This window comes from Lissotriton helveticus, chromosome 5_1 (genome assembly GCF_964261635.1).
Source record: "Lissotriton helveticus chromosome 5_1, aLisHel1.1, whole genome shotgun sequence".
Taxonomy (NCBI): Eukaryota; Metazoa; Chordata; class Amphibia; order Caudata; family Salamandridae; genus Lissotriton; species Lissotriton helveticus.
The window spans coordinates 1,506,722,751-1,506,794,839 of record NC_136065.1 but is presented as its reverse complement, the minus strand read 5'-3'; positions in this window follow the sequence as shown (position 1 = coordinate 1,506,794,839).

The following is a 72,089-nucleotide window of genomic DNA, read 5'->3' as shown; positions in this document are numbered from 1 at the left end:
AAAATCCTTTTCTTTACTATTTTTGAAAGATGAGCTCTCCCATCTGAGAAACTGTTTTGGCCGATTTTTGTTTTTCGAACCGCCATCCGGTTTCAGCTGCAGGGTCGCGGCGCCAAGTCTTTGGAGTGCAAGCCGAAGACACAAGGTCGACGGTTCTGGTTGGTCCTAGGGCGTTCCCTGGACTGACAGACGCATTCCTTAGCACGGAACACCCTACCTCCGTGAGCAGCAAGGTTAGAGGATGGAGTTTTTCGAGATGGAGAGACCTGTTGAAGAAACAAACTTTAGAGCCAAAATATGTGAAATAATGAGTAGAAAATGTTTTTTAATATTGTGCGTTTTCATGTTGCTTAGCTTAATGATGTTTTTAATGGGATATGTTATATTCTCTTTTCAAGTGACGTTTGCACCCACTACACAACCCATACCTTCTTCTACTGTTCCTTCGCATTCTTTTCATCCTCTGCCTGAATATGATACTATTAGAAGGTTGGAGTTCGTTAATAACTCTTTCGTTCAGCTTCTGCACCAACACCAATAAGTAGTGAACACGACTAACTGTTGGGTGTGTGGTCTTATGCCTCATACTACTGATAAAGGTATTCCTTATCTAGTCCTGCCATTTAGCTACAATGGTTCCGTATGGGCATACCGAACAATGTTCATCTACGCTCGCGTAGTCCACCCCCTACGTTCTGTGAAGGATAATCCAAAGAATAGTGCTCTAGTTAAGGGAGTAGTCAATATGATTAAAGGAGCTAGTTCCTATGAGACTATCCCGAGAGATGAGACACTAGCGTATATTGGATGGAACGTGACCGGATATGGAGCTAGTCTGAGTAAGAACCAGCAAGCGAAAAGATCCTCTCCGATTTGGATTGTAACCCATCAGGGTCATCTTTGTCTGCAAGGTAATGGCAAGAATCTGAGAGCTCAGTTAGGGAGTAGTATCTGCACTGAGACGTATGTTTTTTCGTCCCAGACTTCACCATCGTTCCTAGCAGCTAAGGGTACCTATTTCATCTGCTATGATAGAGCATACACATGGTTGCCCCCTGATTTCTCGGGCACATGTTTTGTCTTGTTCCTGTTGCCTCCCACCTACACAGCCGCGGCAGATTACCACAAGACAAGAGTAGTCAGAGGTGTCTTCAGTAAGGAAGATACTGCAGGACAAGAATTGGGAGATTTCTTGAAGGGTTTTCTGCCATTTTGGGGACCTATGGTGAACAGCAGGAACATACGACAACTGACGAGGGTGGTTGAGTCCACCGTAGTTGAAACTGCCGGTGCCCTTAGTAACTTGACTGCTGAGCTCCAGTCGGATCGTCTTATGACTCTCCAGAACAGAGTTGCGCTAGATGTCATACTCGCAGATCGAGGTGGGGTATGTAAAGTGATCCAATCAAGTTGCTGCGTTTTCATTCCAGACAATGCTTCGACAGTGTACCAGGCCATTTCCAAACTGCATAAAATCTCTGACTCTATACACGTGGATAAAGGAGATTGGTCGTTGATGGGGTGGTTCTGGGAACTGTTATCCACATGGGGATGGAAGACTCTGATGGTAATTGGGGTGATCTTAGCCATCCTTTTCCTGCTCTGTCTTTGTGTACAGTGTACCCCTGCTATATGTGGTTTCTGTGCTACATCGTGTGTAAGGAAACCCCTATCAAGAGACGTGCTAGGTAATAGGATGATGCTACAGCAACATCTTGATGATCTGATGAGTATAGACCTGGACTCAGACTGACATGGGTTTAGGTTATTGCCTATGTAAGGGCAAAAGGAGGGTCTGAGGCATTGAAATTCTGAACCTTGTTATAAAAGTCGTTGTACCATGACGAATTTGGTATCAGCAGACCGAATATGGCGAGTGCTAGATGTGTGAGTATTTTCGTCCTATTCAAGTGACGAGATCACCATGAAATCAGGGAGTCCGTTCTGAACCCTCGGGTTCCATTTTACGTACGGCAGCCATTTTGTGGTTGCCCTCACATAGGCTGGTGACAGTGGCCAAACGAGTCTCCAAACACACGTACACTTTAGCTGTCTTCTGAATGACCTGAACGAGGAACCCTATTGCCTGAAGCCAAACTGGTTTAACCAGTCCCTTCCCCGGTAGCTGATCGAGATTACGGATCGAGACACAAAACACCATCAAACCCTTTTATTCCGCGTAACTATGTCTTATCTTGCTCACACCTGTCTCTACTCTTTGCTTTATGATCCGTTTACGATGGGGATGTGCCCGGTTTTATGGTGGGTTCGATCGACCTGTCTGATCAAGAATGTTGGGTTTGACCAATAGTTGATTATGGGCTGGACAAACTGAAAAATGGACTAGTCATCATGATCCTGCCTTTTTCCTTTCTGTAAAAACATGTGAGTGGCCAACTGTAAATGAGGGATATTTGCCTGAAGCATATTATTTGGTATAAAAAGGGATGACTGGTTTTTGTGAGCGAGCAGTCTCCTGAGAACATACACCGTGTTGTACTTCTAGGATCTCTGTTACAGGCTGCAGCTAATAAAATTGATCTTTGGCATCACCAAGAATCACCCGTGTCTCTGTACTCTAAGACAGGTGGACCCGGAGACTAGGGCGTTTCCCCTGGCACCGCTGGGTCTTAAATAACCCGGTTCTTCATTCCCCAGATTATCCGAAATGGATATGATTTTGGATTTCTGTTTTTTATTTTAAGATAATTTGCAAGAGATTTACCGACTTTGTTCCGCCCACCCTACATTTTTGCATTACATTTGAGGAGAATATTAGTAGCAGAATCCCATGAGTGTTTATTGTATTGGATTTTCGCTTTGATAAGAGAAGATAATGTATCAGAGGAGTTTGTGGTGAAGTATTGTTGTAATTTGTTTAAGGATAAGGGAAGATTGCAGAAGGGTTTTTTCTTTTTCTAAGCTACAAAGTTGATAATAAAACCTCTAGCAGCGGCCTTAAAGGCATCCCAGATTAAATGAAATTGTGGGGTGGAGTGAAGATTATTGTGAAAGAATTCTTCAATAAAAGATGTAAATTGGTCAATAAATTGTGAATCTAAGAGGAGAGAGTTATTAAAACGCCATCTGCGACAAGTAGGGGAAGGAGATGGGTAATCCAGATCTAAAATGACAGGGGCATGATCTGAAATAAGGATAGAGCCTATTTCTGAGTTAGTCATAAATTGTAAGGCATGTTGAGTAAGAAAAATGTAATCAATGCGGGAGTGGGACCTATGAAAAGGGGAGTAGAAGGAATATTCTAGAGTGTCAGGGTGAGAGGTTCTCCAAGAGTCTATTAAACCTCTAGAGGAGATTGCTTTGTAAAAGGATTTTTGCATCTTGTTGGGGACATATTTGGTTAGTGACTTCTGGTTTAGAAAAGGATCCATAAGTTGGTTACAGTCGCCACCTACAATTAAATCATCAACTGCATGCAATGACAGAAGGGTAGAAAATTTGTTCCAAAAAACGAAATCAATGCCATTAGGCCCATAAACATTGCAGAAAGAAAGTTGAGTATTATTAACGATAGTATTTAAAAATAACCATCTACCATTATTATCATGACACTCACTTTGTAACTGAACATTTAACAACTTATGAAACAGAATGATAACACCATTCTTGTTATTCACTGCCAGAGAACAAAAGATTTTTCCTACCCAATGCTTACGCAGTGAAGACAAATCCTGCAGTCTGAGATGCGTTTCTTGCAAAAAAGCAACTTGACATTTCAATCTTGCTAAATGAGATAAAATGCGCTGTTTTTAACAGGTTTACGAATGCCTTTAACATTCCAAGAGATAACACGAAGACAACTCATATAAAAGTTTTAGGGAAGATTAAGCACAAGAGTGGAAAGAAATTAGAGAAAGGAAGAAAAAAGAATAGAAAGACAAGGAGGGGGTGAAAAAATGGACCTCCAAAGGTAAGGTGATTGAATTAGATGGCCACCACAAGGGTGGGGACAAAAAACAGCAAAGAACCATGGGCTGAAAGAGGAGAAGAAGGGAAAAAGCAAAAAGTAGAACAGAGGAGTGTTGCCAGGAACACAATGAAGGAAGGGGAAGAAGATGATTAGAAGAAGATAGAAAAGAAAAGATGACAGAAAGCCAAATGGCTTTAGCCATGACAGCCACAACGAACAAAAGAAACAATAGTGTGAAGAGGGGGGACGGCAATAAGCAAGACGACAACACCACCGAGAAGAACCACAGAGATAAAATGATACTGATATGGAAAACAGTAATGGAAGGAGGAAGAAGAAAGAAGACTCCAAATGAAAAATAATAAACAAGAGCAACAAAGACGGGAACTTACCAAACATTAAGGGTAGGACAACAAGGTAGATCGGATGAGGTAAACATGAGGTTAATGCAGGGATGAATCTTCAACGATGGGACAACACAAGGGAAACCTGAAAAATATGAACGGGGTAGAGAGACAATCAGGAAGGATGATACCACATATCATTAGCATTAAGCTTCAAGGAGAGAAACAAGCAGAAATGACAAATGACTGGACATTTAAGATTTTCTAAGTTCCATGAGATATCCTCGGTGAGAATGGATGATTTTTTGAAGATCAGCTGGATCCTCAAAAGAAAATGTTCTGTCCTTATAAGTCACTTTAAAGAAGCATGGGTGTATGAGACCATAGCGAGCGTTCATGGATTTCAGAGCTGGTCTGAGATCAAGAAATTATTTTCGTCTATTGGCTGTGGGTTTGGATACATCTTGACTGAAGAAGTCATTATGCCGAGACCATAATATTTCTTTATGTTGCTTGGCAGCATTAAGGATCGTCATGAGAGCAGAATACAGCAAGAAGTACGCAATGATGCCTCTTGGTTTTGTAGAAGAAGAAGCGGATTTTGGTCCTAGTCTGTGCGCCCTTCGAATATTAAAGTCCATTGATTTAGGAATGCCAATAATCTGTAAGACTTGAGTTTTCAAGAAAGAGATCATGTCGAATCCTTCGGATCCCTCCAGAATACCATAAATGCGTAGGTTATTACGCCGGTTTCGGTTTTCTAAGTCCTCTGCAGTCTTCTTAAGTTGAGTAACTTCTTTGGTAAGGGTGTCAACTTTAGAAATGATATCTTACGCGTCACTTATCTTCTGTTCGACCTCAGACAGTCTCATGTCAAGGTAGGACCATTTTCTTCAATTCGTTGAAGAGTAGCGATGGTGTCAAACATAAAGGGACGAATAAGGGGTAGCTCCTCCATGATATCCTCCAACGTGAGGGGGGGAGGTGATTTAGGTGGGGAACAGAAGTTCTTCTTGAGACGCTTGCCAGAGATAACTGTTGTATCTTTGCGGCCTCCGGAGACATCCCCAACAGCAACCTGAAGCTTGGGAGACTGCAGAGGATCCATGGTATACAGCCAGAAGCAAACTCAGAGCGCAAATTGTGAGAAGAAAAAATGCCCTTATATAGGTATAGAGAACCTTGTCCTTATATAGGCACAGAAATCTTAACCATATTTAGACATAGCCCATGCAGTCCAAATATGGCATGGCTACTTCCACTAGATCCGAAAATCCACAACGATTTCTTGGAAAACTCGGCTTCAGCAGTTAGGGACTTCCCCTTGCTTGAATATTGATTTATCCAAGAACTCATGGAGTTTTCAAAGAACTGAGACTCTTTGATGACGTCATTATGTCCACCTTTACGTCAAATTCGGCACTTTCAAGGTATAAATATGCCCACACTTGCCCAAACAAACACACAGTGGTTTGGAGCAGTTCGACTATGTACTCGTCCGACGCATCTCGCTACAGCAAGTGCCGAAGGAAGCCAACCCTCCAGCAGGCGCACTGAGAGAGATGCTGTCTTTTCTCTTGCCAATAAATCCAGCTCCAGTGTTTCCAAGCTTCCCTTGCGGGTGTTGGGAAATCGAGTCACGAGACAAAGAGATACCAGACCTCCTTCATTCTAAACCTAGGTATGGAGCTGATTAGACCCTAAGAGAAATCATGGATAGATTCTTGGCAAAAGAATACTAAAACTTATGATACACCACACTTACTTCTTCCCTCGTACGGGGTAGGTGTATTTTAGAAGCACCAGTTGAGTACTTTTAGTCTTTGTTTATTTATGTACGTATTTTATGGCTTAGAAACCATACCATGCTTTCACAGTATTATTTTATAATACTATTCTTGCTGTGCACATTATACTTTACAGCCAGTGTTACAATTGTAGCAATTCATTTCTTCTGCATAAGAAAGAAGACTGTTCAATAAATACTTTTTATTGAAAACGCCCGTCTCTCTATTTCTCTGCATCTCTGGTGAAACGAAGCATGCACGATTGCCTTAATGAAATACCTATCCATTGTTTCCATGACTCTGTAGATCAGTATTATCTTGGGGAAACAAAGTTGTTATGTTTATGTGGTTGTTAGAAACTAATCCCTTCTTGTTTATTCGAGAAAGCTTCTAGTGACCTCTGAGCTTGCTGGCACTCACAATTAAGTCTAATATTTTCGATAGGGACCTAGTAGACATAAGTCCTACGTCACATCTATAGGATATATTATTCCAATGCGCAGAGCCTATTGGGAATATAGGAACTACACTACACCGGAAAACCATAAATGCGTAGGTTATTACGCCAGTTTCAGTTTTCTAAGTCCTCTGCAGTCTTCTTAAGTTGAGTAACTTCTTTGGTAAGGGTGTCAACTTTAGCAATGATTTCTTGCGCGTCACTTAACTTCTGTTCGACGTTAGACAGTCTCATGTCAAGGCAGGACCATTTTTCCTCAATTCGTTGAAGAGTAGCGTTGGTGTCAAACATAAAGGGACGAATAAGAAGTAGTTCCTCCATGATATCCTCCAATGTGAGGGGGGGAGGTGATTTAGGCGGGGAACATAAGTTCTTCTTGAGACGCTTGCCAGAGTTAACTGTTATTGCGGCCTCTGGAGACAGCCCCAACAGCAGCCTGAAGCTTGGGAGACTGTAGAGGATTCATGGTATACAGCCAGAAGCAAACTCAGAGCGCAAATCGCGAGAAGAAAAAAAAACACCAAAAAAGGGGCGTTTGAGTATAATGAACAGGGCTTAAAGGCATGCGAAGATGGTAGTTCAATCATGTATTGCAGAGAGAAAAAAAAAAGGAAAACAGACGTCCATTATAGAAAGCACCTCCAAATGGCATATAGTCAGATTAAAGCAGCCAGCAGACGTACATATCCTATAAGATATTAATACAGTAGAAAATGTATACTGCCACTTTTAAATTGATGGGCTCCCAGACAAATGGTGCAATTCAGGCATATACAGAGCGCGTCAGAGCATAATGATGTGATGAGGCAAAAATGCGCCAGATATCAGAAGATACTGCATATAGGAAAGCAATGCTGAAATGGTGCTCAGAAAAAATATTTTCCAAAATGCAAAGAAAACAGGCCTTCCAAACTGTAAAAAAAAAGCCTCCACTGACAATAAAACGGCAAGCAGACGCATTAATGAAGTGGCAGGAGGCGCAAATTCCAGATGCATTAGCCAACATTCATAGAATCAATGGTGCTGAGGAGAAATATCCCTAATGTGCCCAGGATAAAGTAGGACCTTCAAACAGTAGCATCAGTTGGAAGAAACGATGAGTCAATGCACATTCAAAACAGCAGGAGGAGTTAAATCCATTTTAACAAAAGAGAGGTCACCAGGATTAAATGCGCATTATAACTGGAGCGCATAATATGGCGGTTGCCATATGTGAGGAGAGAATGACACGAGGGACAAAAGAGTCATTTATCGACAAAAGCCGTCGGAAACTTGCCCGAGTGCTCCTGGCAGTCTCCGACGTGCCTGCAGCCGTCCGCGGACATTAGCGACGCAGAAAAATGGCTCCTTCTGAAGAAAGCTTTTTAAGCTGCGGCCATCTTGTCGCCGACACCACGCGCCTATACTTCTTGAAAATCTTTGAAGCCAGAACAAAACTCACTTTGTGTGTATATAAAGGTCGCCGGCAGCACTAGTAAATTAGACGAGATGGTGGGAGTTACCCCCAAATAATTTACTGCTCCTTAGTGATATTTGCACTACAGTAGCTGGGCTTTATCTACAGTGTAAACTGAAGATGTTGGCTCTTGGAAAAGACACTATGCCCTTTCTTCTTAACAAGCGGACAACAAAGGTGCCAGTTCAGGGAACCCAGAAAAACCAAAGGGGATGATGGACGGAGCGTTGATAATACAAACACTCACCCCCAGTCAACTGATCTGGGTTTAATCCATCACCGTTCTTTAGCTCACTCCGCCACCCCAGTTCAGACATGGCCATATGCAAATCAGTCTGACCCTGTGCCTCATGGGAACAGTCCAGCCCGAACTGCCAAGCCGTGTCTTCCCTGGACCGGAATCAAGCTTCCCAGGACCGGTTTCTGGCATTACAGCCGTCTTCAGCCAGGCTTGCTTGAATCCAGTGGCAAAGTGAGCAAGGGACTCACGTCTGAGCATACCCTGCCAACTTAGGGCGAACAAAGAAAAACCAAAGGGGATGATGGACGGAGCGTTGATAATACAAACACTCACCCCCAGTCAACTGATCTGGGTTTAATCCATCACCGTTCTTTAGCTCACTCTGCCACCCCAGTTCAGACATGGCTATATGCAAATCAGTCTGACCCTGTGCCTCATGGGAACAGTCCGAACTGCCAAACCATGCCTTCCCTGGTCCGGAAACAAGCTTCCGAGGACCGGTTTCTGGCATTACAGCCGTCTTCAGCCCGGCTTGCTTGAATCCAGTGGCAAAGTGAGCAAGGGACTCACCTCATGAGCAAACCCTGCCACACTTATGGCGACCAAAGCGGTACAAAAGGGGGTGGTGATGGACGGAGCATCTGAACCAATCAAACACTCACACCCAGTCAAAAGATCTGGGTTTGTTCCATAACCGTTCTTTAGCCCACTCTGCCACCCCAGTTCAGACATGGCTATATGCAAATCAGTCTGACCCTGTGCCTCATGGGAACAGTCCAGCCCGAACTGCCAAACCATGCCTTCCCTGGACCGGAAACAAGCTTCCGAGGACCGGTTTCTGGCCTTACAGCCGTCTTCAGCCCGGCTTGCTTGAATCCAGTGGCAAAGTGAGCAAGGGACTCACGTCTGAGCATACCCTGCCACACTTATGGCGGCCAAAGCGGTACAAAAGGGGGTGGTGATGGACGGAGCATCTGAACCAATCAAACACTCACACCCAGTCAAAAGGTCTCAGGCGCAGTATCTTAGCTAATACAAGCAAACATATTATAAGCAACAAGGTTATCAGCATAATTACTATTCTATAAAATACAAAGGGAGAAAGCATGTTAAAATGCTAATGGGAAGAAGGCTAAATGACACCTCAGTCTTACCCTCCCTTGCTAGTATATTATATTATATCTACAGAAGGTCTCTTAGGGTTTTAGAAGGGCGGCCTAATACCTCTGGTCTTAGTAGAAAGGGATCACAACATCTTCTACACCAGCTCTCTGCATGCGAATATTCATCAAGTGTGTATGCATGCTCTGTGCAGTGCATTATTAAACGCGCCAAAAGCCAGAGTTGGCCACAGCTGCATATGTGTTATGTCTAGGACGTGCGCTGATCAGACCGAACAACAACCACTGTGTTGAAATAACCTTGAAGGCCTCGGCACTCACTTTTCAGACATAGCTTACCAAGCAAAGCTGATACTATAGGAAAACATATTATTCTCGTGTGAAGTAAAATATTCTACTAGGCTCAAAGCATTAATAACAATATGTGCCGTGTGCAGAAGAAGCAGAAAGGAAAAATGGCATTTAAGCTCATGCTAACTTAACACAGTGTGAAGGCAAAGCCCATCTACATGACAACACAGCTACGCTCACTATTTGGACTTAATCACAGAGTGATGTCATGCAATACTAACAGGTTGTGACCTCAACTGCATAAATTATGGAGTGCATTCTTGACGTTGTTCCATGATTGAGTGAAAGCTACTGGAGATTATGCTAACTGTATATTACTAAAGAGGCTGCCAAAGTGCTAGTACTTGAGTCATAATAGCTCTTACGTGACACTTATCTGGATCCCGTATAAGACCAGGAAAAAAGTATTCTGATCTCCCTCTCCAAGGTGGAGGCAACCATGTTGGTATCTCATTAACATGGTGGGGTGGACTGACTAATGATAAGTGAGTGAGTCCTTTCCATCCAAATCTCTATTGCTTTTTTGTTTTCTGTAGACAGAGTCTTGTTATTCTCACCATGATAGCTGCCCGCGATGCCCCTGTAGGACATGTCACTGCTTCAGTGGAGAGCGCATCCGACAATGCAACTGAGCAATTCCTGGATGGAACGTTACATGACGGAGAAGTAAATGCAATGAGCCTTCGGTAAGCGCAGACACTGGTGGAGATAGCAGTTTGACTACAAGATGACGGCTTTGGCATTCCCAGGCTGATGCCTACTCCTTGTCTCGCCTCTATGCACAGAGGAAATTGAAGGGGTGTGCGGAACTCTGGGGCCAGTGCCTCATACTAACTGTTTGTAACTTGTGGCCTCCATATCATCAAAGATTTACCGGTACCAAGATGCCTGACCTTAACATGGCGGTCCCACCATGAGGCACATGAAGGAGACTCCAATGATGGCCTGCGATGTATGGATGAGACCAGTAAAACATGATCGTGTGGGGATCCACTGGCCTTCCTCTGTCCTGTTGAATCCCTCACCTGTGAGGTGGCCATCACCTCTGCTATGAAAGGCGAGGAAGCCCTCAGTAAGCCCAGCCTCCCACATACTTGACTTAGGCCAATGAAGATCACCACCTATAAATAGACCAGTTATCTTTCAGGCAGTGGGGGCCAACAGCATCACCCCGATAGCTGTGGCCTGATTTCGGTGAGATTGCACATTTGCGAACCAGTTGTGAGACAGTTCCATCTTTCTTGCATGGTATGCCCCCACTTTTTGCTGAATTGCTGATGTGCTTTGACTAAGTGTGCACTGGGCTCCTGCCAACCAGGTGCCCAGGTCCTGTGATCCTTCCCTAAAACTGTGTTGAAACTGAAACCCAATTGGCATCTCTGGCCACCTGTCAGCCCCTAGTAAATGGTACCCTAGGTACCCAGGGCATGGTGACCAGAGAAGACCCCTAAGGGCTGCAGCACTGATTGTGCCACATTTAGGGGCCCTGTACCATGACACCCACACACTGCCTTTGCAGGCTGAGTGTCTAGGTGCAGAACTAAACAAAGAGTCGACATGGCACACATCCCTGTGTGCCATGCTCGCAAGCTCACTGCCCTGGCATCCATCAGTCACCCCTCTAGCTGGGTGCCCTATGCCAGTGGTGTGGGCACCGGTGCATGAGCCCTGTGCCCCTACAGTACCCATGGACATATCTGTGCACTGCAGAGTATATGGTGCTGGGAGGTTGTCATTACAAACTCCACAGCACCATGATGGCTCCACTGAAGACTGAGAAGTTTGGTATCAAACTTCTCAGCACATTAAATCCGCACTGATGCCAGAGATGCCCCCTGAAACCTAACCAATCCCCAGTGTCGTACTGCGTGGCTACCAAGGCTGCCACCACCAGACATGTTTTTGGACCCCTGGGTCGAGAGCCTGCCGCTCTCGGGGGCCTGAAACAATGCACATCCTGAACGAGGTGCCAAGCCTCCTCCCCCAGGATGGGCAGGGGAAGCTTCAAAGGAATGCCGCCTTTGTGAGCTTCTCCAGGCCACTTGCTGTACTCAGCAACTGGCCCCCACCGGTTCTGACCCCCACTCTGGCGGGAAGAACGGTGAGAAACCCTAAGTGAGGAAAGTGGGTGTGCCAGCCTATGCCAACTCCACCCCTCAGGTGGGAGAGGCGAGGTGAAGCACGACTCTGGGCTCTGGAAATTTTGAGGATGGGGAGCCCTGCCCAATCAGAGATAGGCTCCTGCCCCCCTCCCACAGGAGAGTAGCAGGCTAGGGGGTGTACTCACCCCAGTCAGGGTCCTTGCCCTTGCCCTACCTGTAACGGCCCCAATTTTAGTATTTAGGGGTGCCCTGAACCTTTCTTCCTCAGATCCCGACAACAAGAAGAAGAACAAGAAACAAGAAGACCTGCCATGCAGCTGCTAATAAGAAGATGACACCAACTGACTTGACCCCAGAACCCTACAGGCCTGTTGATCCTTGAACCTGCTCCTGCGAAACTCTGGCGTCTCCTGCGGACAGCAACCTCTAAAACCTCGGAGGACCTGCCTGCCTTGAACCTCTAAAAAGACTGGGACTCCCATGAGCAGTGGTTCTGCTCAAACAGCAATACCCCTGGTGCCAGCCAGGAATCGCGAATACTGCACACTCTGCACCAGCCAAGCCCGGCCTGTGCCTGAGTGACCCCAGACCATGAGGATGACCCCCGGTGACTGTGACCCGGATGTCCGTGCCCAAGGACCCTCCTCGACGACCCAGACGACGCCTGCAGCCTCAGAACCACAGACCCCTCCAACCACGACCAGCTGAGGGTAAGATTTCCCGACGCCAAAAGACACCCCTGCACCCGGTGCCCTGCAGCCCCCTGAGCCTTCCTTTGGGGTACTTACCTCTTCTCCAAGATCCCAAATTACCTCTTGAAGTGGTGGTCGTACTTGAAGAATCTCCGTCCCCGAGTCTGCAGCTTTTGTTCACTTTTTAACTTTCCCCTTGGATATTATTGAGCGCCCGGCGGCTCAAAAGCTCCCTGCACCCAGCTGCCCGAGTGGTGCTGCAAGTGCAACTTCTACCCTACTCTACTTCCCCACTTGCCCTGAGTAAGTGACCAGGAGCTCAGCTCCCACAGCCACGTGGCCTGCTTGCTTGCAGCCACCAACCGAAGGCCCCCTGCACTCCATAGGATTGCATTGGGCCTACTCTCTCTACACCCGGCTGCCCCTGTGCCGCTGAGAGTGCAACAACTGTACCTTTCCGACCCTGGGAGACCCCTGAGTCTATGCCTAGAACCCTAACTCTACCAGTCAAGTACTTACCTAAAAGCCGATAACTCATTTTCCTTCCATAGGCTAACATTGACTGGTTTCACTTGGAAATTCTTCTAAGTGTGGAGTTTTGAAACTTTAAAATATTCATTTAAAATCAGCCGAATAACTAATTCCGATTTACTCCCCTGTGATCAGGAGAGAAGCCAGTGCTGCACCTTTCAACCCAGCACTGAACCGAAAAGTAATTATAACTGTACTTACCAGTAACTTGAATTTCCTCCTATAGGATAACATTGCTTGGTTTTCACTGAAAAGTGTCAACTTTGAAAATACTATTATATTCCTTAAAAATCACTACTGTAACCAAAACGCTTATACTTAACTGTTTACAGCTTATGTCCCAGGGCTGAATCTAGGATCCAGCCCTGTGGTTAGAAAAATAATCTAAAAAGTAATCAATTGCATTTATCTAGAAAAACCTATTGAGCTCAATGTTAAATTGTGTTTGAAATTGTGTTGCCTATTGCAATCACTGTAGCTATTATACTTACAAAGTCTATTGCCCATTTGCAAAGTAATTACCTAAAGTCACTCATATTGAGAAAAGTATATTTTGATACCTTGTTGGTTCTAAAATAACGAATCAAACCAAAAGAGGAAGGATAGAGGTTCCTAAAGAATAGAATCTACCTCCTATCAAACTTCGTATAAACAATGGGATTCTATCCTATGTATCTTATTTTTTCAATTTTTAAATTCTTTTGTGATGAGTGAAAAGGGCTTGTCTCTGGAGATGTTAGAGAGAAGCACTATGTGTTTTTAAAATACCCCTCACACACTATGAGTCCCATAGTGTCATGCTTTATCATAGGGATCTTCCCGTCCCTCTACGGGGCGGGGCGTGCTATGACCTATGACTACACGGGAGCACTTTATTTGTGAAAAGACTATGTGTTTTAGTGAAGATTGTGAGAGTGATAGGGAAAGTGAGGGTTGTGCAGGATAAAAGGAGAATAAAAAATGTCCTGGCTAGTGGAAAAAATACACGTTATTCCGTTCCCTAGCTGGAAACCTTAAAAGGGAAAATTAAGTGGGGTGTAATATTTCTACTCCCTACTTCTAAAATAAAACAACTATATCTTTTGATACAAAACAATTGGCCTAGACTTCAGTTCTTGAATGTGTGAGACCATTTGCTGACTGAGTGTGTACAACATATGCTTTACACTGTACTCTGATACTACCTTACTGCTCGACCAAGCTACCACTTTAGAGAGTAAGGTTATATCTAACTTTAGCCTCTGCCAAACCTCTGGGGACTGGGGACCCTATACACACTGTATCTTATTTTGGTCCAGTATGTATAGAGCCATTTTCTTACGCCAGTCACTTCTCTGCACTGGGGGAGTTGAGGCCTTGAGTCAACTTCTAGCGTGAGGCTATCTGTCATCATTCAAAGGACTCATTGGCTTGCCCCGGGTTGCAGCTGTGCACACTACTGAGGTGTGGTACCTTGCATTCCATTCTGCTATTAACCTCTGGCTGTTCCTCATCACCTGTTGAACATTTATCACCTAGACAAGGATGTGTTAGCAAAATGCAACACACAGGTTATAGTGGTGCAAGAGTCCAGACTGACAATATCCTTAGTCTCACCCACTGCTAATACTTACTGTCTTTATACCTTCGAAAAAGGCCCAGACTAATAGGGTGTCCAGCTACTTTGATCCGGCAGAGGCATGAGACGCCCCCAGTGGCCTCCGCCTCAAAAGACATCATAGCTCTCACAAAAGAGTATCTCCTGTCTTCACTATGAGACGTCAGGGACGTACTCTAAGAGGAACTGAAGGCTGATCTGGCCTCCTCACTGCAAGCTCTAAAATCAGACATTAATAGTAAACTTGCCTCTCCACAACACAATGCTGACTCAATCGGTTCCTGTGCATTACATCTTGACGTTAAGGTCTAGAACAACACACTGGCCCGCTATAAACCTCAACAGACCTCCTGTGCATGCAACTTCAGGCCTCTATCTTCAAGTGTGAACATCTCAAAAACAGATTGCCATGCAAAGACATTTGTATCCGAAACCTGGAAGAAGGAGCAGAAGTCCCAGAACCAGAGGTCTTTTTGACAGGTCTGTCAACGGAACTGCTAGGGGACAGTTGTGGCCCGTGCAGTTAAGAGCAGTGCAGCCAGGTTGGGGGGATTTCGACAAACGACCACGAGGTAAAATTAAGTAAATAATTAATTTCCCCTCGGCGTCGTCTTATGAAACCCCCCCACCCTCCGCTCTTACCTGCATTGGTTGCTGCTAGGGGATGACCAAATGAAGAGCAAAATCGACAGGAATCACTTGTTAGGGCCGCAGGACACTTGAGGTGGGAGGCATCCTCAAGATGTTTTGGTCAGACTACAATCCTTTCAGACAAAGCCAGAATTTTAGAGGTGACCCGGAAAAAAGAAGAGATCAAGTTTCAAGGTGTTACGTTCTCTTTTTTTTAAGATAATGCTTCCATAATACTGGCCTGGTTGCAACAGTTTCACCCAGTTACAGAAAAACTGAGACAAACCTGCATCAAATCCCGGTGGACTACATCATTGTTAGGATCCATCGAAAGGGGGCTGCCCTACTATCAATCTTGCTCACAGAAACAGATGGATTGGAAGACCCGAGTGCAGGCTCTCGAGGGAACAAAGATGTAGGGCAATGGCTGTATCAATGAAGACAGCAACAACCGAGAAACGTTAAACTTTAAATACAAACTTTTTTCCTCTTTAGGCTTGCTGTTATTGATGCTATCTAGTCAAAGACACACAAGTGCAGATGCACTCTGGAGGGGGTTAGAACTACGTTTTCATAACATTCTTTTGCCATATTCGGTCCAAATGGGGATGGTGATGGACTTGCCTCTTTGTAGAGCCCATACTATGGTAAGCGTGGCTCCGGGATGCCCTGCTCATATACCCATGCTGGGCATTGACAATAATAGGATTCTATAACAATGCAATAGAGATTACTGACCACTACGCCTTCCAATATGTTTCTTTTTAATGCTTACTGTACTTTGGGTACCAGTTGTCCCATTTGTTAATGTTTTGGGTATTGGTTCCTAGGTTCATTGGTACATGGATAGCAAATTTTTGTGGAGGCATGTGGGGACAATATTAACAAAAGTCAATGGAGCGAAACAATTGGGGGGCTGGATGAGCAGGAGGGGAAGGCCTAAAGTGAGATCCTACCAGGAGAGACACAACAGAGATATCAAATATTTTGCATAACATTGACATTCTTTGTAAATCCATATATGTACACCGTTTCTTCCCAAAAATTCCAAATCATATTTCTTCTAAAAATAATTATACCTACCCAATCCCCTGCCACCCCTTTCCTTCCATCCATGTTATGAGAGGTTCCCATATGTTTTTGCCTTTTTTCCTGGCCCTGATCCCTTTACATTTATATAGAGCGATTTCTTGACGGCCAAGATATAGTAACCTATAGAGCCATTGAGAATATGTAGGAGGCTCACTGTCCATCCAGCCTGTGGCTATCAATAGGCGTACTATCACCATTGTTAAAAACACAAAATCCCGCTCCCTCAAAATTAAGTTTAATCGAGCATCGAAGCCTAACAGCATCACCGTTGGAGTAATTTTAATCTCTCTATTGAATAGCTGAAACCAAAATGTTTCAATAGCCTCTTTTAGCAGGTTCAGCTTCGTGCATGAGAAAAACATATGTATACTATCCGCTGGGCCCGCCTGACATCTTGGGCATTTATCATTTTGCCTCTTCCCCCACCCAAATAATTTAGCCGGCGTGTAATAGAGATCGTATACTGTTTTATATTTCTGAGCTTTGAGGTTGGCTGCCTTAAGTACCTTATTTCCTATCTCTAGTACCATATCAATATCTATTTCCCCATCCTCAAGCTTACAAGCCAACTTGGTTTTTATCTTGCCTATATCATCTGACATCTTTGCTATTAATTCCTGATAAAAATCCTTAATTTTGCATTGTGCATCATTTACAGAATAGGAACAGCATCCATATTAATAAGGTTGTAGGAATCCTCCTAATTTGATTTTGGATTTGCAGATATTTAAAGCAGGAGCTTTGATATAAGCCATATTCTTGAACTACTTCCAAAAAAGATTTCCTTTCCGTATTTGAATATAAATCTGCTAATAATATAATCCCCGCCCGTTCCCATTTCCTAGCCATTCCATCGTACAGTGTTGATGCTAAAAGGTCAGAGTGCCAAAGTGAGTTGTATTTATTATACCTACTGGTTTTGCAGGTTTTTACCACTTTTTTCCAAATCCTTAATACCATCTGGATACATCTATAACAAGGGTTTTTATATAATGCATCTAACTGTCGTTGTAGTAATCCTGTGACTTCATTACCCGCAACCAGATGATATATAATGGGTATTTGAGATCGTTCCACCTCGTCCCTTTGTAAATGATATAATGTCCCAATTTGTTTTAGGGCCGTAGCCCAATAGTCCAACTGTACATTCAGGGCTCCCCGACCTCCCCAATCCCTCGGTAGTGTCAAGTATTTATAGGCACGACGCACCTTTTGATACCCCCAGATAAATTTAGAAAACATTGCCTCAATTCTATGTATTTTAGTAGCAGTGAGCTCCAAATGTACTGCCCGAAAAAGATACAGAATTTTAGGGAAAATCTTCATTTTAATTACGTTTATTCGCCCAATATTTGTAAGATGTAAATTATTAATGCGTTTTAGGTCATTATGTATTATTTGTAATACTGGATCAATATTAATTGCCCAAAGTTCATTAATGTCTGCTCTTATTTTGACCCCTAAATGCGTTGCTGACTTAACTACCCGAGGATCTTTAAATGAGCACTTTGCAGAGCAAATAATTTGCGTTTTAGTTTTGTTTAAAAGATTCCCAGATTTATCCCCAAATTGGGCTGCCAAGCTTTCAATTTCTTTGATAGCAGTTCGCGGCTCAGCTGTATTAATTGCGATGTCGTCTGCATATGCTAACATTTTTGTCTCATAATCACCTATTTTAACTGGTTTTATCAACTGATTATGTAAAATACGGTTAATAAAAGGGGCTAAATATTATGTAACAATATAGGGGAACAGGGGCAGCCTTGACGCGTCCCCCTAGCTATCTCTATCCTCCTAGATGTATGACCCATAATTTAAATCTGGGCATGCGGTTTAAAATACATTGCCTGGAGCACCTTGATCATTCCTGGAGGAAATCCTCTATTTACCAAGCTCCTCCACAAATATCGCCAGGCCACTCGATCAAAGGACTTCTCCGCGTCCAGGAGGACCACAGCTATTTCAACCTCGTCCACCTCTGCTATACCCAAAATTGAAATGACCCGCCTTGTATGGTCTGTGGTCCCACTGCCGGGGACAAAACCATGTTGCCATCGCGATATGAGAGCAGCAATGGTCTTTTGCAGTCGAGTGGCCATTACTTTTGAGTACACTTTAGCATCCGCGTTCATAAGCGATATGGGGCGATATGATGATAGTAATTCTGGAGGTTTATCTTTTTTCAAAAAGACGACCACATCCGTATCCTGCCACGAAACGGGTGGGATCCCTCTATACTGAATACTAACAAACAAATCTTGCAGAACAGGAAGTATTTGGGGCAATAATAATCTATACATTTCTATGGGGATTTTATCGGGACCTGTAGCTTTCCCCAATTCTAGGGATGCCAGTGCCTCCTGAATTTCCTCTACAGTTATTTCCTTTTCCAATTCTGTGGCGACCTCAGGATCTAGTTGTGTTAGGAAAGAAGATACATCTGTTACTCCGTCATATAAATCTCCTTGCAGTGAGCTCTCTTCTGAACGATACAGTTTAGTATAAAATTCCTCAAATAATCCGGTTATTCCTTGTGGTCCAGAAACTAGCTGATTATTTGTATCCATCATTTCGACTATGTTATTTCTAACTGATTTTTGCCGTGTTCTTAATGCCAAGAGTCGCCCTGCAGCCTCCCCATAATCGTACAGCTCCCCCCGATAAGCTTGAAACATATGGGCAATTTTATTCTGAAAATAAGCATTTATTGCTGAATTCGCTATAGAGAGTTTGGTCATATGTTCAGCTATTAAACACTCCGAGCTCCCACTATTTATTATCTGAGTGTGCTCTGCTTCTAATTTAGATAATTTACTAATTAGTAGATCCACATGCATTTTCCGCTGTTTCTGAATGTGCGCTGCATACCCTATTATCTGACCTCGCAGGGTAGCCTTAAAGGTATCCCATACTATCTCACGGGATGCGCTATACCTATTGCAATCAAAAAACTCCTGCGCCCATTGTTTAATAAAGATACAAAATTCCTCGTCAAAGAGCAGTTTCTTATCAAAAGACCATTGTGCCCTTTGTCTACTTCTCATAACCTCTCTTATCTCTAATACCAGGGGGTTGTGGTCAGAGTATAGTTGGGGAAGTTTTATAATGTCTAGACTACCGATCAATAGATAAGAGGCAAAAAAATAATCCAGCCGTAGAAATTTTCCGTGTGGATGGGAAAAATAAGTAAATCCGGGATCTGCTGGTTGTTTTTCTGCCCATACATCACAGAGAGCATGAGTATTTCCGAACGCTCTAATTGCTCTATAAACCCTTGTTTTTCTTCCGAGGTATATTTGGTTGTGGGCATTCGTCACATCCTGATGTATATTAAAGTCACCACATACTATCAGCTGCTGAGACCAGTTAATTAATTCCATTTCCAATACATTCCAGATACCATCGTCATCTAGGTTAGAGCCATCGATATTAACAACTGTTAAACCATTCTGCAGTTCTACTATTGCTCATCGCCCCCACTTATCCGCGGCTGATCGTATTACCGACCCATCCTGCTGTCTTAAATATATCGCAACCCCTCTAATCATTGTGTCCTGAAAAGAACAGGCCACTAGAGAACAGCCCCTAATCTCTAGGAAACTCCTGTTTCACCATGGTATATGAGTTTCTTGTAAGCATATTACATCTGGATTCATTGTTCATTGTTCTGAATATTTCAAAAACATTCTCCCGTTTTTTCCTATCATTTAGGCCGCCCACATTAGATGAATAGATCCTGAATTTATCCATATTTGATACTATTAGCTCCCTTATCTGACCATTGCCACTTTTGCATCTTGATTTGGTGGTTTTCAGTAAGGATAGATATCTCTGATTTCTGTTTTTTATTTTGCCTATCTGCCCCCTGACCCCTCCCCCTCCTCCCACCCTAACTCTACCACTCTCCCCAACTTCACACCCCTCACCCAACCATGTGCCCCCCCTAATCCCACCTGAACTCCCCCCTCTCCCCCACCCAATTCCCACTACATAGGCAAAAGGGCTAATGGCCCTTACGATGGAGAGAGACTTGCGCCTTGGTGTCTCCCCTTCTTCTCTGTAAAGGGTGTTAACCCCCAAAGTGTATACCCATATGTTATGCTGTTGCGTATTTAAATGCATTAAAGTCTCAAGCCAATGTCATCCAATGTCATCCAGCAACATAGTCATCGGGAAGCCAAAACCTTTTCAATCCCCTTTTCTCTATTTTTTTTCCAGCATAGTCCCAATGGAGTCCAAGTATTCTTTGGCCTGAATTTCTGACGTGAAGAACCTTGTATGGCCTTTATCAACAGTTTTTAGTGTGGCGGGATTAAGTAGAAACGCTTGTGCTCCCTTGTTCTGAAACGGTGTTATGAGTTGTCGTAACAGCCATCTCTTCTCCACCGTATAGTGGCAGAAATCCGGCCTCAAGAAAAACTGCACACCCTTTCCCTGCCGCTTCTTATCTGGTCGAGCCAGATCATATAGGACTTGCCGTGCTAGAAAGTTATTTAAAGATATCAAAATAGCCCTTGGCTTATTCTTTGATTGAGATCCCTTGGATGACGGCAATCTAAATGGGAATCTATGGGCCATTTGGATCTCACAAGACCAGTTCCACATTGTAAGTTCTGGGAAGGCTTTGATAAAGAGATCAATCATGAAGTTGTGCACATCAGACCCTTAGGAGCCCTCCGGAATTCCTAGTACTCTAAGATTATTACGTCGTACGCGATTATCATCTGGGTGTCATCTCTCTTAGAGGTCATAGCATTTAGGGTAGTTTTCTGCGCTGTTACCTCATCCTTCAAGGTTGATATTCTCATCTCTGCCTCATTTATTCTGTCCGTAAATTCATTGCAGGTTTTTGCAATTTTCCTGACTGTGTCCTGGAGTTTCTGGCATGCGGTATGGGTCTTAAGAGACACAAAGAGGTTCATTGTATTTAACATAATATGGCGATTACTACACTCACATGTGATATGAAGGCCCAAAACTCACCAGACAAGAACCACAAATAATGGAAATATTTGCTTGATCAATGTCACTATGTAGTGACGATACCAGAGACACATCTCAAACAAGATGAAGACCACAGATTTAGGCATGAAGCTTACCCCATGATGTATGGGGTCTGCTCCCACTAAACACAATGGGGCCACACTCTTTTTCCACTCATCTCTAAAATTTCAGCCTGTAAGGTCCAAAACTGATAAATAGGGGAGGATTGTTATGGTGTCAAACTAGTGGTGTCACGACTAAGCTGTAATGATGTATGCATGTGGAATGAAGGTGGGACTACAACTACCAGAAAACCTATGGTGTATCCTGTCCTACCTATCTTTCCATTCCTTCCTATCTAAACACCTCCCTCCCTGCTCTCAGTGCTTGTCACCTGTGGGTTTCAATCTGCCGAAGCTGCATTTTGGAGCGTTTTCGATATTCAAGTTTCCTGGATTGTTTGTTGCATCCCGTCGGGTTTCCAAGTTTCCGATACTTTGATTTCGTAGTGTTTGCGCTGGAGCGCGACCGCGTCTCTATGTTCCCACTTTCATCTGTACTCAGGAGCCGAGTGCTACGGTCCTGTCAAAGAGCAAATCAATCAACCGGTGTAAAGGCTGGAACTGCTGCGGGCAGAGGCCTGCCCTTTCGAGCTGCGCAGGAAGGCAGACATTCTGTTATGTGTCCTGCGTGAATACTTTTGTGGCATTTTATTAGGTGAACAGGCAGGAGCGCGATTTGCATTTGAATTCCTGCTTATACAATTCTTTGAGCCGATGAGAGGCTCGGAAGTCCTGTTGCTCTCACAGGGCGTTTATGGTTTTTTGTTCATCGTGAAAGATCACCTGATAGCAGACACATTGGTTACAGCTGGTTTTTGTGGAGACATCTTTACCAGCCTGCAAACAGGAACTACACCAACTCCAGGACATCTTTCAGGAGATAAGTACAATTACTCTTGAGTTATTTTTGAATTACCAAGAAGGTATTGTCATACTATTGCTCTAGGTCTCAGGAACTTTGAGAAGCAAAAAAACTACTCTTTATTTTCTTTACTTTATTTTTACATTTTGTGCCTTTTTTCTATGGGAGTGATTGTGGCAGCATACAAATGAAACATGGGGCGATTGTAGGTGTGAAGGTTACAACTCCAGGGTGCACACCAGTGTTCTTGCTGCAGCAACTTTATTGTTTTGTTTGTCCCTTTTTTCCCTTTCCCCCACTGTGGTATAATCTGTGGATGGATTATATATATACTCGCAGGTGGTGCCACATAAAGGGGAAAGGGTTACTGAGCATCAGTCATTGCTCCTGCTGGATCCGGCTTACAGGTTGGTTAACTCATCTCTGCTGTGACAAGTGCCTGAATGTGTACCTTTGCTTCTGTTTATGCCCTCAACCTAACCAAGTTCCATTTGTGCACTCACTTTTATCCTTACTGGGGTGATTGGCAGAAGGCGAGATTTTCCTGATAAACTATTTTAACCTGACTTGGGATTCAGGGATAGATAGCACACACCCTCATAGGTCACATACAGGGAGCTTACCCAAGGTGCTGAAACAGGCGGTATACTAGTTAGGCTTAGAAGATGAATGGAGAACTTCACACCTGACTCCTGTGACTGCACATTTTTCTCACACTCACATTGTACGTATTCCCGACTAAGGGGCCAATTACGAACGCGGATTTCCCGCATCCACCGGGCTGGCGGAAGCCACCGCCGGCCCGGAGGATGCGGGAAATCCACCGCGGAGGCTGGAAAGACCCACGCCAAATTAAGATGGCTGAGGGGTCTTGCAATCTGTCCTCCGCTTTTCCGCCGTGGTCGCCTTCCGACCGCGGCGGAAAAGCATTAACATGGCTGGCGGTGTCTATCAGACACCGCCAGCCATATTAGGATGGAGTAGAAAGTATGCTTTTCCACTGTGGCTTTTCTGCCGTGGAAAAGCATACGGACCTTCACTTCGGGGGCCGTTGCGGGCCCCCTGGGTGAAGGGGGGTGGGGGATGCACATGGGGGTACCTATGGTACCCCCCTGCATTTGCGTGAACAAAGCGGCAGGCACCGCGCGGTGCCTGCTGCTTTGTGCACGCAAATGCCGTTCATGCATTTTTAACATTGCGGCGGGTGCAGCTTGAAGCTGCACCCGCCACAATGTTAAATATAGAGGATGTGACCGCCAGGGTGGAGGTCACATCCTAATGGCACAGGAGGGAACTCCGCAAGCAATGCGGAGGTTCCCTCCTACTGTATGGTGGCGGACGGACTCAGGTCCGTCCGCCATCATAATCGGCCCCTAGATTATGTGTTCGTTAGCCAATCATCTCCATCTAAATCATGGTTCATAGAAAATCTAAAGACACCAAAACAAGCATAGTATAGGCAAAAAAGGAAATGGAGACAGCACTATGCTATGATAGAAAAAGAAATATACAAACACACCTTGACCACCCATAACAAAATTATTTTTAAAGAGAAAACCAGATATTACACTCACAAAATAGAATCTACTAAAGATTCCTCTAAAGAACTTTTTGCTATGGCCCAGAAATAATCAAAGACCCCAGACATCATAAATAAAAACATTGCTGAAACTACTTGTTCAAACCTCCTCTCAACCCCGGTCCTCCTAAAACAATACATTTGGTACCGGAAATCATTTCTGAATACCTAACCAATATCTTTCATCTTATGCTTAGCTCAAGGAAATTCTCATGGGAATGGAAATTAGCATCTATCCTTCCTCTCCTCAAAAAGCCCAATTTGAACCCCTCAGAAACAAATAACTATAGGCAAATCTCACATCTCCCTTGCCCTGTAAAGAGTATTTAAAAGTCCATAAACTCACATTTGGCATCCTTTATTTAGGAGCAAAACCATTTAGACCCCTGCCAGTTTAGCTGTAGAAGCCACCATAGTACGGAGCCTGCTCTGAAGAGTGCGGCAGAACAAATCAGACAGACGCTGGATTCCGGTGAAATTGCTACTCAGATTCTTTTAGACCTCTCAGCAGCATTTGATACAGTTAATCATGGTATTCTACTGAACCGCCTTTCTACTATTGCCATTAAAGACAAAGCCTACCAACTCCTTAAATCATGTTTGTTGGACCAAAAACAATTTGTGGCCTTAGTAAATTTAAAGTCTTCCTCCATCACTTTTCCCCGTGGTGTCCCCAAGGGCTAGTTGCTAAGTCTGACCCTTTTTAATGTGTAGATAGCTCCACTAGCCAAATTGGTCAGGTCATTTGGATTCCTAGTGGTAACCTAAACAAATGATTCACAAATTGTGGTCTCTGTGCCAACCAACCCTGTAGATACAGCCAGGCACTTTCATAACTGTATGCAGGAGGTAGGGAATTAGATGATCCAGAATTGCCTGAAACGGAAATTAGGGAATACTGAAATTTTGCTCTTTGGGAAAGACACATCTTTCTGGTCCCTCAATTGGTGCCGATGGAATGTGGAGTACGCCCCACCCGGTCACCAAGGGCAAATACCTCGGAATGGTCTTTGACAACCAACTCACATTTGAAGGTCACATAAATTCCATCACCTCAGGATCTTTCTTTATCTTAAAGCTCCATAGGAAATCTTTTCCATATCATCATTAGCTCTTTCTAGGATTGACTATGACAATGCCCTTGTTGTTAACATTAGAAAAAAATCTTTCAACAAACTACAGATCTTGCAAAGTTCTGCAGCCCGTCTACTTTTTGTCTCTGCATCTATCCCCCTTATCCCTCTACCCCATTGGCTTCCCATACAGAAACAAATCGATTTTAAGGCTCTCTGTACTGCCTTTAAAGCAATCCATGAAGAAGGACTAGCTTTCTTTAGGCAAACAATTTGCTGGTACACCCTCCCGAAATCACTTCATTCAGCCACAGCTTTCAACCTGATTGTCCCTAGGTTCAGGAGAGCACATTGGGGAGGAAGATGGTTTGTTAGATGCACCCCTCAACTCTGGAATTCCTTGCCACTTGCACTGAATGAGGAAAGCAATCTACTAATTTTCAGAAAGGCTCTTAAAATATGTCTGTTTAAACAGTAAATTGTGCTAGTCCACCTGTCTACTTTAGCTGGCTACTTCTCTGTTTTGAATTCTGCACCTAGACACTCCTGCATATTAGTGCGGAAACCAAAAATCTCTCAAACAAAACCTGACAAAGGCTTCATCCTACCCCAACTTAATTTGTGACCTTGCCCCTGTGCTGGTAACACTAAAATGGGGCAGCCCACCTCCAAAGTACCGCCGATGTATCTTCCCAAGTTCCTTGGCTAGAGATCGCCTCTTCCTAGACAACCTGTACAAAGCCATTCAGGAATATTTTCAATTAAACAACCCGCAGGATACCACACCCTCACATAACTGGGACACATTTAAAGCGATGCGCCATGGAAAATGCATTGAGCTGGTCTCATCACTGAAGAAACAAAGTGTGAGGGGTAGATTGACACTTGTGAAGGTATTGCATCTGGTTGAGCAGGCTCATAAGGCTTCCCCAACCCTAACCCTACAACGAAAAGTCATCGCCTTGTGAGGGAAGCCAGACACTAAATATAGAAACAGGGCAGATTCACTCTTCTACATCTCAAACACACGCTCTATGAAGAGAGCAACAAAATGTGTTCACATTTGGTCTGACAGCCTAGGGTCAAGTGTGAAAGGGAACACACTGGGAAAATTAAGCTGGTGTCTGTTGAACCAGTGAGCTCCGATGCAGAAAAAACCCAAACATTTGGTAATTTCTATGAGTGGCTCTATACGACTGATCAGGTAGACGTCCAATCCGAACCTCGATTATTTGGATGGTGTGGAACTCCCCTGAGTAACACCTGCCCAGAACTTGATCCTAGGGGTCCTAAAAGTGAGGAGAAGGTCCAAATGGCTATTACTGGCCTGAAACTCAATAAGTCACATGGCCTGATGGCCTCACAGCCTAATTTTATAAGACATTCAGCTCTGACATAGTTCCCCACCTGACCACCCTTTTTAATCACATGGCTGAAGCTAGTGTGGTCACTCCCTCCATGAGCGGAACATTGGTTTTGATTATCTCAAAGATGGGCAAAGACCCACATCCCTGTGGCTTATATAGACCGATAGAGTTGCTCAAGTTAAATGCCAATTTAGACTTGAAGATATTAGCCTTCAGGTTTGATAGCATGATGCAGGATCTGATCCACTCGGATCTGTCTGGCTTCATTAAAAGCAGATAAACACATGAAAATATGAGAAGGATGATCCACCTGTTCGAAAAAGCCACTAAAAACAATACCAGCAGTGCTGCTAGATCTTGCTGCACAGAAAGCCTTTGACCGGGTGGACTGGGCCTTCTTATTTCATGCCTTGAGTTACTTTGGCTTTTGTGACCAATTCATAGCAGTGATACGGGCTAACTATGCAACACCACGATCCTGGGTCTTGGTTAACCGAGTGAGCTTGGAGCCATTTCACATAGAGGGAGGGATGAGACAGGGATGCCCCCTTTGCCCACTTGCTCTTAGAATTGAGCCACTAGCAGCCAAAATACGACCGACACCCGCTATTCAAGGTCATACTTTTGGGTTGATAAAGCATAATTTCCTTATTCCCAGATGATGTTCTGCTGATACTCACCTCCCCTCAGGACTCGCTGGCAGCCCTTCAAGATGAAATGCGAGTATATGAGGAGGTGGGGGACTTACGTATCAACCTAACTAAATCTTTCTTACTCAACTTGACGCTGCCTACCCAACTCTGACATGTAAATCCTAGTGGCCCTTTCAATGGGCTAAAAATGACATCACTTACTGGGTATTAAAATCACTCCTAGAACATCAGACCTGTATTATGCCAACTATCCACCACTCCTACAGCAACTGAGCTCGGACCAAAAATAATGGGCACCTTTGTAAATCTCTTAGCTTGGAATCATACACGCCATCAAAATGTTGGTCCTACCCAGGTTTTATATGTCTTTCAAGGCCTTCCCATAAAGATAGATGAAGGGTTCCTGTTGGCTTTGTGCACACTAATTACACAATTCATATGGTTCAACCGTAGGGTTCACCTGCCATATAAACTGTTACGACTGCAGAAAGACACAGGAGGGTTAGCCCTTTCACATTTTAATCTTCTTTATTAAACAGCGCAAAGGAATGTTATCTCTGAATGGTATCTACGTGAATCAGACAAACATTGGTTGCACACAGACTGGGTGATAGTGGAGAGATGTATATTGGATAGGTTGTGGTTAATGAAAGCAGAGTGGCCCCCAACACATACTTAGGCACCCCTACAAAAACGACTCTTGGAATGTGGGACGATGTGATCAGAGCTGTAGAATGTACCTCCTTTCTTTCCCTTTACATGCTGATACACTGCAACCCAGCGTTTCCCCAATTCTTCTGCCCAGCCCTTTATGCACCTAGAGGAGGAGGGCTGTCTCACCTTTCTAGCCTCTTTCACAACTGGGACATCCCAACTTTCGAGCACTGCCAATGGAACTTCCGTCTTCCGAACTATGAATTCTTCTGCTACAAACAACTGAAACATGGGCACTCCAACCAGACATCAAAAAAGCCGCCATTAGAAACCTTATCCCTATTGAACAATTTGTCAGACGGGTGGGGGTGGGGACCATTTCCTCGCCACACCTCTTACCCCACATCCACACCACATCACTTTTTGGGAGCAAATTCTCGAGGAGACAATTCCTAAAGGAAAATGGCATAAACTTTGGAGAGATATTCTGGAGTGTAACCACTCTATAGGTATGCAGGAGGCTTATTATAAAATTATTTTTGACTGGTACCTAAACCCCACCAAGCTAAAAAAAAATCCCAAACACTTCAAAGCTCTCTACTGGAGAGGGTGTGGGCTTTTGTCACATATGGTGGGACTGCCCGACAATTCGCCCATTTTGGTCTGAGATCCTAGCACAAATCAAAGACATTCTTTTATATTCAATCCCAGGTATCCTGGGCTTTGCACTCCTGGGTCTATGTGATGATGCCCTTAAATGCCAAACTAAGGGATATAGGGCCTTAATATAGCTGTGCCTAGGTGCAGCAAAGCTGGCGCTAGTCACTACTTGAAAGAGGAAGGTAGCACTTGCGCTGACACAGTGGCATGCATGTCTCAGGTAAGCTCTCATGATGAGAATGAAGGATACCTTCTTGGACAACTATAAACACTTTGAGTTCACTTGGAGCCCCTTGTCCAGAGGGCTGCCGTTAAGTGCTTGCCCCTTAAAAAGAGGGCTCTCTACCTATCCAATTTTAAAAACAATGACCTCAGCTGCATTAGACAGGGATTGCGACGTCCCCATTGAATGCAACTCTCCCACAGACCCCCCTATCAAATGTTGTTTACTGTATGTCAAAATGTGATGCACCCGTGTGTCCCCGGTTTGTCTTCTTTCTTTTGTGTTTGGGGTTATTTCTGTTTCAGGGAGGAGAGAGATAATGGGGGAAATGGTATTGATATGATTAGCTTAACAGCACTATAAACATATATTTCTAATGTTTCAGATGTGATTCCCCTTCACGAAATGATACTGTTCTATACAATGGCTTATTTGTGACAGGATGATTGGATTTAGATCAAATGATTTGCTGTTATTTGATATGTAAAAAAAACAATGAAGAAAGTTTCGACAAAAAAGTATGGATAAACAAGTTGCATTTTGTTGTGGTTTTGAGTTTTACTTTCGAAGGTGTGCGGCAAAAAAACTCTAGCTCTTTTCGACTTTGAGTTATCAGGTCACAGAGGTGTCAGCCATATTAATAAATGTCTGCTCTTTGCATAAACATACCTGAACTTCTATCTTCTCAGCAGACTTGAACTGGATGTGCTTTTTATGACTGACACCTGGTTTAGTGATTCAGCTGCAACCGATATCGCTTCGGCGATTCCGGAAGTTTACTCTGGTTCATTTCGATAGGGCTCACAAGAAGGGTGGGGGGCTAACCAACGCTTTTAAGCAGGCACTTGAATGCTCAGACCGGAAGGCTTTTTTAAGCTTGGAAAAGAGTCAAGGCCAATGAGTGGTCGGAGTTTCTGGCTAGGACGGCTCTTCCATCTAAGAATGTGATTTAATTGCGTGTTGATGCTGAAATTAGCTGGCTCAGAGTGGCCTCAAGAACTTTGACCCTTTGTCAAATGAAGAAGGTGAAGAGGGGTGATATCTCTGTGCCTTGGTTTTTCCACCTTCCTTGCTACTGAAAGGAGATCCTGAAAGAAATTAGAGAGGGAATGTCGCAAGGACTGTTCACATGACAGCAGGGCCAGATACAAGAAAGCTTAGAGGTTTCACCACGCTTTAATCAAACAGGCGCACACCTCCTACTTTGAATGTAAAATAAGTGCTGCGCTTCATAGCCCGAAGTGGTGCAGAGCAGGAATATCGACGGGGAAATATCGTGGAACAAAAATATCGCTGCAGAAATATCGTTTGGAAGAAATATCGACCACAAAAATATAGATGACAAGAATATCGACTGACAGGTAAGTAATATCGGTTACAAAAATATTGTTGTATTAAATATCTTTTACAAAAATATAGTTTACTAAAATATCGATTTTTTAATAATGTTATGTATTTTAGTGTTTTTAATAGGAATTGTTTGTCATTTTATTATATATTTTAGAATGTTTCTACTTATTAATTTATTTTAAGTTTAATTTAGCATTATTAGTTCCGTAGCGGGTTGTGGGTTTATAGGGCAATAGGGTGGGAAGTAATTTAGTTATGTAAAATCAATTTATTATTAATGTGTTAATTTATCAATTAATTATAGTTTAATAATTAGTTGCCAATTAATTTCAATTAATTAATTAATAATTATGGGCCAGATGTAGGTAATTCTATTTTACCGATTCATAAATACCAAATTTTACCGATTCGGTATTTATGAATCGGTAAAATAGAAGTACTGAGATGTAGGTAAATTTCTTTTTAAATTTACCGAATCGGTAAGAATCGGTATTTACCGAATCGGTAAATACCGATTCGGTAATGCCCATTGATTCCTATGGGCCTTGTTGCCCATAGGAATCAATGGGCAATACCGAATCGGTATTTACCAATTCGGTAAATACCGATTTTTGAGAGGGTGCAGGGGGTGTCACTTTGACACCCTCTAGCTCCCTAAATACAGGTATGTGTGCCATGTGGCACACAGACATGCCCTAAGGGCATGTCTGTCTGTCACATGGCATAGGTGTGCATGCACACATGTGCATGCACACCTGGATTCGGTATTTTACCACCCAATTGGATTGGGTGGTAAAATGCCGAATCTGGAAGGCCTGTGGCACTCTCAGGAGTGCCACCTACATTTGGAAATACCGAATCGGTAAAAATACCGATTCGGTATTTTACAGAATCGGTAAATTTACCAAATCTGTAAAATATATGCCCCTACATCTGAAAACCCAAATACCGGTCGGTAACAGCCGAATTCGGCCGTTACCGGCCGGTATTTTGGCTCCTACATCTGGCCCTAAGTATGTTACCTGTTTAATTTATTTTAGGTGTGTTGTGGTGTTTATATATGTAAATGGTGTGAAGGGTGGTAAGTAATTAATTTTTTATTGATTAATTATAAAATAGTTTAAAATTAATTTCTATTAAATATTTAGTAACTATTAATTGTAATTGTGTAATTAATTTTAGGTGTGTGTTGTGGTGTATATATGTGTAAATGGTGTGAAAGCTGGTAATTAATTGTTTAATTAATAAATAAAAATATAATTTTAAATAATTAATTCGTAATTATTAATTGTGATTGTGTAATTAATTTTAGGTGTGCATTGTGGTGTATATATGTGTAAATGGTGTGAAAGCTGGTAAGTATTTAATTGTTTAATTAATAAAAAATAAATAATTAATTTTAAATAATTAATTAGTAAATATTAATTGTAATTGTGCCATTCATTTTAGGTGTGTGTTGTGGTGTATATATGTGTAAATGGTGTGAAAGTGGGTAAGTATTGAATTGTTTCATTAATAAATAATGAAAAATTAATTTTAAATGATTAATTAGTAATTAATATTTGTAATTGTGTAATTAATTTTAGGTGTGTGATGTGGTGTTTATATGTGTAAATGGTGTGAATTCTGGTAAGTAATTAATTGTTTAATTAATAAATAATAAAAAAATAATTTTCATTAATTAATTAGTAAATATTAAATGCAATTGTGTAATTAATTTTAAGTATTTGGTATGGGTTTTATAGTGCTAAATACTTTTTTTCTATCTTTGTTAATAATAATATATTTATATTTATATACTAATTATGTTAAAATTAGAAATTAAATTTATTGAAAATGTTGAAATTTTTATTTTTTATGGTTTTGGGATCCTGCACTTTCCCTACTGTTGCACTCACTGGATTGGGAATAGTAATTTTTACCCCTCCGCTATCCTGTGCTTTCCCTACTGTTGCACTCATTGGAGTGGGAATAGTAATTTTTTACCCTATGCTATCCAGCGCTTTCTCTACTGTTGCACTCACTGGATTGAGAATAGTAAATTTTACCCCTACGCTATCCAGCGATTTCCTTACTGTTGCACTCACTGGAGTGGGAATAGTAAATTTTACCCCTACGCTATCCAGCGCTTTCCTTACTGTTGCACTGACTGGAGTGGGAATAGTAAATGTTACCCCTACGCTATCCAGCGCTTTCCCTACTGTTGCACTCACTGAATTGGGAATAGTACATTTTACCCCTGCGCTATCCAGCGCTTTCCCTACTGTTGCACTCTCTGGAGTGGGAATAGTAAATGTTATCCCTACGCTATCCAGCGCTTTCCCTACTGTTACACTCACTGGAGTGGGAATAGTACATTTTACCCCTACGCTAGCCAGCGCTTTCCCTACTGTTGCACTCACTGGAGTGGGAATAGTAATTTTTACCCCTACGCTATCCAGCGTTTTCCCTACTGTTGCACTCATTGTAGCGGGAATAGTAATTTGTACCCTCCCGCTATCTAATGTTTTAACTATTAATGTTTTAATTTTGTTATTAAATGTATGTATTATTTTTTTAATAGTTTAATGTGTTAATTAAATATAGAATATATAACATATTTTTAATTATTTATATATGTTTTTATTTTGTTTTTATATAATTAATAAAGTTTTTAAATTAAATAAAGATAATAGTTAATAAAATGTATTTAATTAAATATATGTATATGTACCTTTTTGTGTATATATTAATTAAATTTAGTTTATTTGTTATAATTAGTTAAAATATATATTAAAATTAATTTAATTTGTTAATAATAATAATAATGTTTAATTAATTTAATTTAAATTGTGTTATTTTTTAAAGTTGATATTTTTTACATCTATATTTTTTACATCGATATTTTTGAGTCGATATTACTGTACTTACCTTTTTAAGTATAGGGAGGCGATATTTTTGTTATCGATATTTTTACATCGATATTTTTTTCATCAATATTTTTGATATCGATATTTTAACATTGATCCTCCCGAAGCATCTTTCAGATTGCAAAATACCTTCTGTCCCCAATGGCCTGTAACAGGAAGATTGTCCCCTCTAAGGGCATTTCCTTTGGTGGGTGGATTTCTTTGAGATCAAGATCGCTAACATTCTAAGCAGCCTTTCCACCTCAGCGGTAGAGTCCCTGACAGTAATTGTTCTCAGTTCATGGTGATTTCTCCTCAGCAATCTGCAGCTGGAATTTCGAACTGTAAATCTAGCTCACCCCTGGACCCAAGTCCTCCTGCGATGTTAGCACTGGCAGTGGAGGTCATTAACCCAAGTGATACATGGGGTTTTCAATCTTTCATTATCATCTGGCACTGTGTCAGCTGTTTGGAAGCTGGCTAAGGTTGATAATTTGCTTAAGAAACCACCATTAGACCCTATGAACTTCAGATATTTTAGGCACATTTCCTTTCTTCCGTCTTTTTCCAAGTAGTCGGAAAAATTGTTTAATACCCAAATTTCTGATCACCAGAAGCAAGGACAAGCTCTGGCATCCTAGTCAATCAGGGATTTGGCCTCGCCATAGCTCAGAGATATCTTTATTAGAGGAATTAGACCACATCAAGATGACCCTGACTCAAGATTAAAATTTTATGTTGGTTTCACTTGATTTTTCAACAGCATTCAATCCCATTCAACATGGTTTCCTTTTACAACATATTTCGAACCTGGGAGTTAAAGGTACAGTGTGGGACTAGGTGAAATTGTTCCTTGATTCCAGAGGGCAGTCAGTCTGGTTGGTGCTGTTTACTTCTGCCATTAAATCTCTTAAACAGGGGGTGCCACAGAGTTTCTCATGAATCCCTACTCTATTTAACATTTTTATGGTTCCACTGACATTGCTTGTGGAATGCTTTGGGTGCAAAATTATTTCTTACGCAGATGATACTCAGCTGCTCCTCTTCTTTTAGCATGCCTCTACTGTGATTAAGAAGTCATTTAAAGCTTGTATGCATGCAGTTTTCAACTGGATGAGTAGTAGGCAGCTTAAATCCAACTCAGATGAAACAGAAAGTCTTGTATTTGGGCCCCATCAAGTCAATTGTGGGCTGGCCTTCTCTGCCAATCCCCACACCGCCATCTTCAGTGGCTGTAAATTTGGGTGTCAAATTTGACCATCAACTCTCTTTTATACCACAGGTTTCAGGAGTGGCCGGTACTTATTTTGGGCCACTTCATACCATTAAGAGATTTCTGTTTGCGCTACCTACACAGAGCAGGATGATGATGATGCATGGGTTGATCACTCCTCGGCTGGACTATCCCAATACCCTCTATCTAGGGATGCCACAAGCTGAGCTTGTTTGGCTCCAGGTTGTCCAAAATGCCACTGCCCATCATATCTTGAGACTTCTCAACTGGACATTGATTTCACCTTTTTAAAGATCTCTCCACTGGTTGCCGATTAAGAAGCAGGTCTTTTTAAAAAACTCTTGCTTTGGTCCATCATGCACTTCTCCTGGCTGGTCCTAGCTTTTCACTGACAGATTTTCGCCCTTTTGTCGTCTAAGATTACTGCACTCTGCATCACCAGCTTTGGTGGTAATGCCACAAATTAGGCGTACCTTGGAAGGGACAGCATTCCTTTACCTTCCTGGTTGCTAAGGCATGGAATCTGCTTCCTTTGGGGCTACAGACTTTGGCCTTGGAAACTCAACATGCTCTTCAGGCTACAGTGACGACAGTCCACAATGCACAACGCCCAGCCTACTCTTCGTGCAACAGCCACAACCATATCCAACACTCTCCCTGCTGCTCAGGGCCTCCTCCACTGCAAACGGAATTCTTTAAGCAGGACTTTGAAAAAGTAACTTTTTTTAGTGGGACTCACCTGGTCTCCGTGTTCAGCCCTCACTCCATTGCAGTTGCCTGAAATTGCGACTTTGTTTTAGTCTAGACCAGATGACCATGAGTGCACTTTGTGCTCTAAGACTCTGTATCTGCCTAAAAGTTAAACGTAGCAAACACCTGGCTTCTTTTGTGGCAAGCTACAGGAGGGTTAAGCACAGGCTAATTTAGTGACTTCTGAGGTTCACCCTGACAAGGATTGTGGTTCTTGCCTGAGTGGGGCTTCTAACTCCTGCCCTCCCCCCTGAACCAATAGCCTGATTTCTTACAAACGTCTTCTATGAAGAGATACATTAAAACAAGCTTGGTCCCCTAAACCGAAAAACATAAGCCTTCCAATTGATAAGTCTGCAGTTTCCAAAGAATTTCAAACACAGACACTTCCCTGGGGCCCACTTACCCAACCCAAGCGAAAGGTTAACTGATTACAGGAGCTCGCTTTGACGAAACATTTATGTTTAAATCCAATTAGGGAAAAAGTTCTCCAAGTCCACGTTGTTCGTGCGAACACATGGAAGATTCTTTACATGAAAGAGAAGAACCCTCTCGGGGGAGTCTGATGTGCATACCAGGAAGAAAAAACCCAAATGCATCGCAAATGCTGCTTGAGAGAATCAATGTTCGGACTGCAGAACTGGCTTGACAGGTCCTGGGAGGACATAAGCCCACGGACTAGTTATATTTGCCGTACAGCGGAAGGCTCCTTTGCACTCAGCATCACCTCTGGTGAGAGAAACAAGCAGGACCTTTGATGTCGACTTTGGAAAGATACGCGCCGGGGTTTTGATGCTAATTTTCAAATAGATGTGCCTGCCAGTGCTTTATTGTACTGTGACGGCAGCTTGTCATGTATGTGTTACGTATATAGTGTATTTCACAAATGCATTGTGTAATATGGTATGTATTATATAGTTGTGTGTGTGGAGGGGCGATCAGTCACAGAGGCGAAGCCAGCAGCTCGTCATTCTGTCGCTTCACTCAATCGACAGTGGTGATAAATTGTACATTATACTCTGCGCGTCTGCATATATGGTTTATGTCGTCGCTTTCCTATTTGCAGTAATTTTAAACAGAGATATTTAATTTGTGCCAGAGCACAATATCATCGAAAAGTGACATTAAAGCTCAACAGTAAGCAGCATCTTGACTGGGATAAGAAGATGGGATTTTACATTTGTACTGGAGTAATAATACATTGTCCGTTTTTGCGTTTATTTGTAAACTTTCTCATAGTCACATCAGGTCAACAGCACGCCCCACCCCATAACATACTCAACATCCCGCAAATAACACACAGACACAAGTGTTAGATTGGGAAAAGTTGCTGCAGGTTTATTACATACAACGTTATGTAATCACTGTGGGTTATCTTACAAGCGATCCAAGGGCAGGCCGCATTCTCGCCACCTGCCCGCCTGATGAGCCAATCAGCACGGTGGCGAACCACCCCTCTGCTGAGCCATTATGGTAATAACATACTCACGCCCCTTGTGGGGCGTAACTAGGCAAACCCCCGGTTGCACAGGCACACAACCGCCCGAAGGACTACTGGGGCGCCGACACGGGTTCCCGGACCTCCCATGAGATTCCAGGTTAGGCTCTGGCACCCCTATGTTCCGCGCTGAAGTACAGTGCTGCACCTCTCTGCTTCCGGATCGCCCTGTAACTCCGCCTGCAACGAAAAAGAACACATTAAAGTTCCCCCAGGTGCTCCCCCCTTAGCTGACACTCAGGGTTAGAGGTAGGGAGGGAAAAGAGTGTCCCGGCCCGACGCGCGACATCCGGAGCGGCAAAGAGGCTGCTAAAATGGCGAGGGGGGTTATATACCCCTTGCCTTGCCTGCCGCCCCAGACGCGCGTCACTGGCCCGCCCACCCTCCAGCCGGGCACCACCTGCCCGGGGAGGAGTGGATGACCAGAGTAGAGGGGGTGGGGGAGGCCCTCTGGGACTACGGGCCCGCCCTCCTGATGGCCACAGGGTGGCCTCGGGCAGCCTCATAGTCACATTCAGGTCAACAGCACCCCCCGCCCCATAACATACCCAACATCCCGCAAATAACACACAGACACAAGTGTTAGATTGGGAAAAGTTGCTGCAGGTTTATTACATACAACGTTATGTAATCACTGTGGGTTATCTTACGGGCGATCGAAGGGCAGACCGCATTCTCGCCACCTGCCCGCCTGATGAGCCAATCAGCACGGTGGCGAACCACCCCTCTGCTGCGCCATTATGGTAATAACATACTCACGCCCCTTGCGGGGCGTAACTAGGCAAACCCCCGGTTGCACAGGCACACAACCGCCCGAAAGACTACTGGGGCGCCGACACGGGTTCCTGGACCTCCCATGAGATTCCAGGTTAGGCTCTGGCACCCCTATGTGCCCGCTGAAGTACAGTGCTGCACCTCTCTGCTTCTGGATCGCCCTGTAATTCCGCCACAGTCCGGCCGGCGGCCACCATCGCCGTCCGGGCCCCCCACCACTTCGCTACTAGGGAACCTGCAACCTTTGCTCTGCAGAGCTTCTCGTTAGTCTAAGAGGAACAAGTCCAAACCAACCGGTGAGAGGTGGACCCCTTCCACCTCAAAGAGACCTTTGATCCTGTCCTGAATCATACATGCCTGAAGAAACCAAGGCCCCTCTGTCACTAATCTGCAGATTACCCCCGGGTCCATATTCCTCTACAACAGTAGTGTAGACCATCCCAGGTTCGTGAGCTCATACCCCCAGGTGGATGACCAAGTGATGAGGAGGGGCCCCTACTGCTGATAGCGCTTCCCATAATCTATACACTAGGAGTTCCAGCGCAAGCCACTGAGACCCAACCACACACCTTCACACAAAGCGTCAGGAGACTACACCCAGGTCAAGTTACAATTTCTGCCGTAACGCAGTCCTCCGAATAATTCTGTGTTAAACTGAGCTTTTGTTTAAACGCTTATACTTCTATACTCAAGAGTACAGGGTATTCTTCAGTGATAACATATTTATAATAAAAACGTGTGTGGTGTCCATCCAAATGATAACAGGATTGCAATGGTAAAACAGCTGGCTTCGCATGCCCTCTTGAGTTTAGCCCGGAGGCTGCTTAGTCCATGCTACCACAGGATAGCTTGTCTGTAAGGTTGACAAATACAAGGTGCCCTGGTTTTCACTGAGACCCAACCACACACCTTCACACACAGCGTCAGCAGACTACAACCAGGTTAAGTTTCAACATTTGCAGCGACGCACGCTGTCCTCCGAATAATCATAAGTAAACTGTGCTTTAGTTTAAACGCTTATGCTTCTATACTCGAACGAGTACAGGGGATTATTCTAGAGATAAATACATATATTTATAATATATAACTTGTGTGGTGTCCTTTTAAATGATCTTACAGGATAGCAATGGTAAAACAGCTGGCTTCGCATGCCCTCCTGAGTTTAGCCTGGAGGCTGCTTAGTCCATGCTACCTCTAGGATAGCTTGTCTATACGGTTGATGTACAACCACCACCATAAGGGATTGCTTTGGCAGATACAAGGTGCCCCCAGAATTGGAGACATCATACGCCAGGCCAACTTCTCACATTGGGAGGGGCTCCAAGAGAATCTATAGGTTACTCAAGTTTATTCACGATGATGTTCCGGCGCAAGCCAGGGGAGCCCAACCACACGAGATCGTGTTCGTGAAGCCGTGTGCCCAATTCCTGCTAGGAGCCCACCGTGCAAAGCTACCACCCATCTGGGTGAAAACGAGCAACAAGGGGTGTTAGGTTACCAGATTGACTAGTATGCACCCCCGCAAACTAGGCGGGGAGAATTGTGAGGGTCCCTCCCCATTGAGCGCCACAGGAGTAAGCCCTGACAGCAAATCTGTAAATTGTATAATTTAAGGTGCCCAGGTAAAATTTCGCACAGCAATATACGAGTTACATAAGCTGATAAGAGCAATTCCAATAGCTTATTTACACAAACTACTCGCTGCACGTGATGCTGTACTGCCTCCTACTAGCCCTATCAGGAGGATGTGAAACGTCGCCTGCTGGAACATGTGCTTGGGGTAATTAGCCGCTTGTATACATAACTACCCTTGGTGCATGACAGAAAGAGGATGCCCCAAAATACTGTAGTGATTATACTCGCTGCGGGTAGGAATGTACAGCCTCCTACTAGCCAAAACAGGTGGATGGAAAATCAACGCCTGCTGGTGACATGAGCTTGGGATAATATGCCACATGTAAACCTTAACTGCCCTTAGTGCATGTCAAAAGGAGGAAGCGAGGAGCGACTCCCGCCATCGCTGAGTCTCCCTGGTACATCCGGCCCGAAGCAAAGGAATATATGCTATCCCGGCGGCTGTACTTAGCATGCATGGTTCAAGACCCGAAAAGTGTGATGCTGGGTCTTGAAAAGGCCGGTGGAAAGGATGATTGGGACTCCCACCTGCCACAATAAACTTCATCTAGCAAACAGGGGCCAATAAGGCGCAACCTGCAGGAAATAGATGGCCTGTGAAACAATGACCAAGTCGATAAGACAGAGGCAGGCACTGCATCCCCTGTTGGGTGACCCATGCAAATCCCCTCACGCTTAATTGCTGAAGTCCTAACCCGGGTTACCCTACCTGTTGTTTCAAAGTGACCCTCGGGGTGGAAGGACACCTGCCCTGGTTCGCTCAGTAGCCCCAGAAATGCCGCCCTCAACCGATGTTTGAAAAATGGTCATGCATGTAACTTGTAGGAACTGGTGGACGTATGTGATGTGCCGTGCATGTGATGAACCATGGCCTGAAGTACGCATGCGAGATAGCTGCGCACCTAATAAAGCAGGAGCCTGTCCAAGAAACTGCCCCTAGTTTAGCCACTTGGGGAGGACATACAACCCCCCTTCTGACTGATTTGGCACCGCCCAGCTGCGCCCACAGCCCACCAATAGCCAGTATGCTCAGGTGCCTTAGCCTGAAGACCCCTCAGGTGGCCCCCCAGGTAGGTAGGGTGGACCCCTTAGTGGTTCCCGTAATTGAAACATAACCTCCTTATAAAAAGCCTGTCCCCCATCATTTGACAATATGAATTCACTGCGAAGGGACAAGGGCCCTCCATGCCGCCACAACCAGAGGCAAGCCTGTATATCCGTAAGGAGAAGCAGGTCGACCACAATATACTCATACGGAGTAGGGACAGGTAGAGACTCTATACTAATCCAATAGTCATTCAAATTGACTGCTGAACATTGTTTACTTAGCTTCCCCTCACCGCCTCCGCCTGAGTAGTCATGCCCACGCTGTTGTCTGAGAAGAGCCTTTTATATAGAAATCAATTCTCCATGACTCAGGAGCCCTCCCAGGGTGTTAATGTTGTTTGAAAGGCGCCAATACGACGTGTTCTCCTTCTACCTGTGTTTGGTACCTATTGTAACCACGCACATAACTTCTCTCTTAGAACACCCTGTTAGCTATTTCTTAACGAGTGTTTGGTACGGTACGTGCACCAGTGCAACCATCGCCTACGACGTTTGCTGCTTGACATTTCATGTCCCCAGCTCTTGCAGAAATATGCCGATACTAGCACCCAATACGCACTTGTAGCCTGCACGCCTAAGACCTGCCTCCTGAAAGCTCTGAATGCTACCTTTGCGTGTCTGCACAGGAGAACAGGTCTATATCTGCATCTAAGACGTGATCGCTTATGTTGTTCTCCTGTATCGGTCTGTTCATAATGAGGAGCGCTCAGACGCATGCTGAAAAAGTCCGCGCTGTACGAAGGCATAGCTGGCGTACAAGGATGTCCACTCCGCGGGATGAGAGAGGCAAGGCAAGACTCGCACACGCTTTGCCTGTACCAAAGTCGACCGATTACGCACTGCACAAAGTCGCCGCTTACGCATTGAGGCCCCCTCACCACCATTTAGAGGGGTGCCTAGCCTGAACGCTGCCATGCCATCTCTTACCCCCCACTAGTGTCGACGTTTGAGCTAGGAACATTTCAGGAGGGGGAATATATGGTCCTTTTCCCTCTAGGCCTCCCTTCCCCTTGCGAAGCTCGGGAGCAGCTGCACTGTCCTGTTGTTACAAGGGCTCTAAGTGTAAGCCTTACCAACATTATGTACCTGCCAAGGATACTACTTATATACCTTGTGCAACGAGCCCCCTAAACCAAGCCAATGGTTGGACTTGTATGTGCGCTGCTACCTGTTGTATCCTGTATCCATGTGCAATGACCGGAAATCAAAAACCACCCGGGCGGCGTACAATGCACCAATTCTCTAGTGTGCGTCATAAGCCGCGTCCCAAAACGTGTTGACCTTCCCCCTATGAGGGACCCTTCCACATGAAATCAGGAGCCATCTAGCTTCTCCCTAGTTCAGTGCCCTATGGGGAGCCGGTCTGTTCTGTTAATAAATTGACGGTGAAGCCACAAGGCCACCGATTAATGAACCTCACTTATGCCCCAGGGAATTCTATGTTATAAGTGCTGTGTCATCAAGCCAGGTGCCCCATCTGATGTGTGGTTCCTTTAGCCCCTGTTGCCCTGCAAACCACGAATCGGACCCCAGGTAGGCCTGGAAGTGGCAGCGGAATTCTGAGTGTGTTATGTCCGTGGAGACAGTCCCTGCACTGGCACAGAGGAGTGCCGAGATGAACCGGGTAACTGAGCGCTCACCTCGCACCAGTTCCGTTACCCCAGGACACACCTACGTGCTGCTAGGCACCGGGAAGAAAGAGTCATTTGCCCCAAATTTTATTTAATACGATTATGTATGGCGCAAACCTACCCGAAGGGCTAGCGTGGAACGGCCCCGGGGCGCGAACCATGGTCTCCCGCGCCAAAGTCGGCGGACCTCTCCCCTAACTTGATGCTAACGTGGGGTTCCTATTCTAATCGTGTGCCTGGATTGACGTGGGATTCCTATTCTAATCGTGTGCCAGGAATGTCATGTATACCTGGGTGCAGGCTGTCCCCTTGCCTGTTCGGATGGATGCTTCCCCAGGTTTGCTACCTCTCAGGAACCGTGGGTGATGCAGACACTCTGGTTCCGCGGAGGGGATGCACTCACTAACAAATTTTGTCAATGCGTTACGGCGCCTCCCATCCGCTACGCCGCATGGGGAAAATGACCCTGCCCCCCAGCTGGAGGCCGAACATCTGCCTCAGAGAGGCCCGTGACTACAGAGGCAGAAGCCCTAGCCTCTGAGCTACCGCTCCATTATGCAGGCATGGCGGGCCTCTACCGCTGCGGGGAGGAGGCTGTAAATTCTACGTATTGAGGTGCAATGCACTTCCGAGCCACACGGCACTAATAGCGAAGCCTAACCCCCGGAGGGGGCCACTATCTAGGCGCCCGGGCGTGACACGGCCGTGCAATGAACAATGACGACCCGCGCTACCTAAGCATTTAGCAAGCTACCTTTTGCCACACAGCGCTGCAAGGCCGGGGGAGGAGGGGGGCACCGATCGAACGTGATGAGCATTACCTGGGCCAGGTCCCGGGATAACGCTAAGGCGGGGAACCAAAGCACACTCCCCCGTGAGGATTTTGGCGCAGAATAACATATGTTTTGCTGTTACCCAACCCGATGGGACTCATTTTATCGACTGCAGAAGGATCGAAGCCTGAATGACCCACCGGGATTTGGACCTGTGACCACGAGGTCGAACACTGGCCCCTACAGTAGACGCATTAGTCCACTGAGCCACCAGGCCCGGCATTAAATCGTGCTCTAGATGTGTAGGCACAGGGGGATGGGTGGTATGGCCAGGTCCACATCTGTAGCGCCGAGGCCGACCCGGTTCCCAAATAAACAGTGCTGGTCGGTACTCTATGTCCTGTCCCCGGGACACTAACCCTAGTCAACATCGCAGGTACCGAGGGACCCACCACACCGGGGAACTAACTCGTAGCCCGCCTATTGATAACCATGAGCACCGCCTACGCGGGACCACTTGGTGGCTGGCTGCGGCCGGGAGGGGGTGAAGACTCATCTCCAACCCTGCATGCCTCCTCGTGGTCTACCCTCGAACACAGGCTGAGGAGGGCAGACACCACGAGGCCAGGCCACTTCACCCTGCCATCCCCGCGTTCCGCAACTATCTACAGAGTGAAACTACTCCACAATCGTTGACGGCAGACGTGCCTACGATCCAGTGGGGGCAGAGCTAACCCGTATCCTCACGAGCAAAAGGCCCTGTGCTGACATACTGCGCTGAAATTATTCTCGGTGCTGCCTTCGTGCTGGGAGTCCACGTTTGAAATATAAGTTTGGGGGGGTTGCAAGCTGCGCCCGCCAGGTGGAGGGCGATCTTCCACAGACCCCCTAGTGCACGCTTAATTAGACGCACGCATATAAACCGTACCCCAGCCCCAAGGATGGTGGGGCACCAGTGGGGGTGGGTGTTCGGGGGTCTTAGGGCAGGTATGGTGCCATACCCTGACACCGTGCCCCCGTGCTCTATCGCCACTCGGCCGCTGGTAGCCATACTGCACTCTGCGACTCAATGCCGTGACCGCAATCCTAACAAGCGGGGGGGGACTTCACTCTTGCGTGCAATCCAGGACCTAAAGTCCCAGCTAAGGAGCTCACGATACTTGCAACCCCGGAGGCACTCGCCCCAGGCCATCTGCTGTGGCGCTCCACTGCCGCCCTGATGCCTGCATAACTGTGAAAGGGGGGGCCGAGCAAAGGGTGCCTGGTCTAGGCGACCAAGAGATCGGGGGGGGGACGGACTAAGGCTGAATCCCCGCACACATCGTTCCCTGGGAAAAGTAAATAGCCCGACCACGTAGAGCTGGAAACCTTCCATCTTATACCAAAGTCGGACGCCTTATCAATAAGCCAGGCGTCACCCTGGCGAACCGGATGGAACGAACAACGTGTTCTGTGTGGGGGGGGGGCTGGGTGCCGCCTGAGCTAACCACCCGACCGGCGCTGGGTAAACCGCTCAAGAACTCGTGCTACGGCCCGGGATGGCGGGCAGGGGTAGCTTCTGAATCCCGTCCCCCTGGGCACCCACCCGCGCACAGTGATGAACGTTGAGAACCCAGTGGGTACATCTGGTATGGCCAATGCCTGCCCTGATCCCCTACCAGTGCAACCGGTGAAGGTCCCCTGCGTGGGCTCAGAAAGTTGTCTCTGCACCCCGCCTCCACAGCAGCCCGTTCCTAAGCAGGCCGCCTAGCCCCGCTCTACCTCCGAGAAGAGGGAGTAGGCGGAAGGGGGGTACTGGCCCCTGGGCCCTCACTCACCGCATCTAAAAGAGTGTCCCGGCCCGACGCCCGACGTCCGGAGCGGCAAAGAGGCTGCTAAAATGGCAAGGGGGGGTTATATACCCCTTGCCTTGCCTGCCGCCCCGGACGCGCGTCACTGGCCCGCCCACCCTCCAGCCGGGCACCACCTGCCCGGGGAGGAGTGGATGACCAGAGTAAGGGGGGCGGGGGAGGCCCGCTGGGACTACGGGCCTGCCCTCCTGATGGCCACAGGGTGGCCTCGGGCAGCCTCAAATATTATGTAGAAGAGCGCTCTGATAGCAGAATGCACCTGCAATAACCTGTAAATTCCTTCATCTGCTTCCGGCTGAATGCAAGAAAACAATTGTTCAAGCATTAGTGACATCCCAACAGGACTACGCTAATAGTCTATATCTAGGCCTGCCAGCCTACATGTACAGAAAGCTGCAGACAATACAAAACGCAGTCGCAAGGCTTATTAAAAACATTCCTTTAAGACATCACATTTCACCACACCTGCGTGCCCTTCACTGGCTCCCAGTAAGAAAACGCACAGAATTTAAAGCACTCATTTTCAAGTATAGAGCAATAAATGGCACTGGTCCGTGCTATCTAAGAAAACGCATCCAAAAACTATGACACACAAGAAACCTAAGGTCAAACTACCAAGAACTTCTTGTCATCCCCCGTTTTTCAAAAGCCAGACTGGGTGGACGGTACTGTTCAGTAAAAGCAGCCTCCCTGTGGAATTCCTTACCGCTACAAATCAAACTTGTCCCATGTGAAACCAATTTCCGTAATTAGTGATGACGTGGCTCTTCAGCCAATTGTAGTTCAGTTGGGTCACACTATGTTGACTTTCATCTCCCTTTTCTCTGCTCAGCACCGGGACACTCCCGTTGGGGGTAGCCGTGCGCTCTATAAGATGCATCATAATAAGAAAATGTACACAAAGTCGCTTCCAATGAGTTATTAAAAGCAACTTGTAACATCATAGTCTTTCAGGGGCATAGTAGCTGCTTTGGCTCATTGTGAGGTGAGCTGGGGAATAGATGCCCAAGCACCACTTGTGTGCAGCAGCAGTTGTAAAATACTTCCCTCATCTCAGGAATACAAATAATGCAAGCTCTCTTAGCAGCCTGCACTCATTTTCCGTGCCTTTGCGTCCCAAACAAATATATATATTTCATAGATGAAGAGGAGAGGGCATCATTTGTTTGCTCCTCTATCTTTCACTCATGAAAGAAATGAAGTTTGTATTTTTGGATCTGCTGTTGCTGCTGAATCCTGCGGGCTACCCGATCAAAGCTGTCAAGATGTCACATGACATATGTGAAATCTTCAGCACGTATTGCCTTCTGGGACATGTAGTTTTTCAGTCAACCTTGAGATTCCCAGTAGGAAAGTGCTCTTGACTAGAAAGACATGACTGGCAGAAAGTGTACAGAAGGTGCGATGCCTGAGAAGCCCTGATGCCTCTTGTCATTAAAAGATGCTGTTAGAGGACCACATATCATATCATATATCATATCGTATCATAGTAAGAAAATTACATTTTTGAGTGGACACCCCCTACATTTTGCTAGATTTCACTGCTGGTGTTTGGACTCTGTACACTGGGGTTCTACCATCTAGTGCCCAGTGTATGTTCTTTGACCCGTAAAAACAAGTAAAATTGGATAGTAGCTGATCCTCATGTTTAACTTACTTATAAGTCTCTAGTATATGGTACTCTATGTAGCCAGGGCATGTAAGTTAAATGTTACTAGTGAACTACAGCACCTATGGGCCACCAATAAAGTAACAATGCACCTTTAGAAGAGCACCCCACTCTTCAAAACAAACATGATCCCTATAGCAGCATCACTCGCTCTCGCAACGTCACGGTCCTTTCCTATGACCAACATACACAAGTCATTCTCTCCTCTTGGACAAGACGCCCAGTACCTGGATCAAGTTCAATGCCTGCATGACTGAAAGACCTAATATCTACAGCAGAACACCAACAAGACCGAAATTGTAAATTTTGGGAAGAGCACTTCATTGTAGAATTCTACCTGGTGGCCAACAGAGCTATGACCGACCCCCACCACCTACGCCAAGAACATGGGATCACCATTGACAGCAAACTTCACATGACCACACAAGTCCACACCATTAATGCCTCATGCTTCTGTACTCTAAAGATGCTGTGGAAGATTTTCAAATGGCTCCCAATAAGCACCCGGAAAGACATCACACATGCCCCAGTCACAAGCAAGCTGAACTCAGAAACACCTTCTATGTTGTGATCAAGAAGAAAACCCACCTAAAGGCTGCAAACAATTCTCAACACAGCAGCCAGAATCACTCTCTAACTCCAATGCCTCACTCACATCACACCACACCTGAAGGAGCACCACTGACTCCCCACACACAAATTAGCACAATTCATACTCCTCACCCACACTTTCACTGCACTACATAACACTGGCCCAGCATACCTCAACAATCACGTCTGTTTTCATAAACCCTCCATACACCTCCGCTCATCCTGATTCTTACTTGCACACATCCCACGTACACAGAAAAACAAATCTTCCACTACATCCAGCCTTCTACTACATTTTTCCTAAAGTGTGGAATGACCTGCCACTACACATGAGGGCCTCCACCTCACATTTTGAAGTGCTCAAGAAGTTAAAGCCTGTTTTTTTAAGTATTCCCACAAGGCTCGAAGTTTGCCTAGGCTTACAACTGATCAGCCTGAGAGCCTCGTAAGAATTGCCCTGTGATCGTGGGCACCGGTAGTCTAAGCAAATCTCAGCGACGCTGTGTCTGTGTACTTTTTGCAGAATGAGCCCTTTGTGAGGATTGTCCTGTGATCGTGTGCACCGGAGTCCAAGTGAGTCTCAGCGACGCTGTGTGCGTGTGTTTTGTGCAGCCTAAGACCTTTGTGAGGATTGCCTTGTTATCGTGCACACCCGGAGTCCAGGTGAGTCTCAGCTGGGGGGGGGTGGAATTTGCTTAGGTGCGCTACGCAAAGCTCAGCGAAATGGTAAAAAATCTCCGTCAGCACGCACAGTTCTGCGAACACGCGGAATTGCTTGCCCTGCACGTTCTCAATGCTTTTTTTCTGTTTGCGTGCTATGAGGGAAATATTAAGCGAATATGCATTTTGAAAGTGCAAACAAGCAAAAAATCCGCACAGCCGTGGATCGCGGAATTTTTAGCAATTCCGCGCTCTCCGAGAAATGCAAAATTACCCAAATTTCGCAAATTCTGCAAGCGGAAAGGAATTTACCCTCCAGGCCTAGTCTCAGCAACGCTGTGTGCATGTGCTTTGTGCAGCCTGAGACCTTCGCGAGGATTGCCTTATTATTGTGCACCCGGATTTCAAGTGAGTCTCAGCAACGCTGTGTGTGTGTGCTTTGTGCAGCCTGATGCCTTCATGAGGATTGCCTTATTATCGTGCACACCTGGAGTCCAAGTGAGTTTCAGCGACACTGTGTGCGTGTGCTTTCCGCAGCCTGAGACCTTCGCGAGGATTGCCCTGTTATCGTGCACCAGGAGTTCAAGTGAGTCTCAGCTACGCTGTGTGCGTGTGCTTTGTACAGCCTGAGACATTCACAAGGATTGCCCAGTTATCATGCACCCGGAGTTCAAGTGAGTCTCAGCAACGCTGTGTGCGTGTGCTTCATGCAGCCTGAGACCTTCGTGAGGAGTGCCTTGCGATCGTGCACAACCGAAGCTCAAGTGAGTCTCAGCAACGATGTGTGCATGTGCCCGGTTGCAGCCTGAGATCTTCGTAGCACCAGCAGCCCTGACCGGCAGCCCTGGAGGAGCTGAGCCGTCTGCCCAAGCCCGCCGTTGCCAAATCGGGACCTCAAACCAACCCAGACGAGAGAGGGCCCGAGTTCCACTGCCCGGAATCCACAAAGTTGCATTGGAGGCGCAAATTGCTGGAGGAGGAGAGGAGAGCGAGGTCGCACCCCCAGGTAATGTGCGTCGGCGCATCGGGCTGGGTGCGGGCTCGGGGAGGGATGCTCTTGGCCTCTCCCATTCCTGCAGTGTGAGCCTCTGCTTCGTCTTGTATCGCAGCCCGTACTTGCCAAGGAGTGGCAGTACCCGAGCCAGAGTGCGGAGCTGCACGTTGGTTTACCTCATACCCGTGTGGGGGCATCTGTTGACAGCAGCTGACCGCGAGTCAGTACGAGGGGCCGAGAGACCGCCTAAGGCACAGTGATCAGTGCTGGAGTGTATTACGATTTGCATTATTTCTGCATTACGAACTACCAGATTGTTGTAATACGCATTGCATTATTTCTGCATTATGAACTACCTGATTGTTGCATTATGCATTGCATTATTTCTGCATTACAAACTGCCTGATTGTTGGATTACGCATTGGACTATTTTTGCATAACAAACTACCTGATTGTTGCATTACGCATTCCGTTTGTTGGCATAACGAACTACCTGATTGTTGCGTTATGCATTGCACTATTTTGGCATTACGAACTACTTGATTGTTGCATAATGAACTGCATTATTTTCACATTGCAAAGTGCCTGATTCTTGCATTACGAACTGCATAGCATTGTATTAATACTGCAGAGGATCATTTAGAATTGCTCATTAATCTCGCCAAAACTTACAAGGACTGGCTGGCCTAATAACCAGCCAGGAGGAATATTACAAATACTCATATGTCGGATTTATATTGCGTTGTCTCATCGTATATCTTTTTATATAAATTTATACTCGTTTTTATGAAACTTATGTGGAGTCCATCTGTGGTGTCATCATTGAGTTAGTGAGAGTGTGGTTGCAAATACTTTACACACTTGCCTTGAAGATAAGCCTGGCTGCTTGTGCCAAGCTACCAAGAGGGTGAGCCGGGGTTATCTGAGAAGGTGTCCTTCCTTTCCCTGATGTGGAAGCAAGGGTCTCTATCTGACCAAAGGTACCTACCTCAGCCGAATAGAAAAACTTAGGGCTAACGTTGGTGGTCAGCGGTAGGATTGAACGTGTATTTGCAAATTCACTCACAGTAATTGGTGTACATCATTAGTTTTAGAGCAGACCATGACACAACCACATACTGTGTTTTTTTATTTTATTGGTTCTATTTTTGATCAACCTTTAAGCCGCCAGATCAGAGGAGTCAAGTAGCCAGTGACGCTGCAGAATTAAAGTTTGACATTGAGGCATTGCTTACCTACACAATTGATCAATTGAGGCATTTCTTCAGAGCTTTGGGATGTCTCATGAAGAGTAGTGCCAAGAAGGATGAGTTGCAGATGACCTTGAGGGCCTGGTGGAAAGCCAAAGGGGCTCAGGAGAATGGTGATGTTGTGGTGGATGAGGATGACCCAGGGAATGGATTTGGTCCACAGGATTTGCCAGTGGAGGGCCAGGCCTCAGTGGCTGGTAATAGCCATTCAGGGAGGAGTTTTTCACCAGAGGAGCTGGAGAAAAACCAAAGGGTCAGAGAGCATGAGTTGGTGGTTTTAAAACTTAAAACTCAAACAGAAGAAAAAAAGCTGCTCATTGAAACTGAAAAGCGAGCAGAGGAGAGCAGAAATGCTCTTGCCTTGGTAGAGGAAAAGATTCCCTAAGCTCATGAATTATGCATGAGGGAGCTGGGCATTAAGATTAAACAGTTTGAAGGGTGGCAGCGTACAGCCAGTGCCAAGTGTGGATGAATACAAGCATACACTTGATGGTTGGGTGATGGTTAGCGTGGCAAATGATTTGGAGGGGCTGCCCAATTTTGCCCCTAGGGAGCCTAGGCTCAGTAATTATTTTCCAGGATTGCGCCAACCCATTTTAGGGTGGGAGCTCTTTGATTCCCGGGAGCTGGCACAAGAGCCTGACCCCTGGTCATGGGTCCAAGGGTCTGAGGAGGCCTTAGAGAGGGCAGAGAGGCAAAGTAGAACCGTTATGTCCCAGAGTAGTGGGGGGTATGCGGTTAGCACCCTGTCTCAAAAGAGAGGGAGTGTGTGTGAGCAGCGTCCCCTAGGGTTCACCACCCCACCCCTGAGACTGGCGAGTTCCTTAGAGGAGCACCCAGTTGGTGGGCTAGTGCCTACTTGCCAGCTGTGTGAGGAAGCACATCTAGCGTCAGGAGGGCGTGGAGCATCTGTCATCCAAGCTCCCACAGTCCTGAAGTTTGTGGGTGCCATTCCTAAATGGCAGGCAGAGAAATCTAAATGGAATGTTAAGGGAGGAAGGTGTCCCCCGTGGGAAAAAAGTTGGACCATGCCCAGCCAGTAGGGCTGGGTCTCCTAGAAGTGACCAGGGTAACCCCACCTCTAACCTAGAAGGCAGGATAACTGGAGACAGTATCCTGACCGATGGTTCTTCCAGGAGTACCGCTCCAGGTGGGAGTTGGCAAGGGACCAGCACTCCTGGAGGGCACCAGCCTGCCAGGAAGTACCCATGGAGTGGCATAGTTGGCCCAGAGAGTAGTGACCAAGAGAATTCCCTGGGGTCAGGAAGGCATAGAACAGGAGGGTGTTGCTGCAGTAGCAGGCCTGCGTCCTTGCTCTATTGCCCCATGCAGGGAAGTCCATCAAGGTAGTTGATTGGACTACCATGGCTTTAGGCTGGTAGTGGGTTGTGTTGGACTTGGCCCTTTTTGGCTATAGTTCCCTAAAATGTTTGTTTTTCCCCTAAACCTTATTTCTGACATAGTGTTGCAGACTTAGATGCTTTGGGCACTTTGCCACTGCTGATCAGTGTTAAAGTGCAAGTGCTTCCTGTGTAAAGTGTAATGGTAATTGTGTTTGCCTTACTAGTAAAGTCCCTAGTAAAGTGCACTATGTGTGCCAGGGCTGGTAACGCCAATGCTACGAGTGGGCCTGCAGCACTAATTGTGCCACCCACACATGTAGCCTTACAGAGAGAACTCAGGCCTGCCAATGCAGTGCCTTTGCGCAGTTTGTTACACTGCCGTGTTGTCCTGGCAAGTACATCTACTTGCCAGGCCAAACCCTTCCCTTTCTATTCATATCAGACACCTCTCTAGTAGGTCCAAAGTACCTCCGGGGCAGGTTGTGGTGCATGTGAAAGGTAGGACATGTACTAATGTGTGTACCAGGTGCTGACAGTGAAATACTCTCCATTTAGTTTTTCACTGTTGAAAGCCATCTTACCCATAGGACACAATGGGGAGGCTGTGTAATGTGTTTTCCAGCCTATCTTACCAACGGCTTACGATGGAGAGGTGGTGTTGAGTTTGCCTGAACTCACAATGTAATAACACATCTTTTTATGAAGGTGGTTTTTGCATTGTGTGTTTAGAAACCACTCTTTTAGAAGTGGCTGGGGGTTTGTGCGTTAACATTTCTGTGTGTCTCTGCCTGGTTGTGGATTGACTGTCTGGATTTGAAAGTGATAGGTTCTGGGCAATGTCTTGACCCAGGAGAGGAGGTGAGACAGCAACAGGCTGACCTGCATCTGGAGTGTAGGGGGAGGAGTAGCCCCTAGAGGTAAAGAGGCCTGGGTTGCTGCCATAAAACAATGGTCCCATCGCCTGCTGAGTGATTGAGAATCCATACCCCCACTAATCAAAGGAAGAAGCTGTCACTGTCAGGGAGGCACCTATAACTTGTTTGAACAGGGGTCAGTGCCCCCCTGAACACAAAGACTTCAAAGACATTTAGGGGTATAACTATGAGAGCTGAAGCCCCTGAAATTTGGAATGGAACTGATCAAGACTATAAAGGTTTGAAGCTACTTCGTGGTCAAGAGGAGCCTCTGCCAAGGAAGAAACAGCTGAAGAGACTAAAGGAAAGGACTGACCCTTGCTGTGTGTTCTGGGGCTGACCTGCAGTTTGCTGCTTTAACCAAGAAGAGGCTAAAGGGGCTTTGCTGTGTGCTGTGTCCCCCTGCTTGAAAGGACTTTGCTGTGTGCTGTGCCCAGAAGTAACTTATCCGCAAGGGCCCGAGGTGAGCTGGCTCCCTGTTGCAGAAACTCAGGAACACAAAAGTTTCCAGGAGAGTTTCAGCGATGCTGTGTGTGTGTGCTTTTTGCCACCTGGGACCCTCGTTGAAAATGTTCTGTGATCGTGGGCACCTGGAGTCCAAGCGAGTCTCAGCGACGCTGTGTGTGTTTGCTTTTTGCAGCCTAAGCCCTTCGTGAGGATTGTCCTGTGATTGTCTGCACCGGAGTCCAAGTGAGTCTTAGCGACACTGTGTGCATGCACTTTGTGTAGCCTGAGACCTTCTTGAGGAGTGCCTTGTTATCATGCACCCAGAGTTCAAGTGAGTTTCAGCGACGCTGTGTGCGTGTGCTTTGTGCAGCCTTAGACTTTCGCGAGGATTTCCCTGTTATTGTGCACCCTGAGTTCAAGTGAGTTTCAGTGACGCTGTGTGCGTGTGCTTTGTGCAGCCTGAGACCTTTGTGAGGATTGCCTTGTTATCATGCACCCAGAGTTCAAGTGAGTCTCAGCGACGCTGTGTGCATGTGCTTTGTGCAGCCTGAAACCCTTGTAAGAATTGCCCTGTGATCGTGGGCACCTGGAATCCAAGCAAGTCTCAGTGACGCTGTGTGCTGTGCTTCATGCAGCCAGAGACCTTTGTGAGGAGTGCCCTGTGATCGTGCACAATCGAAGCTCAAGTGAGTCTCAGCGATGCTGTGTGCGTGTGCCCTGTTGCAGCCTGAGATCTTCGTAGCACCAGAGGCCTGGACCGGCAGCCTCGGAGGAGCTGAGCCGCTCGCCCGAGCCCACCGTTGCCAGAGCAGGACCTTGAACCAACCCCGACGAGGGAGGGCCTGAGCTCCACTGCCTGGAATCCACAAAGTTGCATAGGAGGCCCGAATCGCGGGAGAAGGTGAGGAGAGTGAGGTTGCATCCCCAAGTAACGTGTGTGGCAGCATGGGGCGGGGTGCCTGGCTCAGAGAGGGACGCTCTCGGCCTCTCCTATTCCTGCAGCGCTAGCCTCTTCTTCGGATCGAATCGTGGCCTGTACTTGCCAAGGAATGGCAGAACTGGGCCCGGAGTGCGGAGCTGCACGTTGGTGTACATCATACCTGTGTGGGTGCGTCTGTTGACCGAAGCTGACCACAAGTCAGTACGAGGGGCGGGGAGACCGCCTAAGGCACTGTGATATGTGCTTGAGTGTATTACTCTTTGCATTATTTCAGCATTACAAACTACCAGATTTTTGTAATAAACATTGCATTATTTCTGCATTACGAACTTCATGATTAGTGAATTACGCATTGCATTATTTCTGAATTACGAACTACCTGATTGTTGCATTAATCATTGCCTTATTTCTGCATTATTTCTGCATTCAGACAGCGAAGTTGCCATTCAGTGATTGCAGGGTAGGGATCAACCAACTTCCCAGTTTAAGTCCCAGCATGTGATCTACTGACATATATTTAAACAGTAGTCCGATCTTACAATGTAAAAGCCAGGTCATTCAACAAGAAACTTTTACAGCATATTGTATCTCAATAAACGAAGTTTAAAAACTTAAGATGTAATCTAGGTGGTCCACAATAGTAAAGTACATGTATAAAAGGAAGCATAAACATTTGCAGGCAGATTCATCATCCAAAATTGCGATCGCAATAGCTGCGAATTAGCTATTGCAATCGCAATTGAATGATATGCAATTCATGATAGGAAAAAAGAACAATTTGCGAATTTGCATAATATATTTAGCGAATTCGCAAATAAAATTGCAGAATCAAGGTGGAACCCCCTTAGCGAATCAGAATTAGCGAGATTCCAATGAAACTGCGATTTACTTAGCGAAATCGCTAAAAAATCGTAAACCAAATTCATCAAAAATCGCTAATTGCGAAAAACCACAAAATCGCTATTTGCGAGGCGCAAATTAAGGAGACCCAAACCAGGTGGTAACCATGAACTCCCACCCAAGACAACCAGCTCCGCTGTAATTTCAGGCGTTGTAGCACACCAGAGAGGCAATCGGCCTCTCTAGTGGGGACCCGATGATGAAGCATGTCACCAACCAGGTTGGTGAGTGAGGGTTCTTTTATAAACATAGTTGTGTTCCCTTCTCCTTTTTCTGTATAGTCACTCTTTTGTTGTTACTTGAGCAGTGGTGATAGAGCCAGTCCATTAACTTTCTTCTTCAGATTTCTTAGGGCTAATGCTAGGACATTCCCCTGTAATTTCAAGGCCTCTTTCTGCGGTTTGAAAGAGCCCTGCTTATCAATGATGATGTCCTAGTATTTTTATTTTGACACCGACTCCTGGTATTGGCAGGCAATGTGTTAGCTTAGTGGGTTTCTTTTCATGCTGTTTACTGCAATTGTATTTGTTTTCTTAAAGTTGATCTGTTGGCCATTTTCTGTAGATTGACATCAAGAAGGTGTTGCAAGCCAATCAGAGTATGACTTAGTAGCAACAGGTCACCTTCGTAGAGGAGATTGGAGAAAATTAGCCCAACCAACTTCGAAGCGTGGGAATGGCAGCAGTCCAGTTTTGGCGTTAGATGGGCTAAAAGAGATCGAACAGGGATGTTCAGAGATTTTACCTGAGGCATTACGGAGTAAATCACGATACGTGGATAGTGGTCACGTCCATTTACACGCTCCTACCACTAATCAGTGCTTGGGAGTCAAAATACACTACACTAAGAGTGAAAATGATCTAGATAAAACCCAGAGGAAAAAATAAAACCCTTATGGCTTTTGTCCTGAGGAAGGTGGTCTCTCCTTGATTGATTACCATCGAAACACGTCGATGCCACTGTATGTGAAAATAAAGAATTATGGATAGGAATATAGTGATATACCAACCAGTTTGTCACCTGGATGTGGATATGTTGGATCATTTTGTGCAATAGTGGATGCAAATCTGTGCCACCAATATGGTCCCCAACGGACTTGCATGTTTTTAACGTATTAGGTTTTTTCGGCAGTTTTTAATAATTATTGATGCACTGTATGAATTTTAACTATTTCTTTTTGTAAAAAACTGTGTTATTCGTAACCAAAAATTACTTTTTTAATACATTGATTATATTGTATTTCGAGTTTGGTGGTTGAGACTAAATGGGAATATTAATTTTGCCCTGCACAGTGTCATTGAGGTTGTGTATGGTGATGTAAAGGTATGTAAGAGTTGATGTTTCTGTGGGTCATAAAAGATATCCAAGGGAAACCCTAATATTCTACTATGTCAAGAATTATCACATCAAAAATGTAATAAGTAAGCAACTCCATGAAGACTCTGTTCTCTTAGAATATGAAATCCCTATAGTGTGTGCTTGTTTGGATGCTTTTCAGGATTTAGCATCTAATCACAAGTGGCAGTCAACAATGTAAAAAAGTGTTGCATTGATACTTTGAAAAGATGTTGCACCAGCATCACACATGCTCCAAAGCTAATAACTCTCCACTTTTCAGCGTAGTTTTCAGCCATTTTGGTCGATTTTACACATGGGGGATGTTATGGGTTACTTTGCTGGAAGATCTCTACAATAATGTTTATTTCACTTACAACCGGCAAATGTACAGTACAGTCCGCCTGAGGATCGGAATGCTTTGGTGATAGGTAATGTCAGGAAGTGAAGGTAGAGCAAAGTGATTCCATAGATAAAACTTAGCAAGGAGACAAGGCAAGGTAATACCAGGTTACTTAAAGCATAACTGAGGCAATTAAACAACACAGGGCGGGAGCTAGACAAGAGAAAATTATGATCAAAGTAAGGGGTGTACTGGAATATGAACAAGAGGTCTCTTCATAGCTTAGGGAAAGCCCTTTGGACTGACACCAGCAGATTGCTCTTAACAACAGCGATACAGCAAAGTCATAGTGGTGCCTGCTGTATAGAGACTGTTGTAATCAGTGCAAGGGAGAGGATGTAGCCTTACGGTGAGAGCAGTCGACCTCAATGCTGTGGAACTGGGGTCGAGTTTCGGCAACAAAGCTCACCATCCTGTGATTCTAGGCAAATCACTTAATCTCCCCGCGTCCATCAAAAATGAAAGTGTCACTCTGCAACGAAACTGGTGCTCATGTTCACTGCTCTGATATCTTCGGGTCTAGTTTGCGCTATATAAAACTCTAAAAAATAAAAGATGGACCAAGACTGACAAAAGCAGTGGGACAGGCAAGACTCCAATGGACCTGGGTGCCACAACAGAAGTTTTTCCCTTACCTGATGATCTGAATGGAGACCAAGGCAGATGTCACACTATAAATGGATATGGACTGGAAGCCAAGATGGCACAGAGGTCGGCGTAGAGTGGAGCTACTAAACAAAGCTGAGCGCCTGCTGTTATCTGGCACTGTGAGTTTGTGGTCCCAACAACGCTGCATACCCCATAACTCAGCGACTCCGCAGGGAGGTCCCGATGCTTTCTACCAACCCCATGCGGTTTGCAGCATCTAACAATTGGGGGACACGCAGCGCGTGAATCTGTGGCACCGAGATGCAATGCTCCTGAGACACTGGGAATGCTTTGAAGCTAGCGGTAATCAGAGACACTGAATGCAGGAAAGCGGCGATCGGCGGCGAGGGGGCTCACCAGTCTGGTTAGTCTCCCTTTTCATTTAAGTGCGTAGTAAGCAGTGGGCCCGGAGCGGACCTGTGTGGAGAAGCCCTGCCTGATCCTAAGATGGCGCCCGCTTAATCCTAAAATGATGCCCGCCTAATGGAGACCTCCCAAGAAAAGCCCCGGCTGGGGCTGAGGTGGGCGGACCCTGCGAGGCGTTGGCACTGACTGGGGGCCTTCGCCTGCTGTGCGTTGTGCAGTGTGGTGACCGTGTTGGAGCTGCTGGGAAGGTGAGGATGGACAGAGCAGTACTTGTGGCCTGGTGGACGTGCTGCCGGGGGATTGCTGCATGGGCTGCTATGTGACGTGGAGGAGCTGACTGAGCCTGTGGGTGCTGAAGACTTCCTCCCCCATGTCGGTGAAGGCTGGCTGTACGGCCTGGTGGGGAGAGGGCATCAACGCTTTTCCTAGGGGCCACGTGAACGTGGTGGTGAAGATGGTGCACATATTAGACTACACGGGATGTGCTTGGTTGTGAGGGACGTTGGAGCTGTTCTTTGGCTTGCATTTTCTGTTGATCTGGGGGCCGCCATTTTGTGCCAAGGTTGTTGTGACTCTTACTCTGGGCCCACCATCTTGTTGGCGTCGACCGATTCCTGGATCACTGCTTGCCGCCGGTCCACACCTCTGGTCACCTGCCTGTCCATTGCCCGTGGATGGCTACCTCTGGGATGCTCGCTCCCCACCAGACATTAATGGACACTAATGAGGCTCCCTTATTTTCACCTCCACCTTAAGGTCCCTCAAATTACCGAGATGACCCAACGCAGTGATTGATTTTGGCACTGGACTTAGTGTCTATGTGACCCCCACCTGGGCTTGGGTCAGCTTACTCTAATCTTTTTGGGCTCCCATGAGGTACCTGTCTTCCACTGCCAGTCTGCCAGAACTGATCTGCTTCCCATCCCCCTGTTTCTACTCCCCTCCCCATTTTCATCCATCCTCCATTGGGGTCTTGTCCTTATATGTTTGTCTATGCAACTATAGCTAAATGTAACTATGCAAAACTGTTATTCTTGCTATCCCTGACCTCGGAGACCTGAGCAACATGGCTGATGTCCAGTGGAGCTGCTTGACAGCTATAGAGGAGATTGGCCCTGGTTTTCCCCCTCAGCCGTCATCTACCCAGCCGGACATTGGGCACAGTTCTCCTTGTCTCCCCGCTGTGTCTCCCTCTGACGAACTACTTTAAAATTGTTTTTTTGCCTGTGTTTTTACTATGCTCCTGTAACAGATATAGTTTGTATCTTGTAACTCAATCTTCTTCATGTAAAGCACTCTGATACCTCCGGGTCTAGCCAGCGCTATATAAAACTCTTCAAATAAATCAATAAATAAAGAGACAAGAGACAGAATTTAGAATGGAATAAAAAACCAGAGTGGAAAGAATAACCAGAATACAGGACAGACGAGACAGCAATCAGGCAAGGAGAAAAATAAGACAAGGAATAATGAACAGGGCTTCGGAAATCCAGAAAAATAATACAGGAATGAAGGACAGGCTATACCCAACAGGCACTGGAACAAGTAATGCCTTGTTGGTACCAGAAAACTGTAACTTGGATTCAGAGCAAGGAACTTGAGGCAGTATCCAAAAGGCATTAGAACAAGGTATGCCCTGCTGATACAAGGCATACAAACTGGAATTCAGAAAAAAGACAGAAAATAGATTTAGAAAAAGGAAAAGAAAGGGAATTGCTGCCAATTCAGCAAATGCATAGTGAAAAGCCCAACAGGAAAAACACAGAAAGCAGGATAGCAGGCTAGAAGGAAGGTGAGACTAAGAAACAAGGGAAACACATATGCACAGTGCTGCTCAAGGCAGCCAAAGGAAAGCAGGACACTGCAAAATGCAGTAGCAGGACTCACTAACTCCTCTCAAAGTTTCAAGGATTCAGCGGAAAAGGCAACTGGAGAAGAAAGCAGAAGCTCCCAGCAATGGCCATTTGAAAAACGAGTTCTGAAGTTAGAAGCCAGGTTAAATCCCTCCTCCCAGCTCACAGCCATACAGGGTGATTGAAATTCAGAACAGGTCTGAACCGGCTGCAGTACAGTGCAAGTGAGAGCAGTTAAAGTCACACCTCTAGCTCCCTGCTTGAAGGTGTGTACAGGGGGTTCCAGGACGCAATCAGTAGGCAGAACGAAAATCCAGAGTGGAACATCGATTGGATCTAGTTCCGCAATATGACCAAAAAAATCGAGCAAGGAAGCACATCTAAATACTGGAAGAGGTAAGACAGATTTCTAAGTATAATATGATTTACCTAAAGGCTCCTCTCCAGCTCTCATGGTAAGGTGGGGCATACAATTACCAGAATGTAAGTAAATCCTGGAATGGAATCTGGAGTTAATCTGATTTTCAAGAGGCTTTGAAGACTGAAGTTCAGCAGAGGTTCCAAACTAGTATTCAGGATAGAAGCAGGCTCACAGATGGTCCTCACAAAGCACCATACGAAGCAGGATTGAAGGATCCTGACAGAATATATAAGATGGTTCAATCACAGCACATATTAAGTGTAGCATGGACGATTGTGATTGTTGATTTTAATATTGTTTTTCAATTCCGAATTTGATTTACTGAGTAGTCAAAACTGAGGGTTGGAAGCTAATCAGAGAGAAAGACAGCTGGCTGGAACTGAGGGAAATACGTGCAGGCTTCATGGGCACTATTGACGAGAGAAATACTCAGGTGCTTAACTCACCTAATTAAATGTTGCCTTGGAGTAGACTCCCTTCTATTCAGGGAGCAGCACTTTCAACACTTCCAAAAATCCTTTTAGCAATACAATGCCCCAAGGGAGGCAGTGCACTGTGTAAGTACACCAGACTTGACTCGAGTAGAACAACTCAGGCAGGCTACTTTATGCCAGAGGCTTCAATAAATAACAAAATGATGGAAGATGCCACACAAGAAGGTGCCTGCGGGTTGCAGTAGACTCTTAGTGTGTCTACGGCAACACACGAGAAAGCGATGGAAGGAAAGCTTGAATTAATCACAGGCACTGGCCTTCCGTCGAAAGAGACTCCAGTCGATCACTTTTCACCCTCTTTGCCAGTTTGATCAGAAAGCAGCTGCAACTGGAGGCCAGTTACCCTCCAGATGATATCACAAGCCATTCCAGACCGATTTTAGATATGTTAGGCCTCATTAGTGGTTGACTCTGTGGCACAGTGAATATGGAAACTGCATTAGTGCATACTGGTCAAAAACAATAATGTGATGGAAGGGAAGCCTGAATTAATTCCGCTTTTCCGTTGCTCAGACTGTGTTTCATTCCGCTGACCCCAAATGATGGCCAGTGGCTGAAATTAGTTCAAGCATTCCATTCACCACTTTGTTTGATGCAGTATGCCAGAGGCTTAGCACCACACATCTTTAGACATGGAGCGAATGAGATTTTCATTCAGGAAAAGCCCGTTTTTAACCTCTCAGGTGGAAGGAGTTAATCTGAATATGGGAATATTTAGGAGTTGAAGACCTGCCTGGATGATGACAGCTGGGTTTCACCATCTTGAAACAGGGGCTCTTGGATGATTTTATAGTTAGGCAAAGAGGAAGTGAAGTGATAGAGTTTCGTCAGGGATGTATGACGTTACAACGCATGCTTTTACCACGCATGCTGTTACAACGCGGTTTTTACAACGCATATCGCTTTGGGGTGCTGGATAGTGAATAGTTTAATTTACTATTCCAACTCCAGTCCCCGTGGACACTAGGGAAGGTGTTGGATAGTAAATTAAATCTATTCCCTATCCTAGAGCGCCCCCCAGCGCAATGCGTTGTAATGGTTTTCGTTGTAAAACCTGCGTTGTAATAGCACTGCGTGGTAAAAGTTGCGTTGTAAAGGATGTTTCCCTTTCGTCAGTCACTGGCTAGAGAATGGCATACATCTGGCACCTTCACCACCATCTCTTCAGAGCATTCCTGGACCAGGTAAGACTCATCTGAAGGAGGGGCCCTGCTGGAAGAGGACTACTGATTCCTGAATCCCTCTGGAAAAAAAGATTCAGCCAAGGACTCAAAGATCCCTACCGCTTACAAGCACCATGGACGTAATTGAGGGGCAGTAGAGGGGCAGCTAGCTTGCTCCCTGCACCCTCTGCCACTGCCTTTGTGACTGCTGGCGTTAGCAGTGGCAAAATCAGTGCCAAGAAGATGGGTGGATTCACTGTGCTTGTGCTTAGCTCAGTTTCAATTACGCTAGCAGTGTAGTGTGATAAAAGCTGGAGCTTCAAGTACGTGAAAAATGTTTTAAATGTATGTTGTGTGCATGCTTGCTGGTGAGAATCTGTTTGTGTAAGAGACAGCTGTGACATATAGAAGGAGAACAAACATGACAAAATGCTCACCTTTGGTGCATGGACAACATTACTACCACAAAAATTCCTAGATTGACATACATGTAATTGATCGGCATAAGGTTGTACCCATTGCATATAGAGGGCATTCAGGACAAAATGCTGGACCAGGACCAATGAAGCTTATTTTGTACATAAGAGGGCACCCATATCACATTTTGAAAATAGGGGTAAAATCCCGTGGAATGGCAGGTTTCATTGGCTTCGCACACCATGAAAGGACTTATATATTTAGCAACTGCCCTTTTATAGCCTATTGCATTTAAGCAGATTTATGCAAGAAGTTTTCTTTAAACTACACTATTTCATCCATTTATTTAAATGCTTCTTCGGGGAGAACCCCTTACCCCCAAACCCATTTAGAAGAACTCTGGTCCAATTGATTGGGTTATTACCATATAGAGAAAGTATTATACTGTCCCCGCCACTTTCAAAGATTGTGTCAGCACTCTAATGTAGGGGTACCCAAAAGAGACATTCATGTTGTGTTTTTATTTTAATTACGCACTTATAATGTAACTTTAGTGATGTCAATTATTATGATAACATCTTGGTTAAGATCAAGTGACACCACTCCCTGGGAAGATTAAGGGTCAAAGGGCATATAATGTCACTTCCTTTGGTGTCAATAAGGTCTAAGGGTGTGTGATATCACTTCCACTAACCCTGGCATTTTGGTTAATTGACGTCTGTGGCTAGCACTTGGGGATTGGAACTGCTCTCCATTAGGCCAAGTCATTTTCCTGTTTTCCTGCTTCAGGAATCCACACAGAAGAAAGCTCCTAATCCCATGAAAGTTTAGGAACTATCATAGCAGAAGGGATCCTAATCCTAAGAAGGTCCAGCTGAATACGGAGGATGGGACTCTGTAAGTTAGATGGCTGGAAAAAGACCTGTTGTGTACAAACCTACAATGAGAAGCGGGGGCTGCAGGCCAGACAAGAATAAACTTTCCAAGGACTTTGAAAATGCTGATACTTCCAAACCTCCACAGAACCAGGACAAGATGTTGAAGGGTGCCCGGGAACATAGCACCCAAGGTGGGAAAGAAAATCATGTTTGGCCCACCACTCCGATCTGTTTTAACGTGCTGACAACTGGTTCAACAGCACATTGCAGTAAAGTTATCAGGCCTTGTGAAGCTCTTCTTGAGTTCCAAATAGGGGACTAAAGAAACTGTGGTCAGCCTGACATCATTCCTAGGTCCTGGTAAACCATGAACAGTACTTTTAAAATGTCACTTTACCTTTTTTGGCACCTTTTAACGTAAAACATTCAAAATGCCTATGTCCAGGTCTCTTTCACCTAGTTTAAAGATCTATTAGTGTTCCTGCTCATCAGATTTTTCTATTTTTTTCTAGATTGGTCTGTCAACTTTGGCGTGCTGTTTTCTTTAGTTTCAAATTGTTGATACTACTTGAATTTCGCATGCAGTTCTCTGGGGATTGCCTTCTGATTGTGCCTTTGCTACCAGGAATTGAAAGTAGATTCTCTCAGAACTGTGTTTTGAACTAACCAGAGTGAGCGTATTGGGTTGGTAAGAATACTCCCCTCCCAAATTAACAACACCATTTCTGACACCCATATTTACAGATTGTTTACAGAAGATAGACACCTGTAGATCATGTTGTAATGGAAATATGGATATTACTTGTCCACTTTTCTGTATGAACAATATGACATGTCCACTCAGAAGGCGTGGAGTAAGTGCATTGTTTATATTGTGATTACTTAGTTAATGAGATTTCCTGTTAGCAGGGCTTATGCCGCTTACCATTAAGTGAATGGACAGTTCAGTGCACATTATCTCTGTACCAGTACCACCTATGTCTAAAGTATCAGCTCTCAGATGACAACATTTTATATTGAAATGCTGATTACCCTATTTAATCTAGTCAGTCAGTGAAATGGGGATAGGAGGGGAACATTTGGGAGATAAAAGGAGTGCAACATCATTCATTGGGTTTGATGAGCGCTCTAAACACACTGATTTGATCTGATTTTGATTTGATTTAAGGATTTGTAGAGCACGCAAATGTCCTGGGGTGTCTTGGCGCTGGGTCAGATGCATGAAAGTCTAGACCTGCCAAGTTGAAAAACAGGGCTAAGCAGAGAGGAACCAGGTTTTTGCGGCTTTCCTGAAGGCTAGAAGTGAAGGACTATTTTTTATTGGAAGTGGCAGCTGGTTCCAGGCCTTGGCTGCGTGCAGCAGGAAACTTCTCCCCCCCCATCTCAGTTGTTTAAATCTGGGTGTTGTGATCAGTTTGGCATTGCTAGATATGAGGATCCTAGTTGGTTCATATTGTTTTAGGTTCTGTTTTAGAAAGTGGGAACCGATCCCATGAAGGGCCTTAGAGGCCAGGCAAGCTGGCTTGAAACGCACCCTTTTCTCCATTCTAAGCCAATGCAGACTTCTGTGTCTCTGGGCTACAGTTTTGTGCTTAGGAATGTCCAGAATCAGCCTAGCCGCCGCATTTTGTAGTCGTAGTTTTACCATCAGTTGCTTCTGCATCCCTGCATACAAGGCGTTCCCATAATCCAACCTCGAAAGAGCCAGCATTGTAACCAAGGTTTTGCGGGTGTCTACGGGAATGAACGGCAGTAGCTTTTTTATCAGTTTCAAGGTGTACCACACTGAAGAAGTCAGCTTGTTTGTCTGGGCTAGAAATTTAAGTTTATCGTCAAGCACGAAGCCCAGATTCTTAACTTTATCCACTGGTGATGGGCAATCGCCCAGGTTGTCAGGCCACAACTTCTGTGACCAGATGGTGGGTTTTATCCCGAATAGCATTACCTCTGATTTATCTCCGTTTAATTTCAAACTGTTTAGTTGCATCCAGTCGTTAACTTGTTCCAAGCATTTCCTAAACCTCTCCGCTGTTTCGTCTACGTTTTCGGAGATGGACACCACTATTTGGGTGTCATCAGCGTAGGAGACTGGAAGAAACTCACAGTTTCTGATGATTGTAGCTAATGGGTCTACGTATATATTTAAAAGGATGGGGCTTAAGGAGGAGCCCTGTGGCACCCCCCTTGGAGACTTAAAGGATTTGGAACTGCAATCCCCTATTTTAACTGTGAAGGTTCTATCTCTAAGGAAGGATGCAACCAGAGCAAGGGTAGAGTCGTGGACTCCCTGATCGGCGAGGCGAGACAGGAGTTTACCATGGTTGACGCTATCGAAGGCTGCCGATAGATATAGCAAAATCAAGGCAGCCTTCCCGCCTGCCTCCAATACACTCCTGATCTCTTCCACTGCCATGATCAATGCTGTCTCCGTCCCGTGTTCTTCCCTGAACCCGTCCTGTGATTGGTCTAGGGCGTGGGTGGACCTGAGGAACCCTGTCAGTTACGAGTTTAGAATCTTTTCCAGCACTTTTGCTGGAAATAGTATTCTTGAAATTGGCCTGTAGTTAGTCGGGTTTAAGAGATCCAGATTTGGCTTTTTCAGCAATGGTGTAACAGATGCTGTTTTCCAACCATCCGGGAAGATGCTCGCCTGAATTGTTTTGTCAATAAGTAGATGGAGTTGTTTACTTAGTAGCTCTGGGAACAGATGTAGGACCTTAGGTGGGCACGGGTCCCTGGGACCTCCAGACCTGTTTTTCAGAATTATTTGATGTATCTGTTCTGCTGATGGGGTCGTAAACCTCAACGCTAAGTCTCCAATTTCTCTAGACCCACAGAGGTAGGGATGTGCCTTTGTTTGTGAAGAGTTGTCGTGATTGATGGAGCTAACAGATTCGTATACTGACTTCACTTTGTTAACAAAGAATTGTCCCAGCGTATTGCAGAATACAGTGCTCCCCTCTATTTGGATATTAGCTTCAGGGTTAGTAAGTTTCTTGACCGTAGCTAACAGTTCTTTACAAGAATGTTTAGCCTCATTGATTTTTTTTACAAAATAAGAAGATTTTTCTTCCACAATTATTTTTTTTTATAGGAAGTCAGAGTCCTACGGTAAGTTTCTTTAGCCCCTTCTTTATAGATGGCCCTCCACTTCCGTTCGGCCCTCCTACATGTCTGATTTTGTAGCCTTAATTTCTCAGAGAACCAAGGTTCTGAGACATTGTTTCTTCTTGAGCTTGACTTTTTTTATGGGGGCCGCTTTTAAGACCGCGGATTTGATCCAGTTATTTATTTGCTCGTTAGCTATGTTACAGTCAGGGTTTAGTTTGGGGTTTGTCAGATCCAGTTGTTCCTGTAAATTGGGTATGTTTATTTTAGCCCAGTCCTGATGTAAATAGTGTCTTACTTGCGTAGGCCTTGTCCTTATAGCTTGCTTAATCGCCAGGGAGAACTTGATGACTTTGTGGTCCGACCAAGGTACCGGAATAATTTCACCAATCGTTAAGTTGGTATTGGCGGAGAATACACCATCCAGTGTGTAGGAGAGTAGCGTCTGCAATCCTACGATCACCCAGATTTTTGCTTTTTGCTTCACTGGTTTACAACTTTCCCTGGCTGTGGGCCTGCTAATCAGACCCACAGCCTAGCTGTTCTCTCTACTCCAAATTGTACCCAGGTACTGAATTGGCACTGGGCCCTCTCCAAGTCCCTGTACCCAGGGCTAAGGTGCACCCAGAAGTCTCCCAGGAGCTGCAGCATGTATTATGCCACCCCTGGGTTGACTAACTAAATCAGACACAACTGGCTGCTTGACAGCTGGGGCAAGGTGGTGTAATCACCCTTTGCTTTAGATATAGTATGCCTATATCTAAACCTAAAATGGACACATATATTCCTATCAGTCACTCCTATGGCAGGCCTTAACAATCCTGAAGGCAGAGTGCGTGGAATAATGTGAAATGGTGCTCTGGCATGAGCTGAGCCCGTTTGCAGCTTGCGGAACCAAGTCCTAATAGCTGTTCCATGATAACGCATACCATATACTCTTAAGTGCATTATAATCCTCGCGGTTTAATGCCAACTCTGGTATCGCTTTATCAAAACATGTCGAGTAAGGTGTCATACGAATTGGAATACTAACCCCTCGCCAATTCTGGCGACGGGGTTAGCATTCCACCCTTCTAGAGGGACACGACATGTATGTAACCTGTAACCCCGGTTAAAGTCAGACATAGCCTCAGCTCCACAAGATGGATGCTGCCACCGAGACACAAGTCTGCCCTCCTGCTGCTGGGAGTCCTCCCAGCACAGGAGGCAAGGACAAAGGGTTTCCTGCCAGGGGCGGTGCCAGCACCGTCCCAGACAGGATTTTGTGTATCCTAGGTAGGCAGGGCTTTAGAGGAAGGTGACTGCAAGTGGCACCCCGGTGCTCACTGTGCATAGGCCGGCTTGAACCAGTTCCAGGGGCACTCCAGCCCCTGATCTGGGGAAAGCCCGCCAAAGGAGAGGGGTGTAACCACCCCCCTCCTAGTCCCACCCATAGGGCAGGACTTAGTCGCGTGCCAGCCCCCTTTTGCAGGATAAAGGTAGGAGCAGGCCCCCTTCCAAATTAGATCATCTTTGAATCCTGAAACTACTTTCCACGAAAGGAACTCAAGACTTCTTCCTAAGATTTCTCCCTTGTGACTAAGGAGTAGTCACCCTGCAGCAGCAGGCACCAACCAAGCATCGCGGTCTGCTGTAAGTCCCCTCACCGGATCAAGACTGCCCAGCTCGACGAGAACCGGCTTCCCTGGCACCTCTGACCTCTACCTGCATCATCAGCCCAGCTGTGATTCGTGGGTGTGACGAGACCTCGAGGGACCGGCCATCGTCCAAGACTGCACGACGCTTGACCAGCACGACTCCCAAGTGACCCTCGACCGAGTGCTCTGGGGTAAGAGAAGCCCCAACCCTGAGCAGCTCCAGCACCGAAGTTCAGCTCCCCTGCATCCACGAGATCTGCGTGGGGCCCTTCTGCTTTTTGCTGCTCACCGCGTTGTCCAGGTCACTTGCCCGCTGGCTAGTGGCCCTTTTGACGACGAACCACGACGACAACACCGCTGGTCTGGTTGCTCCAGACTGGCCCTTGCTCCCCTCCAACACAGGAGCACCCTGGACCCTCCTGGTCCACTCCAGACGCCATTTTAAGTCCACCGCGTGGGCTTGCATTTGCCAAGACTTGTTGCCCCAATCCTGGGTCCAGCGACGTCGACAGCAGATATCCTCGTGGGACAGCTCGCACCTCCATCCTGGTTGCCGACAACGCCTCCTGGTCCGAGAGACTGCAGAGCCCAGCAGCGCCCACTCACCTGGTTGAGGTGACTTTGCCCGGTGCCACTCTGGTGCCCACCTAAATCACTGGCTAGTGATTCAGAACTTGGTCCCCTCTGCTTACAGGTCTTCCTCTTCCCGATCCAGGCTTGGATCCCCAAGAACTTCTTCACTGATCGCCTGTCAGCAACTTCTTTCTTCAGGCTCCTGGTTCATCAACGAAGAAACCCGACGACATTTGAACCCTATGCAGCCGCAGCCCCTGGGCTAGGTAAACCGAGTACTCCGGTGCTCCAGCGTAGACCAACTCTCTAAGTGTCTAGATCCACTTTAGTTTTTGACCTACCTAGTCGGGTTCGCCCGAAAACACTAACTTTGCTTTTACTAGCCTCCATAGACTTTTTCCCGCCTTACGCGTGAGAGTTCCCACTCTGCACACGACGTCCCTAGGCCTCCTGCTCGTAATCTAAAGGTTCAGTAGTCCAGTCCTAGCGATTCTAAAGCCTATGAGAATAGTACTTAACTGCTAGTAATTTCGCATTCCACTTGTATAGTATATGGTTTTTCGTGCCCCTCGGGCATTTGTGTAAATTGTGCGACTTTAAGTATTTCTTTAAGAGTTTTGTTGTGTGCTTAGCTCCCTGTCTCATAAAGAGCCAGGGTAGTCTTGTTATAAATAAATATACTTTATTTTTCATAACAACTTGTGTGGTGTCCTTTCACTTGGTGTTCAAGGGATATATGTGATGGTAAAACAGCTGGCTTAACACGCCCTCTAGAGTTTAGCCTAAAGACTGCACGTGTCCATGCTACTAGGATAGCTGGTCTATCAGGTTGACTTACAACCAAACATCAATAAGGGTTGTTTGGACTGATACATAGTGTTCACTAGAATAGTGAGCACTGCATATCAGGCCAACTTCTCACATTGGTGAGCAGCGGTTGGGATTTGAGCTTGCTGTTGTTTTACCACACGTATCCTAAGAATATCATTTGAAAGATCACATAAGTACTAAGGTACATATAACTTAACTTAGACTACTCTGAGTTCTACTGAACCAGCTGTTGTAGCTCCTAGGGCCTAGCACACCCTAAACTACAACTCTAGCAAGGGATCAGTAGGTAAACAAATAGTGTAGGTAAGTGCACCACTTACACCTCACTAGAAAAGCATGTCTACCCAGGGAGAGTCTACTGAGACTCCCCTTGTGGCTGTTGACCCCCCACAGGTCAAATCAAGATATGCAGCTCTCAGTTTCCAGGAGATGAGACAAGTGTGTACCTCCAGGAAACTGAAACAGGGGTCTAACCCCACCATTCCCTTTCTGATAGGTCTCTTAGAGACATATGATGCGAGAAAAGTTTCTCAGTTAGATGGGAATATGCCAGGCCTAGAGGGTACCCTTGGTGATCCAGACCTCTTTGACACTAAGAATGCAGTTGAGGAGGAGGATCAAGAGGAACTCTCTGGGGATGAGGCAGACAAGAGGTCTGAGTTAGTCAGCAGACTTACTAGGGCCAACTTAGACCTACTTAGGGAAGTGCTGGGGGACCCCTAGTGCTGACCCTAATAATACCTAACCTTGGAGTTAGAAGAGATAGATCTCATTCTAGGGACTCCAATAGATCTCTGCACTCTAATGCCTCTTCTCAGAGGAGAAGGAATTCTCCCCAGAGGAGATTGACTTCCCCTCAGAGAATAGAGCATGAAGCAAGGATGAGACAGGCTAATCTGAGGATTGAAAGGGAAGAACTTGCCCTGGCCAAAGAGAAGCTTGCCTTTGCTAGAGAGCAGCAGATGAGTGGGGTAGTCCCCACTGGTGGCAGCAATCTCTCAAGAGATAAAGAAAGGAGTTTAGATACTAAACACCTGAGTAAGATAGTGCCCCCCTTTAAACAAGGGGATGACATCCAAAAGTGGATGGCTGCTTTGGAGAGGGCCTGCACTGTCCAGTGCATCCCCCAAAGTCAGTGGGCAGCTATACTGTGGCTCTCCTTTGAAGGCAAAGGTAGAGATAAACTCCTCACTACTAGAGTTGAGGATGCTAACAATTACCAAGTCCTGAAAAATACACTGGTTGATGGGTTTGGCTTAACCACTGAGCAGTACAGGTTGCTGTTCAGGGATACCCAGAAAATTCAGTCTCAGGATTGGTCTGACTTTGTGGATTGTGCCACTAAGACTTTGGAAGGCTGGTTGCTGGGCAGTAAGGTTACTGATTATACAGGGTTGTACAATCTGATCATGAGAGAGCAGATTTTAAATAACTGTCAGAACCAGTTGTTGCATCAGCACCTTGTGGACTCAGATGTGACCTCTCCCCAAGAATTGGGAAAGAAGGCAGACAGATGGGTCAGAACAAGGGTCAAGCAGAACCAGAATCAGAACAAGGGTGGTCAGAAGAAAGCAGACCAGAAGGGTAGTAACAAGAGTGAACAAAATGACCAGAAGTCTTCAACAGGTCCCCAACAAACCAAAGAGGGTGGGGGTCGGGCTTCACAGCAGAAAAAGAAGACTCAAGAAGGCCAGTCAAAAAGGTGGTGCCAGTACTGTAAAAGTAAGTCTCACTGGTTTAGTGAGTGCACCAAAAGAGGAGGGCAAACTCCTACCACTACAGCCCCTAAGGCAACTGCACCCCCTAGTACAGTCAGTAGTGGTAGTGCACCTCCCAAGGGACTAGTTGGGTTAACCTTGGGAACTGAGGAGTCTGACAACTTAGTTGGCACACTCACTCAGGCTGTCCTTGTCTGTACAGGGGATATGGATATGTCCCCTGATGTCAGTCCCCTGATGTCAGTCCCAATACTTTGGGCAAATACAGGCAGACACCTTTGATAAATGGCAAAATTGCTCAGGCCTATAGGGACACTTGTGCCAGTGTCACCATGGTGACACCTAACTTTGTGGACCCTGGACAGATCATGCCAGGTACAGATTTCCTGGTGACCAATGCCAGCAACGTCACTACCAGTCATAGTATGGCGATTGTTGCTTTCTCCTGGGGAGGGGTAAGTGGCCAAAAGAAAGTTGTGGTTAGTTCAGACCTCCCAGTGGATTGTTTGTTGGGCAATGATTTTGAGTCATCACTATGGTCAGAAGTGGAGCAGAGGACTCACATGGAAATGTTAGGCTTGCCAGCACATGTGCTTGCTGTGACTAGGTCACAGGCCAGAAGATGCCCCACTGAACAGGTGCTGGATCCTGGAACAATGGACCAGACACCTTCCAAGAAGAAGAGCAGTAGGGTTAAGGCATTGCCTTCCTCCTTGCCCCAGGTTGAGGATCAAGTCTCTGAGGAGGCTGATCTGAGAGAGCTGAGGGAAACTGAGCCTAAAGAGCTTGAACTTGATCAAGTTGAGTTTCTGGGCTCAGGGGGACCCTCCAGAGAAGACCTGGGGAAGGCACAGTTAGACTGCCCTTCCCTTGAACCCCTCAGACAGCAGGCTGCTGCTGAGGCTGCAGGGAACGCCACAGGTGCCCACAGGGTATACTAGGAAGATGGACTCCTATACTCTGAGTCATGAGACCCCAAGCCTGGTGCAACCAGGAGGCTGGTCATCCCCTTGTCTCAGAGGGGGTTCCTTCTCACCTTGGCCCATGAGATTACCCTTGCAGGTCACTTAGGTCAGACAAAGACTTGGGACAGACTTGTCTCACACTTTCACTGGCCTCACATGAATGAGAATACCAAGGAGTTTTGTCGCTCCTGTGTCACTTGCCAAGCCAGTGGTAAGTCAGGTGGCACAACAAAGGCCCCCTCATACCACTACCTGTGGTGGGGGTTCCCTTTGAAAGAGTGGGGATTGACATTGTTGGTCCAATGGAACCCCAGACAGCATCAGGGCACAAGTTTATACTGGTGGTGGTGGACCATGCCACCAGGTATCCTGAAGCTATTCCACTTAGGACCACTACAGCACCTGTAGTGGCAAGAGCCCTAGTTGGAGTGTTCTCCAGAGTGGGCTTCCCTAAGGAGGTTGTTTCTGACAGAGGTGCAAACTTCATGTCAGGATATCTGACTGCAATGTGGAAGGAATGTGGTGTCAACTACAAGTTCACCACACCCTATCATCCACAGTGCAATGGGCTTGTTGAAAGATTCAACAGGACCCTCAAAGGGATGATTCATGGACTACCTGAAAAGCTCAGGCGTAGATGGGATGTCCTGATACCCTGCCTCTTGTTTGCTTACAGAGAGGTCCCACAGAAGGGGGTTGGCTACAGCCCTTTTGAACTTCTGTATGGGCATCCTGTAAGAGGACCCCTGTGTTTGGTGAAGGAAGGATGGGAGAGACTTCTCAAAAAGCCTGCAACCAACATAGTGGACTATGAACTTGGTCTCCGCTCCAGGATGGCTGAATACATGGAGAAGGCATCTAAAAACCTTGAGGCCAGCCAAGAACTCCAAAAAGCTTGGCATGACCAGAAGGCTGTCCTGACTGTGTACAAGCCTGGACAGAAAGTGTGGGTGCTGGAGCCAGTGGCCCCAGCAGCTCTCAAAGACAAATGGTCTGGGCCCCACACAATCATTGAGCAAAAGGGAGAGGTCACCTACCTGGTGTACCTTGGAACTCCTAGGAGCCCCCTCAGGGTGCTCCATGTGAACAGGCTCAAGGCATATGTCGACAGGAAGGACATGAGCTTGCTCATGGCCACAGATGAGGGACAGGAGGAAGAGAGTGACCCTCTCCCAGACCTGCTCACTCAGAATCCTGATGATGGATCAGTAGATGGTGTTGTCTTTTGTGGCAGCCTCTCTGAACATCAGCAACAGGATTGTAGACAAGTTCTGCAATCCTTTAGACATATGTTCTCTCTGACCCCCAGTCAAACTGATTGGTGTACCCATGAAGTTGACACTGGAGACAGCCTGCCTGTTAAGAGTAAAATCTACAGACAGCCTGATCATGTCAGAGACTGCATCAAGACAGAAGTGCAGAAAATGTTGGAGCTGGGAGTCATTGAGCCCTCAGATAGCCCTTGGGCTAGCCCAGTAGTTCTAGTACGAAAGCCTCACACCCAGGGTGGTAAGAAAGAGATGAGGTTTTGCGTAGACTACAGAGGACTCAATGCAGTCACTAAGACTGATGCCCACCCAGTACCAAGAGCAGATGAACTTATAGATAGATTGGCTTCTGCCAACTACTTAAG